The sequence below is a fragment of the Larimichthys crocea genome, unplaced genomic scaffold (assembly GCF_000972845.2).
Source record: "Larimichthys crocea isolate SSNF unplaced genomic scaffold, L_crocea_2.0 scaffold503, whole genome shotgun sequence".
NCBI lineage: Eukaryota > Metazoa > Chordata > Actinopteri > Sciaenidae > Larimichthys > Larimichthys crocea.
In genome coordinates, this window is record NW_020856548.1 from 9768 (window position 1) to 81311 (window position 71544).

Here is a 71544-nt window from a genome sequence, read left to right on the forward strand (position 1 = left end):
AACCAGAAATCGACATGACCAGAGTAATCGAACTACAAAATAAGGCGTCTCCCCAAGAAAAGTCACTGTGGAAAGCCAGAGGGTGCACAGAGACAGACGGACTATGGAGAGGACCAGACGGCCGACCCATTTTACCTCCAGGACTAAGACAGACAGCCATGGAAGAAGCTCATGGGGTAGGACATGTAGGCGTAGCACAGATAATGAGAAATCTTGGTAACTGGTGGCATCCGTTTCTTAAAGACATGGCTCAGTACTTGATCAAAACCTGTGAACAATGCACAAAGTTTAATACCAGACCAACTATCAAACCAGAACTAGGAAGGTACCCCTAGAGGCCAAACCAGGAAAGGAGATTATCATAGACTATACAGATATGATAGACTCAGTCAGGGGTTACAGGTATGTACTAATGTGTGTGGATGCGTACACAGGATGGCCAGAAGCCTGGCCAACCAAGAAGGAAGACAGCAAGTCAGTGATCAAGTTCCTTGTGAATCAGTACATCCCCAGACACGGTTTTCCTGAAAAAATCAGGTCAGATAACGGTACCCATTTCAAGAACCAGGACCTCCAGAAGGTGGAGGCCATGTTGGGACTCAAACAGCTTTTGGTACAGTATATCATCCCCAATCACAAGGTAAAGTGGAAAGAATGAATCAAACTGTCAAAGTCAAATTGGGCAAAATCTGTGCACAGACCAAATTGAATTGGTTAGATGCTTTACCACTAGCTTTGATGTCTATCAGAAGCTCAGTAAACCAGACCACAAAGTTTACACCGCATGAGTTGCAAACAGGGAGAGCGTTTCCCGGACCACATTCCAGACTTCCCTTGGTTCAGCATGATGAACAAAACCTAACCTCTAAACAGTAGCGGTTTTAGGTACGGGCGGACAGGGCAGCCACCCGGGGCGGACAGGGCAGCCGCCCGGGGCGCCATTTCGTGGGGGGCGCCACGAGCGCTTGGGGAAAAAAAAAACAACAACAAAAAAAAAAAACTTTGTATCATTAGCTGCAATCGGCACATTGGGCCCCTAACTGCAGGCGCCCTGCCTTGCTGCTGAGAAGGTGCCATCCACAGAAGCCAGGCCCAGTAGAGGTTAGGCACGGGCGAAATATCTGTCTATCATATCACTGTGTGGGTAATTGGCACATTGGCGTTCCCTGACTGCAGGCGCCCTTGCTTGTTGAGAAGGTGCTGTGCACAGGAGTTGTGTGTGTTAAGGGAAAGGACAAGGGAGGGGGCACGGGGGGCACAGTTCAGCTCTGCCTGGGTCTCCAAATGCAACGCAATGCCAAGGGGATCTACTGCAATACTATAATGCAATTAGTGGCTAAAGTCAGTCACACATCAACTTTCTTCCACATAACAACATGTGAAAATATTAAAATACAGGTTTATAATCCTGCACGTTTTTTAATTGAGTGTAAAATTGCTAATTAATAGGTAGACGATAATGTGTTCACCAAGGGGAATTGGTTTACTCTTGGTCGTGAGTGACAGTGTTGGGGGGATGGGATCATGGGAAATAGATTGACTGTCATTGTCAAGTGAAAAATGGAGAGGAAAAGACCAAAGCCATCAGGAGCCCAATTTAGAAAAAGAAGAAAGAAGAAGAGGAGAAACGTCAAAAGATAAAGGTATGCAGCCATGTTCCCTCTGTATGATACGGTATCCATGTCATTACTGAAGGGCTAACGTATTATAAACTGGGGGTGTAACTCTAGGTTTGCTAGCCTTCTAGCTATGATGCATACTATAGTAGCCCCTAAGTGTACAGTTCTGCCGGTGGGACTCTTCACTGTCAACGAAATAAACTGAACTGCAACATCACTATGACATTACAGAAAGTCTTCTAACACATTATGACTTGGTTATTACCATTCTGGTAAAAACAGTGTTATAAAAGAGCCAGTAGCCAAGGAGCTAATTATTCCTCCTAAAGATAGGTTAATATAGCATTTAATGACAGACATGCAAGGACATGTTTATTTAAAATTGCATTTTATGGATGTTTGTATAAGAGTTATATTGTAGTCTACAGTATTTTGATGTTAATTTCAGTTGTAATTCCATTGCAATTTCAGGGGCTCTTCCAAAATACTTTGGGGCATCCGCTGCCTCTCAGGCAGAGCCACCTACCTCCCCCACTCAGGATGAGGAGCTGCCACCCACCACCACCCACTCAGCCCCCCTGCTGAGGATGAGCCTCTGTCAAGTGACCCTGCCAGCTGGCCCTCACCTCTGACTGACAGGATGCGCACTGAGCTGTTCGCAGAGGACAAAGTAAGTTGCCACTACTTTGTTTTCCAACGGAATGAGAGTGATGGGAGAAGTTGCCACCACCAGTATTTAAGAAGACCTTAGTTAGTGGTGAAAAGATGGCAAGAAGTTGGCTGATCTATTCCATTGAGAACAACAGCCTCTTTTGCTTTTGCTGCAAATTGTTTTTCCAAGAGAAGCATTAATTTAACAGCTTCAGAAGTGTCAATTGGAAACATGGCAAGCAGTTTACCTCACATCACATGAAAACAGCCCAGAACACCCTCATTGCATGAAAGCATGGAAGGAACTGGCAGTGAGGTTGAAAAGTGAGAAATATTGACAAACAGGAGGCTTGGAGGTGAGAGGGTGAGATGGAGAGCGCACTAACCGACACGTCTCACTGCTATTGTGGCAGCACTGGCAGTTAGAAATTTGGCTTTAAGGGGACACACAGAAACACTGTCACACCATCAAATGGGAATTTCTCAAAGAAGTTGAACTTATGCAAAGTTTGATCCCATTATTGAAAGATCACTGAACCGTGTTGAAAGAGACAAGCAAGTCCAACAGCTACCTAGGCCATCATGTGCAGAATGAACTGATGGGTTTGTTGAGCAGCCAAAATCTTATCTGCTATTGTGGATGACATTAAACAGGCCAAGTTTTTTTTCAATCATTTTGGACTGCACCCCAGATATAAGCCACACAGAAAAATGTCAGTGGTCATAGAGTGGTGTCACTGATGGAGAACCCCATATCAGGGAACATTTTATGGGATTTTTGGAGGCAGAGGAGTCCACAGGCCAGCACTTGGCATCTATGATCCTGAGAGACTTCAGGAGCTGGGAATTCTTTTGAAGACTGGCAGGTCAGTCATATGATAACGGGGCAAACATGGAAAGGCAAAGCAAGGGAGTTCAAGCCAGACTCCTAGAAAAGAATCCCAGAGCCCTGTTTGTGCCATGTGGAGCACAACATTGAATTAGTTGTGTGTGAGGCGCTAAGGGATCTGTGGATGCAATGAGCCTACTTTGGTGTCCTGGCAAAAGCTTTACACATTGTTTCAGCTTCCACCCAAAGATGGGCTATACTGAAGAAACATGTAGGACACCTTAAAGATGTGGGCAGAAACAAGGTGGGAGAGCACAGAGTCAAAGTGTTGAGCCCATAAGGTACCAGGGAGCTGCCGTGAGAGAGGCTTAATTGAGCTGAGAGACAAACACCAAAGATCGGCTATAAAGCTGAGGCCCAGTGTTGGTCTGAGGAGGTGGGGTCTACCGTCTCAGCATATGCACAGTTGTTTGGTATGACATGCTGTCTACATACAGCATGTCAGCAAACTTATGCAGTCTCCAAACATGGATGTGGACCTAGCTGTGAGTCTTTTGAAGAAGACTGAGCAAAGTCCCAGAGCTACAGGACAAGTGAAGAGTGGGCTTTTTGACTGCACAGATGGCGGCCAAAGACATTTGTGAAGAAATGAATGTGGAGGCTGTTTTAAAGTCAAAAAAGACTGAGACCACAAAGCGGCACTTTTCATACAATCACATGATGAGGCCTTTCACTGACGCACTAACAAAGTTGGAGGTTGGCTTTTCATTCAAGTTTCTGTTGATGCAGCCAGATCACATCAGGGAGAGGATTTCCACACTGGAAATGTGGGACAAAAATTTGGAGTTTTGACAATTTTTCCGAACAAGTCTCACATAAAGGAAGCTGGGCTGACAATGTGAAGGCAGCTAGGCACCACACTGCACTTTGAAGGGCAAAACTCTGATTTGGACAGTAAAGAGCTTGTGCAGGAATCAAGAACTCTTCCCTGACCTGCATCACAAACAATGAGCCTCTTTGAACTCATCACTTTTATGTATGACAGGAGTTGTCATAGATCTACCCAACTGTGGGACTGCTCTCAGAATTGCAATGACTCTGCCAGTCACTGTGGCTCAAGGCAGAGAAGGAGGCTTCTCAAAGCTGAAGCTTGATCAAGTCATACCTAAGGTCACCATGTCTCAGGAACGACTCATCGGGTCTTGCTGTCATCAGTATAAATCATGTAATTGGGGAACAGATTTCATTACGATGACATTATTGATGACTTTGCATCAAGGAGAGGGCTAGAAAGGTCAGGTTGTAGGTTAAAAATTTAATACTTATATAACTCTGTATCTGTTTGTATATATATTTTAACAGTTGTATATATATTTCGTTTTTATGTCATTTTAATTTATTGAGTAAGGGTAATATTATTGTTTTCTGTGTTCACGTTAGTACTTATTACTGTATTACTGTAGATATATTCTTTTTTATGTCATTTTATGTAGTGAAGTAATGTTAAGTTATTAATTGTTTTCTGTGTTCACTTTATTACTTATTACTGTATTACTGTATATATATATTTTATGTCATTTTATTATTGAAGTAATGGTTAAGTATTATTTGTTGTCTAGTGTCACTTTATTACTAGGTCACTTTAATTGAATGTGGCATGTCACTTTTTAAATTTGTTGTTGCAATAAAAAAAAATTAGTTGTTAAAAAAAACTTTCACAATGTCTTTTTCGGAGGGGGTCTTCGCCCGGGGAGTAAAACACTGTAGAACCGCCACTAGCCTCTAAAGCATATGTACACGAACGACAGGGTTTTAGTGTCAGCATGCTCCAAAACAGGTCACAAGCCAGCAGGAGGCGGGAAAAACACTCCACCCCCGGAGGCAGAGTGGGTCCTACTTTCGGGTCACCAGAGGAAGTGGTCGGAGCCAAGGGGAGGACCATTCCAAGTGACAAAGAGAACCTCCCACGCCGTCCGCCTGAGGGGAAAAGGAGACACCTGGTTCCATTGGAGCCAGTGCGGCAGGCAGCCGAGGAGCCACAGCGTTCTTTGAGCGAGATTCCAGACGAATCTCCAAGAAAAAGCACTGAGGTCGGCTGACCTCAAGAGACAGATCCCACCTCACAAAAGGGGCAGACATAATCCCCTGGTGGTGTCCTAGGCTCCAGGGCAGTCTACCCCTGGGGCTGAGAAAGAAGATCTTCGAGAGCATCGTGTTCAGTTTAGTATTCACTCAATTATAACTTTTTATTTTTAATCTTATCATTTAATCACCATTGTTATTAATCATCGTCGCACATTGCTAAAGAGTTGTGTTATATAGACATAAATAAGATTGCAAACTCTCCTAGGGGTGGTAAGCGCGAGGAACACAGAGATAGAAAAAGGTCCTTACTTATCAACAACCAGAAGGTTTTTTGCTTGCATATTATTTTTAACTCAGCGTCATTTTATTAACCGAAAATAATAGTTTTGGTCTGAATACGTAAATGCAATAACCACATTTCCTCCCCATTAGTAGTGGTTTGATTGGTATCTCTATTGTAATTGGTGTACAACATGTAAATTGAGCTCTTTGGAGAGATCAAAGGGGAACGAGTTTTTCCCAAAAAAAAAAAAAAAAAGGTGATCTTTTAGTAAGTCAAAAGGGGGAATTGTGTGAAATGATATAATAATGTTTTGAATTATACAATAGATGATGTGTGAAAAGCGTAATCTGTGTGTAAGTAGAGGCCACACAGAGTAATGATTGCTTTATTGAAGTGTTGTGTGGACTAGTATAAAGGTTTGGCAGAATGTTGCAGGTCTAAGGGCTACACACAGAGAGAGACGAGCAGGATAAGCAGAGAACAAGGAAACAGCCCTTGAGTGTGGTTAGAACTGAAAGCAGACACAGAACATCTTACTAGACAGGTTGTGTCAAAAGTTCATGAAGCCCTATCAGACAGAGTGCTCCCACGCACAGCTGCAAACTGTTCTCAGGAAGAGTACTATCTATAGAGCAAAACATTCAATAGAGCAAAACATCCAATAACAGCGTAGTTGTTTAAGAGGAAATAGACCATGAAAGGAATTGAAGGTATAGTGAACACCTATGACATATGCCTTGACTGTTTTTGTGTGTGTGTTAAATAAAACTAGCCAGAAGCTGTGGACGCCAAGAACTCAGCAGGGCGAGAAGGTGAACGAGACCGCGGTGGAGAGGGGGGGGCGGTGGGGGGGGGGGGGGGGGGAGGGAAGTGGTGGGGGTGGGGTGAAGACAGCTGTGTTCTCCTTTGCAAGCACTGGAAGCTGTCGTTTGTCCCCCCCTGTTATTTCAGGGACAGTCCGTCTCGTTGTTGATATTTCAGTCTGTAGCAATTCGGGGGGTGGGTTTTGCAACACCAACGACACTAGCATTAACAGTAGCATGTGGCATTACCAATGTTAACATTAGCATGTAGTTAATTCTGTGGCTAATGGTAATTTAGAATTAGCATGTACGAGCTAGCTGCTCTGCTGTCTCTGTCTGCCATTTTAGACAGACAAGTTCAAATTAAGTGCCAAGAACTACTAAAATGGCGGCCGCTTTCGGCTTCTGGTGGCCCCTCACCCCCCTCTCTTCCTTCAAGGCAGCCTGTAATCAGGGGAGGCAGTTAGAATGTCAGTTAGAGACCTGCTTGTTCTTGCTGTGTGTGTGTGGTGTGTGTGTGTGTGTGTGTGCGTGCATGTGTGGGCATATGTGCTATGTTCTGTGTGTGTGTGTGTGTGTGTGTGTGTGTGTGGCACGTGTCTGGCCTGTCTGCTGCCTGTGTGTGGTGTGGCTGTCTCTCTATCTAGGTGTTTGTGTTTGTGAGAGATGGCAGGCTTGAAGGTTGCCAAGCAACCAGGGTGAGCTGCAGGCAGAGTAATTAGTCACAGGTGCGGCAGGCAGCATGTTCTGTCCCCCTGAGGAGCACAGTATATGTCTGAATGGATCCCCCTCGAAGGGTGCCAAAAAAAACCTATAAGGTATGCATCAACCAAATCTGAATGACCAGAAGGAATGCTCGTCTTGTGTAGAATGTCTGTGCCAAGTTCAGGCGAAAATTGTATAAACTTGGCCGAGGACGCAGAGAAAGCACAATTGCGCCCTTGCGTCTTCTAAGAAAATTCTCGCTCAAAATAAACAATGGAGTCTATGAAGCTCTAGGGGGAGTAGTCGTCAATTAAAACGTAAGAGCAACGAATATGTCAGACAGCTTTGCAAGGCCGAATGGGAGGGATCAACAAATTTTGCTACGTTTCTATGTAGAAATCGTGTCGGTAGTGGGGCATTTGAGTCCACGGTAGTCAAATCCGTTTAATTTTTTCACTGAGCGTTCTCTCCCCTCTCCACTCTAGCGATGACATCAACTCACTCCTAAGCTCTGGAAAGTTCTCACAAATACACATCCATTTCATTTTTTTGGCTTCGTTTTTCTGGAATTTTTGGCAAAACCGTTTTGCCCGGAAACTCTGAGAAAAGACATAGCCATCGATTCCGGGCCGAGCCGGGCGTTTTGATACCCGTTTTTGTGTATGTGCGAAAAAACTCTGGGAGAGAAGCGAACCGAAAAAAACACGGAAAGAAACAGAAGAACGAATAACAATAGAAAATTCCGGCAGAAATTTTGAGAGTGACGAGTGGGCTTGTTGCCCGGGGGTCTGTAGTGAGAAAAAGCACAACCTCAATGGTCATTTTTAACATGTGTATTAGACCCAGGAGCAGCTAGCGCTCCACGCGCAAGGTAATTTGAACATAACGGGTTAACCAAGTACCATGTCTTTAAATTTTTAGTGGCTAATGTGAATAGTATGTTAGCATTTGGCATTAATTTTAGCATTGGCCGCTAATGTTACCAGTTTAGCAAGTCCTTTAATACAGCTAAAGCTAATGAGCCAGCTGGCTCTGCTGTCGCTGACGTGCTAGCAATTAACATGTATGCTTACTGACTGAAAATGAGTGGCTAGCATTAACGTCTAGCAGTTAACAGTAGGGGCATGCTAGCATTAGCATTTTATCAATGAGCATGTATTTAATTCTGTAGTGGTTAATAGTAAATCAATAAGCATTAGCGGTTACCATTACCAGGTTAGGGCATTAGGCATGTTAACATGAGCAGTTAACCTGGTTCTGGGCCCACCACTGCAGTGGGTTCTGCATGGTGGGAATTTGCGGTGTATGCAAATAATCACGGACCTCTTCGTTTGCGGTGGAATAATTCCCCGCTCTCCTTCCACTTTGATAGTGCAGGCCGAAAAGTTGTTCAAAATCTGGCTTTTTTCCCCTTTACTGCTTCTCCCTCACTGTCATCCACATCCTCACTTTGGACACCCTCACCTAGAATAAAACGAATGATTAAGTTTAGCAAAGCTGCGTATTCAGAAATAGAACACAATTTAAATCAATTAAGGTGACGGACTTCGCTCGGTGCACTCACCTGTTGCTGCAAGCGGCTCTGCCTCCTCCTCCAGCAGGGCATTCAGGTGGCTCTGGGCGGCCTCTCTTTTACTCTCCGGGACGAACTGAAGATGCTTGAACCGGGCATCAAGCACACAGGCCACAATAGGGATGGACTCTATCAGGTCATCTGACTCCAGTTTGAACCGTTTTTCTAACTGCTCTCGAACCTTGATCTTGAAGGTGCGCACGGTTGCCAGGTCGGATGCTTGAACACGCAGGGTGGTGTTGATAATGTTGTAAATCACCGGATAGATGAAAGACAACTCCACATGCAGCTCACCACACATTATTTCAGTAGCCTTGGCCAGGGGCTGCAGTACCGGGATCAGCTGTTCCACCAGCTCCCACTGTGACGCTCTCATAGCGAGTGATTTCTGGACACTTGGTTTTGTGACCGTTTCATCGGAAAGCACAGATTGCACCGTAATTCTTTGCTCGAAGAGCCGCTGGAGCATGACAACTGTGGAATTCCACCGGACCGGGTAGTCATTCTGGAGTTTGTTGGCTCTTATGCCAAGCTGTTCTTGCCGTCTCTTCAAGGCGTAGGTGGCCAGTGCGGAGTGGCGAAAGTGGCTCACAACTCTCCGTGCCGCATCAATAGCCTTCACCACATCGGGTAAGACTAAACCAGACTTTATAGCCAGCTGCAGCGTGTGTCCGGTGCATCCCAGATCTTTGGGGAACTTTTCACATAGCTCCATGGCCAAGTTCATGTTACTGGCATTATCGTGGACCGTGCAAAACACCTTAATGTCCCACTCCCTGATTATCTCAGACAGACGATCGGCAATATTTACAGCTGTGTGCCTTTCTGGCATCATAGATGTGCACAACACTCGGGCCTGCAGTTTCCATGCATCAGTGATGTAGTGAGCTGTCACAGTGATGTATGGGTCCATGGTGGAGGATGTCCACAGATCAGTTGTTAGCGACACACTCTGGCCTTTCATTTTCCTCATGATGTTTTCACGCAGGCTGTCGTACTGATGTTTAATAGTGTTCCATAGCGTGTTGTAAGACGGGACATCGTAGCTAGGCTCAAAAAAATTAAGCATTTCTCTGAAGCCCTCTCCATGTACTGCAGCTAAAGGTCGAATATCTTTGACAATGAAATTCACCAGTAAACTGGTGATTTGCTGGCGTCTTTTGTCTGTTACAGGAGGGCGTTTGGTGAAGTCACTAATTGACTGTGGACGTGAGGATTTAGGCAGTTCATTGGCTAGCATTAGCGGGTGCCTCTTCAGATGGGTGTGCATAGCACTTGTGCTTTTGTGGTATTTGAGGACAGACTTGCATATTTTGCAAGTGACTGTGCTACAGGTCTCATCTTTGGTGAAATATTTCCATACGCTTGATCCTCCACTGCTAGTTTCTTGCACTGACCCACCAACCTCCTCACCTGTTGCTTTCTGCGAGGCGTCCATCTTGTTTGCATCAAAATATGAGATTAGTGTAGCAGGGGCTGGGCTCAATTCGTGGCAGCGGGCACCGGAAATGCCACTACTAGCTGCCGCTGCCACGAATTGAGCCCAGCCCTCTCTCGATTAGCGACTAGTCGACGTCAAGCTCTAAACGTCATTGTGGCGACTAGTCTGTACAACCCCTAGTTGTCAGGACGTTTAACTGGTGACCCATGACTATGTGTGCAGTTTTTTGTATTAGCTTTGCTATCCCTGCTGCGTGTTGTGTGCAGTCTGGGTGTCTTTTTTCCATACTGTCTAGCATTACACTAATATACATCAGTATTATCCTATCTCCCCCTTTTCTCTGGAACAGAACACCATTCACGCAGTTGTCTGTTACAGAGACATCCAGGTGGAAAGGCAGGTGGTAGTCAGGCGTGGCTAGCTCTGCCGCCGTTGCCAAGGCCTGTTTAAGAGTGATAAATGCAGTCTCAGCGGGTTGTGTCCAGTCAAGTTTGGCATTAAGGTTACGCATGCCCTGTTGTCTCACCAAGTCACGCAGGGGCTGTGTTAGTCCTGTGTAGTTTGCTATGTAGTTACGACTATATCCAGTCAGCCCTAAAAACGAGAGCATGTCTTTAACTTTCACAGGCTTTGGGTGATGTAAAATGGTAGATCTGTGATCAGGGGACATGCTGACCCCCTTTTGTGATACCATTCGTCCTAAGAAGGAAACCTGTTTTCGGGCGACTTGTAGTTTGGCTTTGCTCACCTTGAATCCTTTGTCTGCTAAATGTTGCAGGACTGAACGTGTAGCTATCAGGCATGCCGTGGCTGTAGGAGCGGCTAATAACAAGTCATCGACATACTGTATCAGGGATATGCCATCTGGGAGGGAGCAATCAGTCAAAGCCTGTTTAAGGACTTGATTAAACAGCCCTGGAGACAGGGCGAAACCTTGTGGTAGTCTGGTGTATCGCAGCTGCTGTCCCTGAAACGTAAAAGAGAAAATGTCCCTGCACTCTTTCGCTAGTGGAAGACAGAAGAACGCGTTTGCTAGATCAATACACGTGAACCAACTTTGAGAGGGATCTAGATTGGCTAGGGCAACATATGGGTTAGGAACTGGTACTGTAGGCGTGGTCAGTATGTTATTGATAGCCCTGAGATCGTGCGCCATGCGATATTTACCTGTCCCTTTCTTCTCTACAGGTAAAATTGGGGTGTTCCAGTCTGACTGTGAGGGCTCCAGGACACCATTACGTAGGAGCCCCTGTATTGTATCCTTTATACCTGTTTCTGCCTGAGGTTTATGTGGATACTGTCTGATCCACAGAGGCGTGTTGGTGTTTACTGAAAAGGAAATAGGAGCGCAGTCTGTGAGGCCGACGTCCGTAGGACCGTCTGCCCACAAATGATCTGGCAATGATTTGAGTATTCTTTCCGTGTCATAGTGGTCAGTTTTCTCTCGGCCATGATGTCTTGTAATGAGTTCGTGTTCTAAGACGGCCGTATTACTAGTGCTGAGAACAATCCTGTATGTTTTAGCCGAGGCAGAGTACTGTACCTGTGGTATTTGGGTTTGTCGCCAATCTGATTGTGTCAGGGCACGCTTTACCATGCCTCCTAACTCTTTAGCCTGGTGTTGTGGGTGCAGAGCTAGTGAGACGTGTGGTGCAGCCTCGTCAGACATCATGTACCACTGTAATTGTTCTGGACTCAGATTGACTCCCGCCGCCACCCCCTCAGGCGCCACATAAATGTTTTGGATGTTAAAAACCCAGTCTTTCCCTTCTAACTGATCCTGAAATCTGTCCTGATACCAATCTGTCTGCAGCCTATCATAAAACAGAGTTACGTGAGGCGGGTCCGGAGGAGATACGTATGGTTCAAGGGTTGCAATCCAGGGCTTCCACTGTTGGTAGGCAGAGATCACACCAGGTGTTAGAGCCGTCTCTGGGGTGATCATTCCCCAATATATGTCAGCATACGTTTCTTCAATGGGTTTTAAAAGATACTGCCCACTGGTGGCCAGTCCTGTACAGTGGAACATGGTGCCATCAGGTAAAGTCACTTTCAGCCCGCCCGGGCTGCAAAGAATGGAAGCTCCTAATTTTATCAGGAGGTCACGGCCCAGCAGGTTCAGTGGCACGGTGGGAGAGTGCACATATGAATGCCTCACCGTTTGTCCCCCAACTTGTGTAAACAGAGGTACTGTGACTGGCAGAGTTTGTTTTTCCCCAGAGAAACCCATGACTGTGATAGTCTCATTTGATAATGTGTCAGGAGCCGTTGATATCAATGTGGAGCAGGTGGCTCCAGTGTCCACCAAAAATGGCAGGTTTGTTTTGCCAACCTTCATTGACAGCATTGGGTCTGCCAAGTTAATGCTGTCTTGGCCTCTCTGTGGGGTGTGTCATTGTTGATACTGGTCTCCACAGCCATCCCAGGCGCCCCATGGCGTAGCGGGCATCTGGCGCTTCACCGGGTGGGTTGTACATTCCCCTTCGATTTGGCATGGTACGGTGTCTGAGCCGCATGGTAGAGGCAGACCATACTGCCCTCTCCGTCTTCCGGCCGGATATGGGTTGCTGGGTTCGATTCTGCCGTGAACATGGGGACAGTCACGTGCCCAGTGACCCTTCTGTTTGCAGCGGTGACATTCATCATTAGGCGATGCGGCCCACCTCATCTCATTTGCAAACTGCCCTTGTCCCTGTCTCCATCCACCTCGTCCCCTCGGACCCGGTCCGCCTCTGCGTGGTGGCTGCTGAGGTGAAGGTAGTGGCGCCCAATGGGGCACGGGATAGAAGTCTGGAGTCCCTACTTGCTGTGCGGCTACCATTACCTTAGCACTAGGTTTCTCAGTTTTCTTCAATTCCTATTTAGTCTTAGCTATTTGCATTTTCAGAAGCTGTGCCTGTAGGTCGCTAAGGTTATCCTGTTCTCCTTCATGGGCCTCCTGTGCTTTGGACAGATGATGCATTAAGTGTCTTTCCCAAATGTCTGGATTATTTTTCATGGCTGTCTTCACTTCCTGTGGAACACCCTCTAAGATAGCCTGTCTGTACCACTCTCTCTGCACTCCTTGGCTTGCCTGGATGCTCGCCAGAATGTTTAATCCATATGTCTTTACTTTTATCAAGGAACTCTCTGGGATTCTGCTTAAGATCCCATTTTATCTTTGGCATAGCTGCGGCATTGGGGAGAGGGTATTTTGCTCTCATGGCTTTGCCTATGGCTGTGCTAACACGTGTGAATGGTGTGTCATCGCCTAGTGAGTTTGTTTGTGCATCTATCTCAATTTCCCTGACATCTGCTCCTGTGAGTCACCTAGAAATCACAGCCCTAAAATCTCCTGGAGCTAATCTCTGTCCTGCTGTCAGGCTGTCGAGCTGTGCGAGCCACAGGGTGCCTCCTTCGCTTACTGGAGGTAATTTATCAACCAGGGCTTGTACGTCTCCTATCTCAAAAGGGCGATATCTATCACAATTTCCTGACTTAATCAGTGGCATGTTTAACAACGGGTCTGGTCCTACTTGCTTGCCACTTCTCAGAAGCATACGACGTGGGTGGCTACGGACAGGTCCTTCCTCTTCCTCCTCTATTGGTATGAGGAGGTCAGTTCTTGGCCCTCCAGGGTTTTCCCATTGTCCCTTCAGGATGGCATCCACCCGTACTTGTCTCCCCGCCTGTTCTCCCGTCCGCCACGAGCCTTCAGCCTCCAAGCCCACCCTGGCGTTGTCAGGTCCCTCTCCAACGTCAGAGGGGGCGGTACTAGGGGGTGGAGGTTTCCGCCCCGTATCTGCTGTCTCACGGCTTCCTCCAATTCTTGGAGTTGTCGGTTTACAGCCGCTTCTCGCCTCGACATCTCTTTGAGAATCTCCGCTCGGTCCTCTCTAAGAACCCTGTCACTAAAGAGCACACTGATGTCATGTCCCTCCGCCCCTTTTGGGTATGATGTTTTACACGGAGTAGGGAGGTTCTTAAATCTGACTGAGGAGACATCAGAGCTCCCGCTGCATTCAGAGCTCATACTACAAGCGTACCCTGTTACTGACGTGTTGTCTAATTCTTCTTCTGAGGGAACATGATCGATATAGAGCTTTCCTGCTGTAATCTGTAACGCGGGGTACATTCCTGCAGGAGTTGGTGGAGGGTTTGTAGGAGCGCTAGGTGTCGCGGGTGCATACGGGGGTGGTGCCGGAGTCAGGTCTTTAGTCAGAGTCTTTTTAGGTTGCTCAGTCATTGTGTGCTGTGCTGCCTGCCACCACATAGCCCATCTGTTCCACTTTTGGTTTCTCTTTTCTGCCTCACGCTGCGCGTCTCTTTTCTTTCCCTTCTTCAACCACCCACCTTTTTTCTCTTCCTCTCCTGCTCTCTCCTGTTCCTTTCCTGCTACTTTGGCTTCTGCCCAGAACAACTTGCCTAACAGTCCCTTATCCTTTTCTGTCTTTCCCTTTTCCAGTAAAACCTTACTCACATCCTCTCTCATCTGCTTCATAATCTCATCTGTGTCTTTACTACCGTGCATGCTCCGCACTACACGCTGCATCTCTAACAGCTGTTCAGTCACAGTCTTGTACGAGCTGCTGGGTCCCCACCCCCCATCGTCTGTTTCTCTGTCAAACTCTCCGTCCATATTGTCAATTGATACGTCCGTAATACTGCCAAAATTATTAAAATACGACGTCTGGATATACAAACTGCTGTTTTCTGTTCGTACTGCCAAAATTATTAAAATACGACGTCTGGATATACAAACTGCTGTTTTCTGTTCGTACTACACACAGTGCAAATAAATCCTCAATCTAGATTTCGGTGGTCTACTTCAACAGGTCACTGCCTTCCGTTTACACCAGAGACTGGTTTCCGGCAGTGCTGCTGCTTCAACCACTTTCCTCTAGCACTCATACACATTCACATTCATGCATTACCCAAGTGTGTGTCTATGTGTGTGTGTCTATGTGTGTGCATGTACATGCAGACTTAATGTGTACAATTAAACTCTACCTTTTTATGTTTTCAAGGACGTGCTTTGTGTTCACGGGACTTCTATTTCTCCGGTCTTGTTGTTCCTCTTTTTTTTCTTTATTTTTGTTTTTATGAACAACTCACGGTTAGATCTTTAGCTTCTAAGGGAGTGTGTTATCTGTGTGTTATCTAGGTCTGGCCGACCGAGCCGTATGGCACGCTGTGTCCCGAGCGCTCAGTCCATATGATTCACGACTAGCCGTGAATCATGACACCAAACCGCATGTATCAGTGATTTGGACTGTTCACTTACGTCCACAACCGCCTAACTAGTGCAGTTATGTTTCAGTGTTCAGAGACTCCAACATTCATACTTTGTGTGTGATTGCAATTTTTTCTTAAAATCTATCTAAACATGTTCAAACAAATACAAAATCAACACATACACAATAACAACATTCCGGTCTTGCTGCAAGTAGCTCACGGGTTAATTCAGAATTCGGGGGTCCTCACTGCCCCGGGCCTCAAACCCAGTTCAACCAATACCTCGTCAGAATATTGTGGGAGTTACCACACTCGAGGACGCTGGTCTTGTCAATGGATGCTCACAGTTTTTTTTTGCTAATTACTGGTCTTGCTATCCAGAGGACTCACAGCCTGTGTTCTCAAAGCTCTGGTCTTGTTGATAGATGCTCACAGGTTCCTAATACTGGTCTTGCTATCTTCAACTCACAGACTTTGGCTTGCTTTAACACAGAATTTTTCTCATTTCACTCGTTCAATACATTACTGTTTTATGTCTTTGTGTTCTTAATTCTCCATCTCTCACTTTTACAGACAAGTTACTACTGAGACCTAGGACACGTTTAATTTAGTAGTAGTCAATGCAGATCAAAATTCTGCTTACCTTTTGATGCCGGCCCGTGCCCTCTGTCCATTCGTACCTGGTCCTTAAGTCCAATGAAGCCTAATTGCTTTCACCGTTCAGGTCTGTTCAACTTCACAGTTGATCCCGGACGAGCCCCCAAATTGTTGTGGTGTTGCAAAACCACCCCGAATTGCTACAGACCTGAAATACAAACAGAGAGATGTCTGAAATGAAGGAGACAAAGACAGATTCCAGTTTCACCTTTGCAAAGGGAGAACACAGCTCTGAATCTTAACAGACCCCGCGGCCTGTTCACCTTCTCGCACTGCTGAGTTCTGGGGTCCCAAAGCTTCTGGCTAAGTTTTATTAACACACACACAAAACAGATACAAAGCATATGTCATAGGGCGTTCACTATACATCTACAAGTCCTTTCATGGTCATTTCTCTTAAACAGACACTTTTATTGGGGGTTTTGCTCCATAGATAGTACTCTTCCTGAGAACAGTTTGCATCTTAGCGTGGGAGTACTCTGTCTGGTAGGGCATCGTGAACTTTGACACAACCTGTCTAGTAAGATGTTCTGTTTCTGCTCTCAGTTCTAAACAAACTCAAGTGCAGCCCCCCCTCGTCTCTCTCTCTTTGTGTGTAGGCCTTGAACCTGCAACTTCTACAAAACACTTATACTAGTTACACAACATTTAAAAACAATATACTCTGTGTGACCTTATACTTACACAGATACATTTAACACACATCTATTTTAATTCAAACATTATTATACATTTCCACACGCATCAGCGTTAACATGTTAATGCTAACATGCTAATGATAACATGTTAATGCTAACATGCTAATGTTAACATGCTAATGGTAACTGCTAGCGCTTCAGCGTTAACATGCTAATGCTAACATGCTAATGTTAACATGCTAATGCTAACATGCTAGCGCATCAGCGTTAACATGCTAATGCTAACATGCAAATGCTAACATGCTAATGTTAACTGCTAGCGCATCAGCCTTAACATGCTAATGTTAACATGCTAATGCAAACATGCTAATGCAAACATGTTAATGCTAACATGCTAATGTTAACATGCTCATGTTAACATGCTAATGTTAACATGCTAATGCTAACTGCTAGCCCATCAGCGTTAACATGTTAATGCTAACATGCTAATGCTAACATGTTAATGTTAATGTTAACATGCTCATGTTAACTGCTAGAGTGTCAGTGTTAACATGCTAATGTTAACATGCTAATGCTAACTGCTAGAGCATCAGCGTTAACATGCTAATGTTAACATGCTAATGCTAAAATGTTAATGCTAACTGCTAGCGCATCAGCGCTAACATGCTAATGCTAACATGCTAATGTTAACATGCTAATGTTAACATGTTAATGGTAACATGTTAATCGTAACTGCTAGCGCATCAACGCTAACATGATAATGTTAACATGCTAATGTTAACATGCTATGCTAACTGCTAGCCCATCAACGCTAACATGCTAATGCTAACATGTTAATGCTAAAATACTAATGTTAACATGCTAATGCTAACTGCTAGTCCATCATCGTCAACATGGTAATGCTAACATCTTAATGTTAACATGCTAATGCTAACTGCTAGCTAAAAATGCTAATGCTAATTGCTAGCACGTAAGCGCTAGCTGCTTCTGTGTCTAAATAAACATGTTAAAAATGACTGTTTGACGTGTGCTTTTTGAATACAGACCCCCAGCAAGAGCCCACTCGTCACTCTCAAAATTTATTTTCTAGTACTGAATTTGCTGAGCAGTGTCAGTAATAATGCATGGGGACGACGGGGCCAGAGTCAGGCACACTCAAAATTTCTTTAGAAATTTTTCTAGTTTGTTTTAAAAATCATACAGTATGTGAGAGACAAATATTCACTTAACATCCTATACAATATATATAAATGTACTTTCCCTTACTTAAAACAGTTATGTGTACTTCAAAAAGTGAAACAACTCCACTGAATGCTATAAGTAGGGATCTCTTGAAAGGAACTTGCTCTCTGCGCTAAAGCTTATCTACAGACTTCAAAGGAGTGCAACCCAGTGTAACACTGGTTACAATATGACCTTAGACATGCAAAGCCACAAGTATCATTCAAAATAACATGTAAAGGCATATGATCTCCACACACACGTGCATGTGTGTGTGTATATATGTGTGTGTGTGTGTGTGTGTGTGTGTGTGTGTGTGTGTGTGTGTGTGTGTGTGAGTGTGTGTGTAGGGTAATAGAAGTGTGACAATATGTTTTGGTACTGTTGTACCACTTTGCCAAATCAAATCATTAGCGTTCTTTCTTTGGCTAAACTACTGTTAGCCCGGACGAATCAAGCGGATAAACGGCCTTAATAACACCTGACACTCTAATTCTTCGACGCATCACATTTGTAGATAGCACAAATTACATCTTAGGGACCATACTATACACGTTGGATGATAATTAAAAGACTATTACTCTTACCGTTCTCTCGCTTTCTGTTCATAGCACTTGGTATGGAGTTGGGTATGGATGCCGAATCAGCAATACATCACACAAAGAAGAAACACAACTGTGGTGTAAACGTGCGTGTTTTTAAGCTTTTATTTTGTTTATTTTGTTTTATTTTGAAACTACTTCCACTTTGGACTTCCCGTATTGATTGGATATATGGCGGCGCCCTTGTCGGCCATCTTGCCTGCAGATGGGTGCCTCTCGATCACGGCGATATATGACGCTGCGAGCTACAATCCGATTGGAGAACTGAGCACTCTCTGCCCGGCAGTATTTTATCACTATTTTAAGGATTTCTTTTAATGACATCATCAACATTTCTCAACACAAACACGCCAAAGTGTCACTGATAATTCAACAATAAGTTAGCTTCATATTGTTGCCCTCAGTATGATTTTTTTCTCCTATCCTGAGAAATACACTTTTATTCGTATGTCGGCGGGAGGACGCTGGCACATTCTGGCTGCCGCTTCTCCCCCCTCGAACAACCTTCAAGTTCTTATTTTTCACTTTTCACATACTCCTGCTCCTGCTGACTCTTCGGCCTTCTGCACGGACTGCGTTCCATCCGATCCTGAACCTTCTAAATTTCTTCAAACAAATTACCTTGGCCGTTGCTCGCCTGCTGTCCAGTCGCCGGCTGTTGCTCCGGCATTAGCTCAAACATTTACCGGCTCGACTCCTGGCCTCGCTGGCTCAGCCACCGGGATCCGGCGCCGTCCTTCGGCCTCGGGCACACTGCGGCGGGTCTCCGTCTGCCTCCGGCTGGACCCGCGGTCCTCGTCATCGGACCTGGCTGGCTCCCTCCTGGGCTCGCCGCCCAGCGGCTCCCCCCCCCGCGGGCTGGGCCTCCCACACAACACAAAACCACCCAACCCCGAGCTGCCCAGGCGGTCTCAGCGGCACCGGCTCGCGACCCGCTCCGGGCGGATCCTGCGTCGGTAAGCAACGGGATCAAGAGGGGGGGGGGGGGGGGGAGGAATGAGTCACCCGTCATTGTCGCCAGGTGTCCCCTCCTGCCCTGCCTTCGTGCGATGCCATTCCTCCCCCTGTCCGTGGCCATGGCACTCTGCGTCCTACACCACCCCGCAGCTCCTCGGACTCCGTCATCCACGCCTCCAACCACGGACCTCATCGCCTGACTTAAAAACCTGCGACTTCTACTCCGCCAGCGCTACAATATCCACCGAGCTTCCCCCGTCGCAATCTTCTTCTACAACTTTTTCCTCCACTAACAGCATCCCCTCTCTCTGGAGGCGACCGCAGCATGGACGCCGGCTCCCGCACTTCCCGGGTTGCGTCACCACAACCCACACGTCAGCAGATCATCCGCAGCGTCACTCCTTTAAAAACCCTCCGTCCACTATCCACCTCCAAACCTCCACTTCCGCCTCGCCCTCCCCTCTGCCCTCTCTTCTTCTCTCTTGCTCTCCGCATATCCGCTCCCTTTCCAACAAATCTTTCTACTAATCCTGATCTGTTAACGGACAATGACATTGATCTGCTTCTTCTTCTACAGAAACCTGGCAACAACCCTCTGACTGCTTTTATTTCAATCAAGCTACCCCCCGAAACTACAGCTACATCGCCATGCCCCGTCTCTCCGGGCGTGGGGGGGGCATTGCCGTTCTCCACAAACAATCTTTACCTATTACATTACTCAATCTTAATCTCCCACCCATCTCCTCATTTGAATATCTTGTCTTTTCCCTCCCCAACTCCATCACCTCTATTCTACTTTACCCACCACCACCCCCCAAGCCCCACCCATCCGTCATGTCGGATCTCTCGGAACTCCTCACCATTGCCGTCTCCCTCTCCCCCCCCCCCTCCGCTCTCCTCCCCGCCTCCTTCTGCAGGTGACTTCAACATCCACGTGGACCTGCCAACCCTCCCCTCTCAGCTCACACCTGGACTTCCTCGGGCTCCTTGACTGTTTTCACATCACCCAACACGTCCACTTTCCCACCCACAAACATGGCCACACCCTCGACCTTGTCTGCTCTTCCTCTCTCCCCATCATCGCCCCCCGCCCCCTTCCCACTCTCAGACACGCTCCATCTCCTTCCGCAATATTTAAATCTCTCGACCCACTGCTTCTTCTCCCTCCCAAGCCATGATCATCTACCTTCCCCACCGATTCCGCTCCCTCCCCTCCCCTGAGGCTTATGCCACCCATGCTCGAACTCCACTCTCTCCACTTCCCTGGATGCGCTAGCTTCTCTGAAAACCGCCACCGTCTCCTTCTTCCTCTCCTCCTCCCCCTGGTTCACCCCCAGTCTTCGCAAGATGAAACAGACCGGGGACGACAACTGGAAAGACTCTCCCACAATCCAACCTCACTGTTCACGGCTGAAGCCTACCGTCAACATTTATCATCCTACCGTGATGCGCTCCCATGCTGCCAAAGCCGCTCTACACTACTCCATTTAGCTCCACTCTGATCAATCCTCCAACCACTGGCCCCCGCACTCTCTTTTCAACAGTCAAGAATCTTCTCCAGCCCCCCATAAAGCACTCATCTGCCTCCACTGACCTCTGCAACTCTTTCCTCCACTTCTTCAATGACAAACTCTCCAAAATCAAAACCTCTCTAGCTGCCCCGGCACCCCCCCCCCACCACATCTCCTCCGCCCCACCGCTCCCACTCACCACCCCTCCCCGATCCACCACCGTCCACACAGCCTTCCCCCATCTCCCCCGCCAATTCTCCGCAAATCGCGCCGACATCATATTACTGCCTCAAAGACCACCACCTGCCCCTCGACCCCCTCCCCACCACCCTAACCAAGGCCTGCCTCCCAACTCTCCTCCCTCATCTCACCATCCTCTTCAATCAATCACTGTCCCTTGGTCATGTTCCCTCAGTCTTCAAAACGGCCTCCTCACCCCCATCCTTAAAAAACCAACCCTTGACCCAGCAACCCTCTCCAACTATCGCCCCATTTCCAACCTCCCTTTTCTGTCAAAAACCCTCGAGCGCATTATCGCCTCCCAAATACATTCTCATCTCCACTGCAACCATCTTTTCGACCCCCTACAGTCTGGTTTCCCCCCGCCCCCCCTCCACAGCAGGAAACGGCCCTGGTCAAGGTCTTCAATGACCTCCTCATCGCCACTACACCAGATCCTTCACCATCCTTGTACTTTGGACCTCAGCGCCGCCTTCGACACGTAGAGACCACTCCATCCTCATTCCACCGGCTCCGCCAACTTGGTTTTCGGAGGGCACTGCCATCGCGCTGTTCACCTCCTACCTCACTGACCGTAATCAATTCATCTCCCACTCCGGCTCCACCTCCACCCTCTCCCCCGTCACGCAAGGAGTTCCTCAGGGCTCTGTCCTGGGTCCCCTGCTCTTCACCTGCTACCTGTCTCCACTCGGCCACATCATTCGCAAATTCAACATGGACTTCCACTGCTACGCGACGACGACACCCAAATCTACACCTCAGCTCCAAATCCACCCATAACCCCCCCCTTTCAAAACTTGAAAACTGCATCTCAGAAATACAAACTGGTTATCCACACACTTCCCTCAAAACCAACCACTGATAAACTGAAGTCCATCCTCTCATCGGCACCAAAACACCAACCCCCAAAAACTTGCCGCACTCTCCCTTTCAAATCGCCACACCACCCTCACTTCCGCCCCTCCCCCCTGATCCGCAACCTTGGCATCACCCTCGACCCCACCCTCTCCCTAGCCCAACATGTCCACGCCACCGTCAAGACCTCTTACTTCCACCTCCGCAACATCGCTAAAATCAAACACTGCCTCTCCCCATCTGCTGCTGAATCTCTCATCCATGCATTCATCTCCTCCCGTCTGGACTACTGTAACTCCCTTTTAATCGGCATCCCCACTCGCCTCCTCCATAAACTGCAAATGGTTCAGAACTCCGCTGCCCGCCTGCTAACCCACACTCGGATGCGAGAACACATCACTCCTGTCCTCCGCTCTCTCCACTGGCTCCCCATCAAATACCGGATCAATTACAAAATACTCCTCCTCACCTACAAAACACTCCACAACCTGGCACCCCCCTACCTATCCGACCTTCTTACCCCCCACTGTCCCCCCCGAGTCCTCCGATCCTCTGCCACACTTTCACTCACTCAACCGTCCTCTAAACTGAAGGGTTACGGCGACAGGGCCTTTTCACGTGCCGCACCCCGTCTTTGGAACTCCCTCCCCCCCTCTGTCCGTGACTCACCCTCACTCTCAATCTTCAAAACCAGACTGAAAACTTTTCTCTTTTCTCAAGCCTTCAATCTCCCTCACCCCAGCCCCTGACTCCCCTTCACCACCCCATGCTATTCTCATTTTATTTTATTTTTTTATTTTTATTTATTTATCTATTTATTTTTCCTTACTGTGTACAGCGTCTTTGAGTTCTTGAAAAGCGCTATATAAATCCAATGTATTATTATTATTATTATTATGTTTTGGATAGCGGAAAGGCCTACAGTACCCAGAATGCCCGACTGCCGTTGCTATGGAGACGACACTGCCCCAGGACGATTCATTGAAATCACACAATGTTTTCCAAACTGTTCCAGGATCTGAAAGTGAATATGTAACGTACAGAGTGCGTTATTAGGTTTATTATTTTAATTTCACGTGTAAAACATAGATTTATTCACCACTCATATTTTGGACGCACTGAGCTCAAGCCATCAGCTCTACACTTCCCATAATCCTCAACCACCGTTGCTATGGAGACAAAGACAATCCACTTTGCGCTACCTGTTTTTATGTATTTATTCATTTATTTATTTATTCTCAACTAATTTTAAAAAAAATAAGTACAAAGAGATCAGTGTTTTATTATGTGTGTACAAATTACAATATTTAATCTCAATTCGTCATAGCTACACGTCAAGAGAGCTTAAGCAACGTGATTTGATGGTTTTTAACTGCAATGCACCCTGGGAAATGTATGTTTCACATCTGGGTCCTGCAGTGATCATTTCTGATTGACACGAGTCAAATCTAAGGTGAGTAAGTCATGGTAAAATCTGCTACGTCTACTGTCAGGCCCGGAAATGCATGGGATACATTTCAAAATAAAACTGCAGACCTCCACTGTTAGGCCCCTCCACTATCAGGCCCGGAATAGCACGGAATAAATTTTAAAATAAAACTGCAGACCTCCACTGCTGTCAGGTCCCTACCTCTACTGTCAGGCCCGGAAATGCACAGGATACATTTCAAAATAAAATCGCGAATGCACTTCCAGTTGACTCATTTTCCTCAAATGAATGAATTAGTAAACAATATGACATCAAATCTATCAATTCCCAGTCTATTGTATACAATATGACATCAAATCTATCAATTCCCAGTCTATTGTATAGATTGTTTTTATTTGTATAGTAAACTTTGTTTGGTCAGTGCACACATTTTCTCTTAAGTTATTACTCATATTCATAAGCCAATACCTCATATGGAACCAAAAGCCAAGGAGAGCTCCATGGGCTAGTACTCTGCACAGCAAAACCATTTTCAACAAGATATATTGCCTCCTGTTGCATTATGGCACGTTTCGTCGGATGAACTCTGTATGTGTGCTGTTTTATTGGGGGGTGGTCACCCACGTCAATATCATGCCACCAAAGAGGGTCGGATAATTTTGTACGAGCCTGCCAATATCAGACCTGGCAGAGTCAGACAGGTGCACCAGATGGGCATCTAGATTTGATAGGATTTCGGAATTTCTGAGGCGTGCACATGAAAGGGAGCTGCGTCTGTCATTCAGCCCGTCATCACTGGGATCATATGGGGGCTGTGCATGAGACACCATGGCAACAGGCGCAACTATGGGAGATGGAGCACTCTTCTCCCAGTCAACATATGTTTTCAGCATGTTAATGTGACACATGCAAGTCTTTTTTCTGCGATCGGGAGTGTGAATTACATAGTCAGTCCGCTGAGCTTACGGTCAACCACATATGGACCGCAAAACTTTGCCTGCAGACTAGAACCAACAAGAGGTAGAAGAACTAGTACATAGTCACCAGACATGAAGGGCTGCACGACAGACTTTGTTAAAATGTGTTTTCATTTTGGACTCAGCAGTGGAGAGTGAATCATGGGCCAAATCACACACGTGATGCAGTCTCTCCCTAAAAGAGCTAACGTAGTCCAGAATGTTGTCACTCAAACTAGTTTTGTTTGAGAGAAATTTCTCTCGTAACAGGCGTAGAGGGCCGCGCACGGTGTGGCCAAACACTAAATCAGCTGGACTGAAACCTAATGATTCCTGTAAAGTTTCCCTCACTGCGAACAACAACAGCAGCAATCCCTCATCCCACTCAGAATTTGTTTCAGTACAATATTTGCGAAGCATACTTTTTAGAGTTTGGTGAAATCTCTCTAATGCACCCTGACTCTCGGGATGATAAGCGCTGGAAGTGTGGTGGTTCACATTTAGCTCGGACATGACCTGGGCAAAGATTTTGTATGTAAAATTTGTTCCTTGGTCACTTTGAATGCGCCTTGGAAGGCCAAATGTGGAGAAAATTTTGACAAGCACTTTTACAATGACAAAAGATTTTAATGTGCGCAACGGGACAGCCTCAGGGTAACGGGTCGCAACACACATCACAGTGAGAATGTACTGATTTCCAGATTAGTTTTTTGGCTAAGGACCCACACAGTCAACAATAACATGTTCAAATGGCTCTCCAACGACATGGATTGGTTTTAATGGAGCTACAGGGATCACTTGGTTTGGCTTACCTGAGACCTGACAGCACCTGAAAGCGAAACTGCTGTGGCACTACAACCTGAGTGACAGACTCATATGCTGTACCAGAACGAGGGGACCAGCCGCACATCAGAACCCCATCATCTATTAGGTAGAGTTATTACATTTTCAATCTGTAACAAGAGAAAAACAAGAAGACAAAGTGGCATCAGTTTTCTGTGCATTCATTAGCTGTTCTCTGTCTACTAAGAGAGTCAGAGTTTTATTATCAGGCTGAAGCTCCACAAAAACAGTCTCTTTATTGTCTGCGAGAGAACCTGTGGGATCAGAGGTAGTCATCAAAGAGTCACTGAGATCCACCAAGTTTACAAGTTTCCGGGCTTGAGTACGCTTTATAGCACACACAGGAAGCTAAGGCTTTTTGCTCATTTAGGTAAATGACAATTTTCTCAGGAAGTCGCTTTTTAAATTCCTCTAACAAAATGAGTTCCCGCAAATTATCAAAAGTTGCTACTTTACTGGCCTGGCACCATTTGTCAAACAGAGTGCTCTTCTCTCTGGCAAACTCAACATATGTCTGATTGGCAGTTTTTCCACAATTCCAAAATTTTTGTCTGTATGCTTCTGGTACCAATTCATAGGCTCGAAGGACAGTGGATTTCACTATTTCATAATTAAGGCTGTCTTCAATGGACAGAGAATTGCACACTTCTTGTGCTTTCCCAACTAACTTACACTGGAGTAAAAGAGGCCACACATTCTTTGGCCAATGTAGAGTAGCGGCAATGCACTTAAATGCACTAAAATATTAATCTACTTCAGACTCTCTGAATGGAGGAACTAGCGCAATGTGCCTGCTCACATCAAAGCCATCGTGACGACTGGCGTGGGTGTCTGCATGGATAAAGGACTGGCAGTTACAGCAGCTCCCCACTCTAACTCCAGAGCCCTTACTTACAGGTGCATGGTTTCCACCTCCAACTCCCGCTGTCTCACCTCCACCTCCTTTATACGGAGGGTGAGCCTCAGCTCCTTAGCATTCATGCCAGTTTGGGACTGGGAGGTTGGGAGTGTAGTGGGAACATCAGCCCTTTTACACTTTAACGCCTCTGTGGTCGGATTAGCCACAGACTCAGCTAATTTGAACTCCATTTCACTTCCGCCACCACCACAAAAAAACAAAAAATTGCTAAACAGACAAGCAGACTACAAGAGAGAAACAAAGCGAATCCTTACAACACAATGAAACAGAGAAAGAACAGACAAGCCCCCACCATGTCACGTCCGGCCTAGGGGAAACGAACACAACAAGAAAGGACGCTCCCCTCTTTCCCTACTCCCAAGAATGACTAAGGTCACAGAGCTGCAGTCCTACATAAGTGAAGAGTGGTAGTGTTAAGCTTCAGGGTGAGCATGGCCCAAAACAACAAACAAAACAATCTGACCAAACTAGCTTACCTAATTCAAAACAAAGAAAACAAATTACAGGTTTCTAACCTGCCTCCCTATGAAATAAACAGGAGAAAAAGAGATGAACCAAAAGAGCTACTCACCCCTACAACTACCTGGACTGCTAAGCTAAAGTCTGCTAAAGCAGGCAATACAAAGTGTAGGAGCCACATATGTTTATTTGTCTGTCTTTTATGGGTTATGTCAGGTCTCCACAGGTGGCAGTATAGCATTTTCATTATAAGCACAGGTGCAGGTAATCCGGTGTTCATGGGTGTTACGACTGCTGGTCTGTGTTATTGTTTGTGTTCTCCTTCTTTTTCTCCTCTCCTCCTCCACTCTAGGGTCTGCCCCTTTTCCTTTCGTGCTGATGAATGATCTGGGTTACCTGTGGACACTCAAGCGGGCGAGGCATATATAGGCAGGAGGTGGAGCCGGCTCTCTCTCTCTCTCTCTCATCCTGCGGTCGGCCTGTGTGGCAGAGACCGAGTGGTAACTGTGTGTGCGATCTGGTTCAGGAGTAAGCCACGTAACTGTGTGTGTGATCTGGTTCAGGAGTGAGCCACGTAACTGTGTGTGTGATCTGGTTCAGGAGTGAGCCGTGTAAAAAAACTGGTGATTCGGCTCCCTGTGTTTTGTGGGAGCCCGTCCTGAGTTGATTCGTTTTCTTCTTTATTTTGCAAATAAACTCCTTTTCTTGGTTACATTGTCTACCGTTTTCTGTCAAGACTCCTGGTTATTTAATTATATGTTACTCCCCCATCTCCTGGTCCAACTGGGGACGTAACATATTTGGGGGCTCGTCCGGGATCGTTTTGGAAAGAAAGCGGTGGCGTTCTACTGTTTGGAGTCAGTGTTTTGTTTCCATGACTGTCACGGGGGTGTTAGTGTCGGAGTGTTGTTTACTGAGCGGCCTTTCCACTGTGGTTTTCCTCAGCTAATTAGGGGAGTGTCCAGCTGGATTATCCAATCAGGCAAGGCTCAGGAGGCTTGTGCGTCGCTGTCGGTGGAAGATAGGGTTAATTTATGAGAAGGTGAAGAGTACGATTTTGCGTGTGTACGAGTTGGTACCCGAGGCATATAGGCAGCGTTTCCGTGGGTTGACGAAGATGTCAGATCGGACTTATGCTGACTTCGCGAGGGAGAAAAGCATTTTATTTGACAGGTGGTGTGCAGCATGTAAGGCTAAAGATTGATGTTGCTGAAGGAGTTCAAAAACTGTTCGCCTGAGTGTATTGTGGTGTATTTGAACGAACAGAAAGTAAGCAATCTGCAGCACACTGCTTCTCTGGCGGACGAGTTTGCACTGACACATAAGTTGACTTTTCTCAAGCGTGATTTTCCAGCTCATGAAAGTGCTCAGAAGCCTGACACTGTTCATAAACATAATGAAATGTTTGCTGCTCGTGCCTCTGTGCCCTCACCCAGCGAAAAGGGTGAGAGATTATGTTATTTTTGTACTAAGACTGGTCATCTAATTGCTGATTGTGTGGCATGGAAGAAGAAGCAGCAGGTGGGTGGCACAAAACAACCTAAAGGTGTGGGTTTGATTAAAATGGTAACTTTCAGTAACCAGTTCACTCTGTGAAGAGAGCCTGATGAATATTTCAAACCTTTCATTTTCGAAGGTTTGGTGTCTCTCTCAGGGAAAGCTGAGGATCAGCATCCTGTCATGGTGTTGCAGGACACCGCCTGCTCACAATCCCTCATTCTTGCCAATATCCTGCCGTTAAACGCCCAGTCAGACTGTGAGGCCAGTGCAGTTTTGAGAGGTATTGAAATGGGGTCTGTGCCTGTGCCTCTTCACAGTGTCCATGTGCAAACAAAACTAATAACAGGTTTTTTTCCCAGTGGCTGTTCGTGAAAATTTTCCTATTGGATTCAAGGATTCAAGGAGTTTTATTGTCATTACAGCACATGTAAACATGGGATGAAACGAAATTGGTTTCCCCTGGTCCCGGAGCAGCCCGATATCAAATACAAAATATAAAAAATAAAAAATTATATTGGTGGGGTTGGGGTTGGGATGGGGGGCAGGGCTACAGGGGTCCTCCAGAGTTCAACAGTCTCACAGCTTCTGGGAAGAAGCTGTTCCTCAGTCTGGTGGTCCTGCCCTTAATGCTCCGCAGCCTCCTGCCCGAGGGGAGAGGGGCAAACAGAGCGTGTGCAGGGTGAGTGGGGTCCTTCATGATGCAGGAGGCCCTTTTCCTGCATCTGGAGGTGTAAATGTCCGTAGTGGTGGATAGGCTGCATCCCACAGTCCTCTATGCATCTTTAACCACCCTCAGCCTTCTTCTCTGCTGCAGAGCAGTTGCCGTGCCACACGGTGATGTACATGACGCTTTCCACCACACATCTGTAGAAGGAGGTCAGGACTGAGCTCCCAGTTCAGCGCACCGCAGCCTCCTGAGGAAGTAGAGGCACTGGTGTGCCTTCCTAACCAGATAGGAAGTGTTGGTGCTCCAGGTGAGGTCGTTTGAGATGTGCACGCCCAGGTACCTGAAGCTGGAGACCACTTCCACCGCTGTCCCTCTGATGTGCAGGGGGGGGGATGTCTGCCTCTCTGAAGTCCACGATCATCTCCTTGGTCTTCTTCACGTTGATGCAGAGGTTGTTTTATCTGCACCAACCCTCCAGGTGTTCCACTTCCTGCCTGTAGTCAGACTCGTCGTTGTTAGCGATTCGTCCAACCACAGCTGTGTCATCCGCGAACTTCACGATTAGACAGCTCGGATGTCTCGCTGAGCAGTCGTGTGTGAGCAGAGTGAACAGAAAGGGGCTCAGCACACAACCCTGGGGGGAGCCTGTGCTGAGGGTGATGGCGGAGGAGGAGACGTCATGGATTTTCACAGACTGCGGCCTTTGCATTAGAAAGTCCAGGACCCAGTTGCAGAGGGTAGAGCTCAGTCCGAGTGTGATCAGTTTCTGAACCAGAGTCTGTGGTCTGATGGTGTTGAATGCAGACATGAAGTCCACAAAGAGCAGGCGAACATAAGAGTCCTTATTCTCTAAGTGGGTGAGGGCTGTGTGGACCACAGAAGAAATGGCATTCTCTGTGGATCGATTCTCTCTGTATGCATACTGGTGTGGGTCCACAGTGACGTTGATGCAGTCTTTGATGTGGGCCATCACCAGTCTCTTGAAGCACTTCATGACTATCGGTGTGAGGGCAACCAGCCGATAGTCATTCAGGCCTGTCACTGTGGAGGTTTTGGGGATGGGGATGATTGTGGCGGTCTTAAGGCAGGTAGGGACCGCTGCCTGTTGGAGGGAGGTGTTAAAGATGTCTGTCAGGACATCTGTCAGCTGGTGTGCGCAGCTCCCCAGCAGCCTCCTGAAGATGTTATCGGGACCCGTAGCTTTGCGTGGATTAATCGTCTGGAGGGTTGTCCTCACCTCTGCGGGGGTCACGCTGAGGGGCTCTTCTCCTGGTGGTGGAGTGAGTCTGGTGCTGGGGGAGGTGTTCGGGTCATCAATTGATGGTATTGACTTCATCATGGGCAATGACATTGCAGGTGGTAGAGTGTATCCGGTTGCAGAGGTGGTGACTGTGCCAATTTCAAATCCAAAATCTAATAGCCTAGTTCAGTGTCATCCAGGTGTGTTTACTGCATGTGTGCTAACTCGGGCTCAGGCTCGGAGGCAAGATGAGGAGGCTGCGCTGTCAGACTCTGTATTTTCCTCCATTCTGGCGGAAGAAACGTTGCCCCCTGGTGGTGATCAAGTGAATTGCGCAGCAAAAGAGCTAGAGTCTGACCGTCCTATAGGTTCAGTGCCGCTGACCCGTGCATTGCTGGTTGCTACTCAGGAAAGTGACCCGTCTTTGGCAAAGTGTTTTGCTGAGGCTGCTGAGGATGTTAGCAAGTGCACTGACAAACAACCATTTTTTATTGATGACGGGGTGTTACAACCCGTTCTTATTCCCAACGCGTAAAATACCGACGATTTGTCACGCCCCTTGACGTCTGATACCGACTCCAGTATAATCCATTTGCGCTGGTAAGAGACGCTCAGAGCAGAGCTCCAGCCGTCCATTCACTCCAATAATAACCCGACCACAGCGATACATGACGCTGCAAGCTACAATCTGATTGGACAACTGAGGACCCTCTGGCCGGAACTGTTTTTCTCACTATGTTAAAGATTTCTTTTAATAATATCATCAACGTTTCTCAGCACAAACACGCCAAAGTGTCACTCATAATTCAGGAATAAGATAGCTTCATGTTGTGGCCCTCACTATGTTTTTTTTCTCCTTCTAGCCTGAGAAATAAACTTTAATTCGTATGTTTTGGATGGCGGAAACGCCTACACTACCCATAAGGCTCGACCACCGACGATTTATGACGCCCCTTCACCTCTGATACACAAAAGGTATCTTCTCAGGTCTGTATAAAATGGAGCACGAGCACGAGCACGAGCAGAAGATGAAGATGGTGATGGTGATGGTGATGAAGATGAAGATGAAGATGGTGAAGAAGAAATTGATTCTAACGCGGGTATGTAAAAAAAAGACTACTTTGAGAAAGTGAAAGTGTGTTTTAGAAAGAGATTACCTTGATTCACTAGTCTCGCAAAGTGACAGTTTAAGACATTTAAAAATGGCTGCCGTCAGTGTGCTCATTTGGATTGCTTTATTTATGTGTTTTATGTATTTCTTTGTGTCACTGAGTTCTACCAAAATCTCTTTCCTCTTTAGTTTGAAAAATTAGTGATTCAGAGGATCTTGAATTGGAGGAAGTGCTTCAGGGTGCCAACGAACTCCTTCAGGATATGGAGGTAACATTATTATTTTTAAAAGTGATGTAGTGAAACACTACTTCAAGAGGGAACACTCTTGTCTAATTTATTGTAGAGAGTAAAAGTTGACTTTGGTACCCCCATTAGCACATTTCTACAGCATGTCCAGCTTCTCAAACCTAAGTTTTTATTACTGAATATATTACTTTTTTTTCTGTGAAATTGGCTCCATTAACATTTGATTACTGTTTAATATTTACTGTTTAATATAACTTACTATATCCCTTTAAATTCTGCTTAAAAGACTGATTGCTGAATGTAAGTGAGTGATACGTTTTATGTACTATACTCATACTGTACTCTTAATGTTACTCTCACATAGAAATGGATCAAACTGATGGCAGCCTTGGAGCACTGCAGGCACGAATAGAGGAGCTTGTCGTCGTCATCATCAGAGTGCGAAAAAAAAATCTTTACAGGCAAACTGGTACGTCAGTTTCCTATAGACAGTTTGATACCTTTACAGTTTGTAAATATATATGGTACATGTACAGCAGCTTTGTAAACCGAATAAAATCGGATCCTTGTTTGTTTTAAGCTGGATGTGATGCATGTTCTTGAAAACAAATTGAACAGTGTTGATTTTAGTCTAAACATATGAGTGTGCCCTTTTTTTTCAGATTATTTACAGATAGCAACAAGAGGCGACATAGAATTCGCAAGGTCATCTTGGATGAGAAAAAACGCTTGGTGGCTGCTGTTGACGATTACAACAAGCTAGCTGAACCGTCAAAGCAACTTATGTCCAGTGATGCCCTCATCCAGACCAACGTATGTCCCTGGCAGAACACAAGTGAACGTAAGCTCTTCATTTTAAAACATTTCAAATGTATCCTGTTTAACCAAATACCCAGTATCTGAGCAGTAGTTGGAAGTTCTGATCTTGAATCATAATCTATGTTTTCCCTTCTGATGTTGATAAACTGTAGCTGCTGTAGACCCTAAGACAAAAAGAGACGTCGTTGAGAAGGTGATGGCTGTGAGGCGCCTTAAAGAGGATGAGATGATCCTTTGCAGGGCCAGCCCAGGACAGGACAGCGCTGAAAGCCGGAACTCTGGATTTGGTAATGATCCTCTCAGACTATAAGCAGTAAAGTTTAACTGGATCGTCAAGCTATTGTGGTGTCTGAACATAGATGCATAGTCTTAGCATAGTCTTATATTAATGCTGAGGCTTGTGTAGACATGTGCTTTATTGTAAGATGCCTGTTTGGTCACAAACCAAGGCTATTGACCTAGGGGTCATATGACCCAGCCAGTCCGGAGCCCTGACGAAAAGACTTCTTTAAGACCACTCCTGGAGCCAGAGACTAATCCTGTGGGATTAGACTTCTTTAACCACCCTGGAGCCAGAGACTATTTAACTAGGGGGTTTATTCTACAATACCTGTGTAGTCACAGGCTGATGTCCTGGTCCACATCTGGGGCAGGGGCTATCTGTCCGAGAGTCAGACAGGCCGGAGCCTCTGAGTTCTCTTTAGATGAATTGATGAGGAGTCAGGTCAAGGTTAAGCCTATAGGGGTTTTTCCTGGGAAAGGAGTTTTTATTATCTTTCGTTTCTTTGGTCTTAAGTACTTCATTGTATTTTTGCGGGGGCTCTGTTACTGCATGTCTGGGGAGCACAAAATAACCTATATAAAGGCTTGTCCGGCATAGGTCGGGAGAGTCTCTCATCATTCGGCCAGGAGCTTCTCAAGTAGTTTCTACTGTTTACGATATGAACTTGTTGTAAATAAATTGTTATACAACTAAGACGGTGTCGGCGGAACTTCTCTTCAACATCAGCATACCACCGAAATAACACTACAGAGTGGCGCAGAACAGGATCGTGTTTGCGGCCGAGACGCACTGGACGCGGCTCTGATTTCCTCCTCTCATCCCAGGTGAGCGTACATGGTTTTCCTGTTTGGGGGGGACGTTTGGCTGTGTTGGTTCGCACCGAGGCGGTCCTGTGTGGTGGAAGTGTGTTTGTGCGTGTTGCGTTTTTTGGGTAGTTTCGTTTAAATTTGCTTACTCTCCGCATTTTACTGCGTTGCTCGCATCGCTGTAGGGGGGAGTGGATGGTAGAGTAAGTCTTAATGTTAAACTTAGAATAGTATTGTTTGTCTAAAGGCAAGAAGCCTTACAACAAGTAACGTTAGCCGGAGTTTGGAACTCTGGGCGGATCCTGCAGCGCGTGAAAGTTAAGCAGTAAAATCGTCCGGAAAAAGGATTAAGGAAACCGCGAATTGATAAAAACCCTCTGGGGTGGTTTTAGACCGGCCCAAAAACCTGGACAGTTTCACTAGGTGATGTTCAGGTCGGTTATGAAGAATACTGGGAGTGGGGCAAAAATATTTGTAGATAGACGACCGCTCTGCCGTGGGCGACGAGACACGACTGATGTGTTTGTCAATATCTGCACTTCATAAGGTAGCATAAATTTAGATTAAAGGAAAGGGACGCGGTAGAGCCATGCCTCACATAGGTTTCTTGTAGAATAGATCGTTAAGTGTGATGTTGTGTTTGTTGTTATATGGGGATTTTTATTTAAAGGTTAAATATATTGACAGGCCGAGAAGGACCCCTCCTCCCCTCTTTGCCCTTTCTCTGTTTCTCTGTCTCGGTTGAAAGAGACGTCCAGCGCTGCGAACTGTAATGTGTGTGTCTTTGTGTGTGTGTGGGTGTGTGTTTGGAGTATGACCACTTTAGTTTAAAACTATGCCATCTTCCTGTGTAGGTATTATCGATTAATAAAAATTAACTATTGCTATATCATTAGAATTTAGCTTATGAAATATATTGTCGGAAGACATCTTTTTTATGGATGAATATGAGCCTTTAAAGACATTGTAAAATCTATGAGCCTTTTTAAGGACGTTTGTAAACTATAATGAGCTTTATTAAGGATGGGTTTCTATAAAGATTTGAATGACTTGCCATGAGAAATAAAATAAATAAATGAAATAAATGAATAAATAAATAATAAATAAATAAATAATAAATAAATAAAAAATAAATAAATAACAAATAAATAAATAAAGAGTTTAATAAAATATATAAGGAGTGGAAGAGATTAATGTATACCTTTATAGAAGATAACCATGATGAGAAGAGTGAAGAGTGTGATAGTTGCTGCGGTTGGAGGATTTGAAGATTGTGGAATGCATTGCGAGGTTGGGTGGTTGAAAAGAAGATGTGGCATGGAGGTTGGGTGCTTTAGAGCGCATAAAGTGCGGACGGGAAAAAGGGGTTACAAAATGAATTGAATTGAATATGAGGACAAAAGCTAAAATCTAATTCTTGTTTTTTCCATTGTTCCTTGCATCTGTGGGAGAGACACGGAGAGAAAGGCGGAGGCTGAACAGGGCCCGTTCAGTGACGTCAGAATCCAGCGCGACCACTGCCCAAGGCCAGTACTGTTTTTGTTCACGAACTCTTGCTATACCTGCTGTTTTGAAAATATGCATTTATGAGCATTAGATGACCAAAATTTGGGGGTATTCTACAATTTGAAGTGGGTAATAGCATATCCTGCTTGTGTGTGCTATCTTGAAAAAGCTTGGCAACAGACTGACCAGTTAAGAAGGTGTTATATTGTGGATTGCAACTGTGATGCTTTGTTGTTTGTGCATTTCCTGCTGTGTGGTGTCTTCAGTGCTGACTTGTGGTGTATGATTGGATTTGTGATTCTTTTAAGACCTAGAAGTAAGAAGCTGTAAGGGTGGTTGCTTGCTTTGTTGTCAGTAGCTGCTACTTAGATCCCTTGAAGTTCCTTGGAGTTGGCAAATTTTATTTTGGGTTCATTGACTGTGGCAGAAAATAGTGATACATCTAATTACGTAATTTGGCCTCACACACATGCTACTTGTTTGATGAATTGATTGGTTCAAATAGTTGATAATTTGAGTAACTCTATTAGTAATGAATGTGATTGAATTGATTGACTAGTTGGGTTAACTACTTAATTGGTTGATTGATTTAATTCATTGATAGTTTGAGTGACCTGCTTAATTTCAATTAGTTGATTTGATTGATTCATTGATTAGTTGATTGCTTTGATTAATTAGTAGATTGATTTAATTCATTGATTGTTTGATTAATTAGTTTCAATTGATTGATTTGATTGATTGATGGATTTAGTTGATTGATTGGTTGTTTAATTAGTGTACCGTACAAAAAAGAGTAACATAAAACAGCTAAAATTACGAAAAAGAATAGTAAAACCGCTAAAGGAATCACAATACCCGTATTGGTATCAGAACACACACCCATTGCACTTCTGGGAAGAGATGCATTGTGCAGGTTGAACTGTGTGATAAAATGTACACCGGACGGCTGTCTGGTGGAGGTACCAAGTGATACTATTTACCAAGCAATGATGGCAGTGGAGACTGAAGCTTCTTCAGTACTTTGGCTTGGAAATCTTAGTGCAGAACTTTTGGAGCCAGCCAGAGTGTGGGAGAAGTTTATTGTGGCTAATATGCCTGATGCTAGAACACCAGAGTATCCATTGCATTGCACACTTAAGTATTTTAAAGATGATGTCCAGCCAGATTTACATGAATGGTTGAGGAATCAACCAAAGCAGATTCCCCTTAACTCTTGTTGCATCATTTTGGGTCCACAAGGAGCGGCTATGCGGATAACCAGAAATGAGTATTCAGATAAAGAATTTGTGATTGAGAAGAGTGTGCCACATCTAACCCTGTTTATCTCTGAGGAGTATGAGCAGAAGCATGTAGGAGACATGATGGTAGAAGCAGAGGAAGCTATTTTCGTTCAAAGGAAAGAGAATCTTGCTGTTTGGAGGAGTGAAGACCAGCGGTTTATCAAAATTATGATTTCAAGGGAAAGGACAACCACAGATTGTGAGGATGACCCATGAGTCGATCTGCAGTGCCAAGGTAGATCTAGCCACCAAGAAAGAAGAAATGTTGCGACAGGTTCCAGAGTGTTTGTGGTCTCAACATAGCACAGATATTGGACTGGTTAAGTCAGCTCAACCAGTGAGAGTTGACCTCAGACCAGGAGTTAAACCTCCTTGGAAGGATCAGTATCCACTGAAGGAGGAGGCAATCCGTGGGATTGAGCCACAGATCGAAGGCCTTTTGAAAGCAGGTGTGTTAAAGATAACACAAAACCCTCAGAGCAATACACCATTGTTGCCTCTGAAGAAACCAGATGACTCCTACCGCTTGGTACATGATCTAAGAGCAGTAAATGAAGTGGTAGCTGATTATCCAGCAGAGGTGCCAGACCCACATACTGTGTTAGCTCAAATCCCACCTGATGCAGCATGGTTTACGGTTCTGGATTTATGTGGAGCATTTTTCAGTGTGCCGCTTGGCCTAGAGAGTCAGGGTTTGTTTGGATTCACATACAATGGAAAATTCTATGAGTATGAGAGATTGCCACAAGGGTTCAAGCATAGCCCACACATTTTTAACAAAGTGCTGAAGGATGATTTGGTAGGAATAGATCAAATACTAGAAAGTACTGTCATTCAATATATGGACGACATTATCATCTGTTCACCGGATGAAGAAACATGCCACAAGGACTCAATTAAACTATTGCAGGATTTGACCGAGAAGGGTCATAAGGCTTCTCGGAAAAAGCTGCAGTATTGCAGGGAGAAGGTAGTGTATTTGGGTCAAACAATAACGCAGGGACACAGGAGCATATCAGGTAATCAGCTTAAGGCTATTTGTAAGGCTCCAAAGCCTAGAACAGTCAGAGAGATGATGACATTTCTTGGTATTGCTGGATATTCCTCAGCATGGATAGAGGACTATGCTAGGCTAACAGGGCCTTTGAGAGCCATGATTAAACATACAGGTAACACCAAACTTCATTGTAATCTTTCCTGGACAGAAGAAGGCCTTTTGGCTTTTGAAACAGTCAAGCAGAGGTTACAGGAGGCCCCAGCATTGGCACTTCCGGACTACTCTAAGACTTTTTTGTTGTATGCGTCCACCTCAATGGGAGGTAAATATGCGTGTGCAGTGCCTTGTCAGCCAACAGGCACAGGGATAAGTCCTCAACCTGTTTCCTATTACTCTACTGCATATTCAGAAGTAGAAATGGGGTTGCCACTATGTTATAGAGCAATGGTTGGAGTCTCCCTTATGTATGATAAAGCATCAGCTGTTACAATGGGGTATCCGGTGACTATTCTGACCCATCATAGTCTCAGGAATCTTTTGAATTATGGTAAATATACATTAACCATGCCGAGGCTTAGAGAATATCATAGGCTTCTAGAGCAAGAAGATGTTACTTTAGCGAGGTGTGTCACAGTGAACCCAGCTGAAACGTTGCCAACTCCAGAGGACGGTGAGCCACATGATTGTGTTCATGAGGCAGAAAAGTATTCAAGGCTTAGGTCGGACTTACAAGCCCTCCCATTGCATGAGGCAGACTTAGAGTATTGGACAGATGGATCTTGTTATCGTGTGAGAGATAAGTTGAGTGCAGGATATGCCATAGTTAAAGCCCAAGCAGATGAGTTTGTTGTGGAGAAGGCTGAAACAATACCACAGCCGGCGTCTGCGCAGCTTGCAGAGCTGGTGGGGTTAACTGAAGCATGTTTGTTAGCTGAAGGCAAGCGAGTGACGATTTATACAGATTCTGCCTATGCTCACAATGTGTGTCATCTGTTTGGGTCAGTGTGGAAGAGCCGAGGGTTTAAGAAAACCGACGGTTCCCCCATACAACATCACTAAACAAACCGAGAAGCTAATGGTGGAAGTAAATACCCCTTCCACCCATACCGCCTTAGAGAAGAAACCTCCTCCTTATGACAAGAAGGTAGAGTTTCAAGAGATATATCCTCAGCTCCCAGTGACTTCTCAGGACGGTGGTTATCAAATCATGGATGATGAGGATAGAATAATTGAAACCGGACGAGCGGATACTCTCATAAGGATGTATCCAAGCGCCAAAAGTAAAAAGACAACGTTACAACGGGAGACAAAATGTGCGTCGCGGTATAGAAAGACACAGGTTGGGGATGACACCAATCAGAGCGACTCAGAGGGAAACTTGGGTGGTTACAGTTCTGCAGTCAGGCGGATATTAGCTAGGGCAGAGAGGAAGGTGGACAATAAGAACAAGGAAAAGAAACAGGCCATAGTCATACAGAGCAGCCTCAGTTGAGTCAGCCTTTGTCATTAAATCAGGGTTTGCCACAAGCACCTCAGCCAACTTCAGTGGTTCCTGTAGTTGCATATCCACAGCCGGTTATTGGTCAAAAGCAAATTTGGAGAGGAAGTTAGGAGAAAGATTATGAAGGAGTATGGATTTTGGGCACCATATTTGCTTGAACGGATTGACTATGTCATAGGCAGATGCACAATCTGTTTGGAAAATAATGTTCTAAGGGGGGTGATGGTTCCACCCGGTCACATTCCGACGCCAAGGGGTCCTATGCGAGAGCTAGTTGTGGACTTTGTTGACATGATCAAACCGGTCGGGGGTAAAAGGTACCAAGTGAACCGATTTTCAAGATGGCCTGAAGCTTGTCCAACTAAGCAGAGGGATGCTCAGTCATTTGCCAAGTTTTGCCAAAGTTTTTATGTAGAAAGGTTATAAGCAGGTGGGGGCTTCCAGTTTGGATATCCTCAGGTAATGGTAAAGAGTTCGTTGACAAAACAGTAAAATTGATCTTGTAACAAATTGTGAATAAGACAGTGTCTTGGTGCTGTTTATCACCCGCAGAGTCAAGGAATGTGTGAAAATTAATGGGGTTTTTGAAAATCATATTCTTCATGTATAATATACTTATAGTTGTAACATTTATTTCTAGTTATTTAGTAGGGGTACGGTAGTGATTGGGGTTAAAGAGGGGTAGTAGTCAATGCAATTCATATGTTTGCAGGAACGTTATATTGGGTATAGAAATTGTATTGATGTTTTCAAATGATATGTGTTATTTCTGCAAAGATACTGGTTGGTGTTTTCTGTTTCCCTCAGAACAACAGTGGGGGAGGACCGCCATGAGGGTGGTCGATGATTCAAGGATCCCAAGCTGTTAGAGGGATTCAGAGACACCGATAAGAACAATCGCAAAGGACAAATAACCCTGGACTCTGGACAAGGACATTGTGAGAATGTCCAGAGTAAACATCATCACAACTTGGAAATCAAATAGGCATTAATCAACACTGTGGAGGAACTGTGAGCCCGATGAGTGACAAAGAAGAACGGAAACGGAACAGAAATGCATGTATATGATGTTAATCTGAATGTTAATCTGTACCATATGTAGGTGCTTTAATTGATACCAATATATAATGAGTAAAATTATTGGATTGGAGTACTATATGTGGCCGCCTGAGGCAGAGGGGCCGTGAAAGAATTTTCCTGTCTAGATTGATGGACGGATGTTTCGGAAAGATGGCTGCCAGACAGGTTTTTCGCTTTCACACTCCATTCAAAATGCTGTATGGTTAAGATTATTCTGTGAGGGGTTAGCATTGTAAACGTATATTTTGTTATCGGGACTCTATGTAGTCCCGAAGGGGGGAATATGAGGTGTCTGAGCATAGATGCGCATAGTCTTAGCATAGTCTTATATTAATGCTGAGGCTTGTGTAGACATGTGTCTTATTGTAAGATGCCTGTTTGGTCACAAACCAAGGCTATTGACCTAGGGTCATATGACCACCGCCAGTCCGGAGCCCTGACGAAAAGACTTCTTTAAGACCACTCCTGGAGCCAGAGACTAATCAACTGGGGGTTAGACTTCTTTAGACCACTCCTGGAGCCAGAGACTATTTTAACTAGGGGTTATTCTACAATACCTGTGTAGTCACAGGCTGATGTCCTGTCCACATCTGGGGCAGGGGCTATCTGTCCGAGAGGTCAGACAGGCCGGAGCCTCTGAGTTCTCTTTAGATGAATTGAGAGGAGTCAGGTCAAAAGTTAAGCCTATAGGGGTTTTTTTCCTGGGAAGGACTGTTTATTATCTTTCTGTTTCTTTGGTCTTAAGTAACTTCATTGTATGTTTGCCGGGGCTCTTGTTACTGCATGTCATGGGAGCACAAAATAACTTATATAAAGGCTTGTCCGGCATAGGTCGGGGAGAGTCTCTTCATCATTCGGCCAGGAGCTCCCAAGTAAGTTTTACTTTACGTACTGAACTTGTTGTAATAAACTTATACAACTAAGACGGTGTCGGCGGAACTTCTCTTCAAACATCAGCATCACCACCGAAAATACACTACACTATAACAAGCTTACTGGCTAACACTGCTACTGCAGTTTTAGCCAGTATATATATGCCATGCATATATATATATTATATATATATTGGTTTTATTCTTTTTACAGCCTCTCTTGTTGGCATGTCGGAGGATGTAAAGAAGGGACTCCATTGCCTGCTCCTAAAGAAAACAAACTGAACTGAAAGCTATATTGGTTTTATTCTTTTTACAGCCTCTCTTGTTGGCATGTCGGAGGATGTAAAGAAGGGACTCCATTGCCTGCTCCTAAAGAAAACAAACTGAACTGAAAGCTAAAATGCTAAAAGTCAAGGACTATTACCAGAGAATCCTCAGCCACCAACCACTCCTGGAAACAGACGACGAGGAGGAGGTGGAAAATTCAGAGGATGCTGCTGAGAGTGACTTCAGCACTTCTGATGAAGATTGAGAGAGTGTGTGTATGTGTGTGTGTCACCATTGATATTATGACTGATAAAATAAAAAGTTAATCACTTCTCTGTTTAATGTGCTTTTTATAATGTCTGTTTTTAGACAGAGCTTGTTATCAACAGACCTTTTGAGAAGGAAAACTGGAATTTCCTGTGTGCACTTTACGCTGGAGCTGTACTGTGTATATATTCATATACAGTAACAATTTTATTCATGGAAAGCTTTCTGGGCTGCTCAAAGGATCACAAAAGCACCATGCAGCACACTCACCATGTGAGTTTTGTTCAGTGTTTTGTCGAAGAAATCATCAAAGTCGAATTGACATATTTGCTAGGGTGTGTTTTATTAAAAAGCATGCCGTCACACTGGTGAATTGACAGTCACAGAACATATCTGAGCCACCTCAAGCTGACCCCAAGGTCAAGGCCATATCCCCTGATAACTCATCAACACTTTGACGTAGGGGCCTGAAATCCGCACCCGCGCATTGGGACAGCATGACCACGGTGTCGAGTTTCAGACCTGTGCACCCTTCGGGAGGGTCAGAGGTCAGCCGTTCTGTACTTAACAAGGCCTAGTAGTTCAGGCTTAAAAACACCTGTTTGGTTTGTGAATAACTCATCAGCGCTTTGAGGCAGGAGGCTGAAATCTGTAATGTGTATCTGAAATGTGTATCAGGACGCAGGGTCTGATCAGGGCCCCTATTTTCACCCCGTACCCCCTTTGGAAAGGTCAAAGTTCACCCGTTCTGGACACCTTTTTGGGAATAACTTGACAATGCTTTGAGGTAGGAGGCTGAAAGTTGACTATGTCGTACGCCGTGGAGCCTTCTGCTGGGATTTTTTGGTCCTGTCACAATCCCATCACTGTAGAGCTAGTTAGCTTTCTAGAAGGCCTACAGAGTTGGGACTTTGGGAGCCTGACCCAGACCTCCATTTAGAATAGCACAGTGAGTTTCATGCAGTTCGGTGCATTTTTTTGGCGGCAGCGAGGGCGCAGATTTGTGTAACTGTGTCCTTTCTCGGCCCCGCCCATCGAAAAGCACTGGGCCGACGTGGACCAGACCAATATCTATCCACTCGTCTCATGTCCCTGAACAACATACTAAAATTTCAGACCCGTGCGACTTGTAGAAACACATGTCCTCCAAAACCTCCACGCAGGTCAGAGGGTATAAGACTGTATGATTCTGACAGGACCCCAATGATTCAGGAATCCAGACGGGGCAAAAAAAATTCTACTGGATTTGTGGTTTTTTTTACACCGGTTCATTATTCAGGGCCCCCGGGGGATCCTCTGTTCCAAATCTGGGGCCCCTGGGGTCAAAGGCTGCCGCGTGGCGGCCAAAAAGACACGTTTTTTTTGCGAGTCCCCCAAATCTGACCCTCTTCTTTTCCGGTCACTATCTCCTGATAACTCATCAAAGCTTTGAGGCAGGGGGCTGAAATGAATTGAGTATGTGTATCTGGACGTGGGCCACAAACACTGTGCCAAGTTTCGGACCCGTGGCCCCTTGGGAAGGGTCAGAGGTCAGCCATTCTGTACTCAATGAGGCCTACTAGTTAAGGCTTTAACTCATCAGCGCTTACGAGTAGTGAGTATACATATCAGGAGGCATGCTGTATTGCTAGGCCTAAACCAACCTTGTTTAACCTATCAAATTATTGTCATAGATATAAAACTATTGATCGAGTTAAATAAATGATCCATTCAAGCCTTCATCAGCACACAAGATGTTAAACTATTCAGATGATGTTATCTCTATGTTCCTCTATAATTTTTCTAAGATCAAAATTGGATCAATAGACTTCCTAAACTGATATTTTACTACCCTACTTATACTGTGTACTTACACAGCCAAATATAAATAAATAATATTTAATTGTCCTATTTTGTATCTATTTTTTTTTCCGTGTGTGTGTGTATGTGTGTAATGAGAAGTAGACCACAAATGTGAGATAACGAGAGCTGTGAACACATTACGTGAGATATTATTGATCTATTGGATTCATAGATGTTTTATGTACTTAAGCCAGTTATAGTGAAACAGAGACTGACACTGACTGAAATGTGTATTCAATATTTTATTCTGAACTTTTATAATGAACTTTAACTTTATTTCTATTGTGAATTTCAACATGTTGAACTTTGAACTGGGAACTTGTGGTGCCAACTCAGCAACCTGTGGTGGGCTGTTTTACGGATAAGCTTGCGCAGGTTCCCATGTGTCATCCCACACTTTGCCACTGTCAGGAAAAGAAAACAACAACAACAACACACACACAATATAGGTTAAAAGGATAAGTTAGGTTGTGACATATAAGAATATCTAGGTTGAAATATATTTTATATTCATGTCATGCTTTATACAATTTCATTTGAATCCAAATTAGTCAAATCAAATCAAATTTTATTTGTATAGCCCAAATTCACAAAACACATTTTGCCTCAGAGGGCTTTACAATCTGTATAGGGAGTGACACCCTCTGTCCTTAGACCCTCAGTTCGAGTGAGGAAAAACTTGCCACAAAAACCCTTTTAACAGGGAAAACGGGTGGAAGAAACCTCAGGAAGAACCACAGAGGAGGGATCCCTCTCCCAGGATGGACAGACGTGCAATGGATGTCACGTGTACAGAACAAATCAACACAAACATATTGTACAATTACAATGACTGACAAAATGACAATGAATCACAATGAATGATAAAATGACTACTCTTAAAAGTGTTGACCGTGTCTGCCTCCTGAACCCTGAATGGTAGTTTGTTCCACAGAAAAGAAGCTTGATAGCTGAAAGCTCTGGCTCCCAATCTACTTTAGTCGAAATACATGAATTCAAATTGATGTGATAACTATTTTCAACAATATAAATGTCTGTTTCCAGTCCAACACGGTGGTTACTATCTACCATGTTGCGCAGGGCTTCCACTTCACTTTAACGTCTTTGTTTCCCTGAAAGACATGATATAAACAAACAATTAATTCAGAAAGACATACAAGTTGCATGTATAAAGGAGCTGTTAGACATTGAGCTGTTAGGATTTTAAAAGAACGTAAACATCAGGAAGGCAGGAAGACCAGGTAGTATCAGGTAGTATGTTCCTATTTCTCAGGAACTGAGAGGAATTGGAGCCAAATGCAGATTCAATGGCTGAATTAGTGTAGATCAATCAAGTACAAACGCTTATGGATAGTCAGGCAGGCACAGGTTAAAACTGGGAAGTCTCTGGGACTGGGACTGGTCCAGCATCAACATTTTCCACAGAGGATGGTCCAGCTGCTGGTGTCCCGTTTTTAGCTGCTTGTCGATGTTGTTCTGGTGAAGCTTGTAATTCTGCAAAATTTAAAATATTAAATATTCATTAAAAAGGGTTGTACAGTACACATAATAATTTTTTTTACAACAAGTTACAACTTGTAAATATTGGGATAAAATAAGTCATCTGACACCCTCACTGACCCCAATCAATTTAGTGCTTTTTTACATTGTACAATAATGAGTGTGAGTATAATTCCAGATAGCTAATAACTTAAATCCTCTGATGACACTGCTTCCCTGACTTTGTAGCGCATAGCATAAGACACATCAACCTAGTACTGTGACATATAGTTTTGTACAAGGGTGATGCTAACCACTTCAGGGAGGTAATTAGGTATGCTCTTATGAGAATCTTGGTGTTCATATTGATAACATGTTTACATATGTATTTGTTATACTAGAAAGTCTTGGAGAGAATTATCAGGTATGGTGTTCGAGAAAATTATTACAATTACATTTTTTAGTATAGTACAGAATATATAACATTATTTAAAGACTGCTTTAAAACTACAATGCTAATATAAACTAGTACTAACGTTAGCTAGTGTCTTTCACAGGTAGTTCTCTTGGTACACAGACTGCTCTCTGAAAATATTTTATAACTGATTAATAGTTCTGTCAACATGCAAATTACCCGCAGAGTTTACTTACTTACTACTTACTTGCCTGGGATCTGGCTCGTGTCACGATGAGAAATTCTCGTCGAAGGACCCTGACTTGAAACATAGGTTTACTACAACTCCCAAGATTCATTAAGTAGGTGAAGGGGCGTCATAAATCGTCGGTGGTCGAGCCTTATGGGTAGTGTAGGCGTTTCCGCCATCCAAAACAAAAGAATAAAAGTTTATTTCTCAGGCTAGAAGGAGAAAAAAACATACTGAGGGCCACAACATGAAGCTATCTTATTGTTGAATTATGAGTGACACTTTGGCGTGTTTGTGCTGAGAAACGTTGATGATATCATTAAAAGAAATCTTTAACATAGTGAGAAAAACTGTTCCGGGATGAAGGTCCTCGGTTGTCCAATCAGATTGTAGCTTGCAAATCGTCGGTGGTCGAGCATTCTGGGTAGTGTAGGCCTTTCCGCTATCCAAAACATACGAATAAAAGTTTATTTCTCAGGCTAGAAGGAGAAAAAAAAACATAGTGAGGGCCACAACATGAAGCTATCTTATTGTTAAATTATGAGTGACACTTTGGCGTGTTTGTGCTGAGAAACGTTGATGATATTATTAAAAGAAATCTCTAACATAGTGAGAAAAACAGTTCCAGCCAGAGGGTCCTCGGTTGTCCAATCAGATTGTAGCTTGCAGCGTCATGTATCGCTGTGGTCGGGTTATTATTGGAGTGAATGGATGGCTGGAGCTCTGCTCTGAGCGTCTCTTACCAGCGCAAACGGATTATACTGGAGTCAACTGACAACCCAGAGCGTTTCATACAGATGCGGAAGGGTACCTTTTACGTCGGTATCAGACGTCAAGGGGCGTGACAAATCGTCTGTATTTTACGCGTTGGGAATAAGAACGGGTTGGGTGTTAATGCGTAGGTGGACATCACAGAAGAGTAAGGTAGATGAGGACTGGAGCACTGTGTACCAGATTGTGCTGCCTGTAGGATGTCGCGAGCATGTGCTAAAGTTAGCACATGAGCACTTGTGCTCTGGTCACTTAGGTATCACAAAAACATATAATAGAGTCCTGAAACACTTCTTCTGGCCAGGGTTGAAAACTGATGTCGTAGGTTTCTGTGAAACATGTCATACCTGCCAGATTGTAGGAAAACCAAGTCAGGTAGTGCTTCCAGTCCCTCTGCGTCCAGTCCCTGCTGTTGGTGAACCCTTCGAGCATGTGATTGCTGACTGTGTTGGCCCCCTACCTCGAACTAAGTCCGGTAACCAGTTTTTGTTAACCGTGATGTGTGTGTCAACTCAGTTCCCTGAGGCTATCCCCTTATGAAAAATCACTGCCCGTGCTGTAACTAAGGCATTGACAAAATTCTTTACCACCTTTGGTTTACCGAAGACAGTGCAGACTGACCAAGGAACAAACTTCCTTTCAAAAACCTTCAGACAAACCTTGCAGTCTCTAGGGGTCTCTCATGCGGTGTCCAGTGCTTACCATCCTGAGTCACAGGGCGCTCTTGAACGCTGGCACCAAACATTGAAGTCCATGTTAAAAAAGTACTGTCATGATACAGGGAAGGACTGGGACGAGGGTGTGTCTTTTGCGCTTTATGCTATCCGTGATGCTAAGCAGGAATCTCTTGGGTTCAGTCCGGCTGAGCTTGTTTTTGGTCACAATGTGTGTGGTCCATTGAAAGTATTAAAAGAGCGGTTTGTGGCCCCTTCTCCTGAGTCTGACAGGTTGAGTTTTGTTTCTCGGTGTAGCGTGTGACCTTGTTGGCGAAGGAGGCTCTTTCTTCGGCACAGGTTGGGAAAAAAAAAAAGATAAAAAAATTTAGATTTGTACAGTGAGTATGTAATATGTGTGTATTTCATATACTGTAGTTGTATAGTATATGAAATATAACGCTGCTTATCTGAGCTGCGTTATTATGTGTATATATGTAGTACAACCAATTTGGAAAACCAAACCTGATGTTTGTTCTTATGGGAGGGAGTGTTACGACCGCTGGTCTGTGTTATTGTTTGTGTTCTCCTTCTTTTTCTCCTCTCCTCCTCCACTCTAGGGTCTGCCCCTTTTTCCTTTCGTGCTGATGAATGATCTGGGTTACCTGTGGACACTCAAGCGGGCGAGGCATATATAGGCAGGAGGTGGAGCCGTCTCTCTCTCTCTCTCTCTCTCTCTCTCTCTCTCTCTCTCTCTCATCCTGCGGTCGGCCTGTGGCAGAGACCGGGTGGTAACTGTGTGTGTGATCTGGTTCAGGAGTAAGCCACGTAACTGTGTGTGTGAACTGGTTCAGGAGTGAGCCGCGTAACTGTGTGTGTGATCTGGTTCAGGAGTGAGCCGTGTAAAAAAACTGGTGATTCGGCTCCCTGTGTTTTGTGGGAGCCCGTCCTGAGTTGATTCGTTTTCTTCTTTATTTTGCAAATAAACTCCTTTTCTTGGTTACATTGTCTACCGTTTTCTGTCAAGATTCCCGGTTATTTAATTATATGTTACTCCCCCATCCCCTGGTCCAACTGGGGACGTAACAATGTGGTGGAAGGTCATGCGGTTTTTACCGCTCGCTTGCTGGCTTGTATGGCACAAGGGGACTCACAATGAGTGAGTCAACAAGGTCTGTGTCAGTTGCTAGGGGACCAGGGCAAACCGATGAGAAATGGGCTACTGGAACAAAACACAGATGGACGAGGGCAGAAAATACAGAGTTGCTGGAATGCTACTATACAAGCAATCCCAGAGAGAAGGGATACATGTAGCGAATGTGGGACCATTGGATACTTTGAAACCCACAATCAAGGCTAACAAAGAAACATCCGTAATCTTAATCTGCTATCACAACTAGAGATTAATGAAATACAACAACGATGCTACGGCAAGGGGGAGCCAGGACGACAGGTCAGCGGGGAGATGTCATCATCATCCCCACAACCAGAGATTGGGTACCAAGCCCCAACATCTACCAACAGCCTCAACATCTACCAACAGCCTCAACACAAGAGCTGCTGACCTGAGAAGGAAGATCGTGACTCAACTGGAAATCTGGAGTCCCTGACGAATACCGAAGCTGAGTTGCCAAGTACCTTCAGAAGATCTACTAGTGGATGTGAATGCTGCTCTGAAGACAATCTCCACAAGAACCATCACTGAGACCAACAGTACAACAACAGTAATCATGGAGATGCTTGGATACAAGGTGGGCTTGGGACATAACAAACAGTACCCACCATGGAAGAGACGATTAGAGGCCAAGATAAAGACGAAGCACAGAGAGAAGTTAGCCAGCTAGCTGAACTGCAGAAAGGAAACATGGTGAATAAACCCAGTACAAACCCAAGTACAACTCCTCTCCATACCAGAGGCACTCGAAACTGCGAAACTGCGACTAACAGCTCTGGCCACCCGGTTGAAGAGATACACCAAGGAGGGAGAGGCCAGAAGAATAAACAAGTTGTTCTCCACTGAACCAGCCAAGGTGTACTCTCAGTGGCAGGGAAACAACAAACGGTCAGACCCGCCAAGAGCTGAGGTGGAAAAATACTGGAAAGACATATGGGAAAGAGAGGCATCACACAACACCAATGCCCAATGGTTAGTGGACCTAAGAGCTGAACACAGCAACCTCCCAGAACAAGAACCAGTAACCATCTCAATGGCAGACAAAGATGAAGAGCTGGACAGCACCAGGCCCCGACATGATCCATACGTACTGGCTGAAGAAGCTAACTGCACTCCATGAACGCCTAGCAGCACAGATGAACCAGCTGCTCAGGGATGGGACCCACCCAGTGGCTAACCCAAGGCAGGACAGTCCTAATCATGAAGGACCCCCAGAAGGGACCCATCCCATCCAACTACCAGCCAATCACCTGTCTCTGCCCAACGTGGAAGGCCCTGTCAGGCATCATTGCAGCAAAAATGAGTAAGCATGTGGCTCAATACATGAGCGAGGCACAGAAAGGAATTGGCAGTAACGCCAGGGGAGCCAAGCACTGTTGTGGAGAAATTGCTGAATTCAAAGGTCAATGGTGAGGTCAGGAGGGAAGAAAGTGTTCAGGAGCTTCTGATGTCTTATGCTGTATTATTTATTGACGCTTGGCCAAGGAAATTTAGAGACACTCTCAAAGTACACCTGAAGTGCTTGAGTCGGTCTCGCATTCTGACAAACTTGTGATGGTGGATCGACTTTAAACACAAAGATCACACCCCAAATACTATACGCCCAGAATTAGTCAAAGAGAATGTCTTTACTCTTGGAGGTGTTATTGTCAGCATATTCTAGTCTGGAGAAACAGATGTCTGTTTACGCAGATTGGAACGTCAATGTCAAGCTATCTACTATGTCTAGGAATGCAGCAACAGGCCTCTTCGACCCTGGCCACCACAGTGTTGAGATATGGTGGCACCTAGTCAAAGACAAACAATTACTACTGCCGAGGACCACAAGGCTCACACTTGACCTCAAGTAACCTAAGGATAGAAAATTCTATAACAAGCACCAGCTACTGGTTGATAGAACAGTCGCCCGAGACTGTAAGAAGAGACAGACCAACCTGTGCACTGCCTGGATTGACTACAAGAAAGCCTACGACTCAAAGCCGCACACATGAATACTGGAATGTCTGGAATTGTATAAGATCAACAGGAACCTAAGGACCTTCATCCAAAAATCAATGGAAATGTGGAAGACAACCCTAGAGGCCAAATCAAAGCCCATTGCCCAAGTCAACATCAAGTGCGGCATATACCAAGGAGATGCGCTATCACCACTGCTGTTCTGCATAGGCCTGAACCCCCTCAGTCAGATCATTACGAAGAGCAGGTACGGGTACCAATTCCGTAGTGGGGCAACAATCAGCCACCTGCTCTACATGGATGACATCAAGCTGTATGCCAGGAATGAGCAAGAAATAGACTCACTGATCCACACCACCAGGATCTACAGCGATGACATAGGGATGTCATTCGGATTAGACAAGTGTGGCCGGATGGTCTCAAAGAGAGGCAAGATGATCTGGACTGAGGGGATTGACCTACCAGAGGGCAGCATAGGTGATATCCAAGATACAACAAGTACCTTGGCATCCCACAGGCTAATGGAAACCATGAAGAGGCCACAAGGAAGTCAATAACGGCCAAATACCTCCAGAGAGTAAGGCAGGTCCTGAAAAGTCAGTTCAATGGTAAGAACAAGGTCCAAGCCATCAACATGTATGCACTACCAGTCATCAGATACCCCGCTGGCATCATAAACTGGCCAAAGGAGGAGATAGAAGCCACAGATATCAAGACTAGAAAGCTCCTCACCATGCATGGAGGGTTCCACCCCAAGTCCAGCACCCTTAGGCTATACACTAAGCGGAAAGAGGGAGGCTGAGGGCTACTGAGCGTCAAGGCCACGGTCCAGGATGAAACATAAAAAATACGAGAATACATTAGAAAGATGGCCCCGAAGGATGAACTGCTAAGTGAGTGTCTCAGGCAGCAGAACCCTGATGAGGGTGCAGAGGAGGAGGAACAGACAACCCTGAGGGACAAACCCCTACATGGCATGTACCACCGTCAGAGGAAGTGGCTGATATCAAGAAATCCTACCACACTGAAAAAAAAAGATATACTGGATTTACTTAAAAATGTTGTTTCAAGTGGTTCCACATAACTTTGTTAAGTAGATGTTAATAAACCAGTTTTCATACCATTTACCGAATATATTGAAGTATATTGTACAACAGTGATTTAAGTGACTTTAACTTAATTGGGTTACTTTCATTTTATGTATGAAGCCTAAATTACACTTAGGTGATATGGTTAAGTTCAGTGAATGAACTGGATATTCATTAAAGCAACACAGGGTTATTGAGTCAGAGTAACTTGATGTGGTTAAATTAATCTTAATTGAGTTTAGTTTGTCCAATTAAAATGTCAAAACGATAAAAATTGAAGAAAGCTATTAACAGAGGGGGGGAAATCACAACTTTTCTCAAAACAGCACTTTTATTAACCACTCAAAAGTAGCCTGTTATACAAAAACACTGCATAAAAATTCTTGTACTTGCACATGTTTGAACATTACATGTTTACCAATTAGTTTAATGTACTGTCATGAGCTGAGATTTAAAGAGCACCCATAACTACATTTTAACATAACATTATAAAGTGCCACAAGAACTTTTTTATTTTCAATAAACATGTAGGAGCCAAATTGGTCATTCTGTTTCATGAGTGTTGTACTCATTTGTGCCAGTAGGTGGCAGTACCTAATTAGGCTATTGCAAGAGTCTATATAGGTAGGTGGGATAATCAGTGCAGGCGTGCTTGCTGGGGAATCTATACGGTTTTTGACCATGCCAGGTGTACTATTGTTGAAAGTGAGTACTCGTGAAATTGCTGTGTGTATCAAAATAAATATGCAACATAATCAGTAATGGTTGGACATTGGCTGTGTTATGCACCTACACTGGCACGCGTACAAGCCCTTAAAATCACCAGCGTGCGCGTATAGTGACAAAGGGCCACTATAAAACATATTGCCAATAAATTCAAACTCTTAACTCCAGAAATGCCAAGGGCTATGCCTCTTGGGCAGGGGCCACAAGCTTTTACAGCATGAGGTTGTCCAAATCTTTTACCCAGTAGGTCTGACAGTGTGTACAATAAGAGGCAGCTTATAACAACTGGACCTGCACATAATTTGACACATAATCATGTCACTGAAAAATCATGACAAGAAGAACACTCCAACAATCTTAGGTAAATTTGGTATGTTAGGTATTAAATACAACACTTAAAAAGAACAAACCCCTCAGGGACATTGGGACCTCTCCTTCCTACTAGACTAAAAAGCATCAACAAGCAGCATTTGGTCCCCGGTCAGTAGTTTGAAAGCACTGCTTTAAAGTCCCATTTGAAACAGTAACCGTGAGAAATTACAAAAAAAATGTTAACAGTCAGAATTATAGCTCAAGTAGCCAAAATAACAAAAACATTACAGTGCACTGAATAGCCTCCAGGTCACAACACAATGGCTTCATCCATTCATTCCAGCAGTTTGTTTTTGAGTACCTGGATTTTGGTTGAAAGCCTGTGTGTATCAAGTTCCATCAGGATCTTTTGAATGAATTCAAACGTGTACCTGAGGTCAGTTGGATAGCTCAGGTTCAGGTCGTAGATGATACCAAACAGTAAGGCACAAGCAGTGGCGACATCTCTGAGTCCATGAAGCACCTCCACACCTTCAACTATGATACCAACATCTTCTGGAAGCTGATCAAGGATTCAAGGATTCAAGGATTCAAGGAGTTTTATTTGTCATTGCAACACATGTAAACATGGGATGGAACGAAATTGGTTTCCCCTGTTCCTGGAGCAGCCCAATATCAAATATAAAATAAAGAACATGAAATATAAAAAGTAAAGGCAAATTTAAATTTAAGAAAGTATATACAATAAATAGAAAAACAACAACAGTATAACACCATGGTGAGGTAGTGAGATGTGCAAGTGTCCAGGTTGTGCAAACAACTGCATTGTGCAAGTAATTGTAGTGCAAGTATTTTGTATTATTGTCTGTGCATCTGTGGTGGGGGGTCCAGATGGGGGATGGGGGGTGGGGGTGGAGGTGGGGTTGGGGATGAGGGGCAGGGGCTACAGGGGTCCTCCAGAGTTCAACAGTCTCACAGCTTCTGGGAAGAAGCTGTTCCTCAGTCTGGTGGTCCTGCTCTTAATGCTCCGCAGCCTCCTGCCCGAGGGGAGAGGGGCAAACAGAGCGTGTGCGGGGTGAGTGGGGTCCTTCATGATGCAGGAGGCCCTTTTCCTGCATCTGGAGGTGTAAATGTCCGTGGTGGTGGGTAGGCTGCATCCCACAGTCCTCTGTGCAGCTTTAACCACCCTCTGCAGAGCCTTCTTCTCTGCTGCAGAGCAGTTGCCGTGCCACACGGTGATGCAGGTGCACATGACGCTTTCCACCACACATCTGTAGAACGAGGTCAGGACTGAGCTCCCCAGTCCAGCGCACCGCAGCCTCCTGAGGAAGTAGAGGCGCTGGTGTGCCTTCCTAACCAGATAGGAGGTGTTGGTGCTCCAGGTGAGGTCGTTTGCGATGTTCGCACCCAGGTACCTGAAGCTGGAGACCACTTCCACCGCTTTCCCTCCGATGTGCAGGGGAGGGGGGAGATGTCTGCCCCTTCTGAAGTCCACGATCATCTCCTTGGTCTTCTTCACGTTGATGCAGAGGTTGTTTTCTCTGCACCAACCCTCCAGGTGTTCCACTTCCTGCCTGTAGTTCGACTCGTCGTTGTTAGCGATTCGTCCAACCACAGCTGTATCATCTGCAAACTTCACTATTAGACAGCTCGGATGTCTCGCTGAGCAGTCGTGTGTGAGCAGAGTGAACAGAAGGGGGCTCAGCACACAGCCCTGGGGGGAGCCTGTGCTGAGGGTGATGGTGGAGGAGGAGACATCATGGATCTTAACAGACTGCGGCCTTTTTGTTAAGAAGTCCAGAACCCAGTTGCAGAGGGTAGAGCTCAGCCCGAGTGTGGTCAGTTTCGAAACCAGAGTCTGCGGTCTGATGGTGTTGAATGCAGACGTGAAGTCCACAAAGAGCAGGCGAACATAAGAGTCCTTGTTCTCTAAGTGGGTGAGGGCTGTGTGGACCACAGAAGAAATGGCATCCTCTGTGGATCGATTCTTTCTGTATGCATACTGGTGTGGGTCCACAGTGACGTCGATGCAGTCTTTGATGTGGGCCATCACCAGTCTCTCGAAGCACTTCATGACTATCGGTGTGAGGGCAACCGGCCGATAGTCATTCAGGCCTGTCACTGTGGAGGTTTTGGGGATGGGGATGATTGTGGCCGTCTTCAGGCAGGTAGGGACCGCTGCTTGTTGGAGGGAGGTGTTAAAGATGTCTGTCAGGACATCCGTCAGCTGGTGTGCGCAGCTCCTCAGCAGCCTCCCGGAGATGTTATCGGGACCCGTGGCTTTGCGTGGATTAATCCTCTGGAGGGTTCTCCTCACCTCTGCTGGGGTCACGCTGAGAGGCTCTTCACCTGGTGGTGGAGTGAGTCTGGTGCTGGGGGAGGTGTTCGGGTCATCAAAGCGGGCGTAGAAAGTGTTGAGAGCGTCGGGCAGAGAGGAGTCCCTGGGGCACTGTGCATCTCTGGTGTTGTAGTCTGTGATGCACTTTATGCCCCTCCACATACTCCGTGGATCGTTAGATGTAAAATGTCCCTCGATCCTCCGGGCATATGTGGCCTTGGCCCTCTTTACTCCTGCTATCAGCTGTCTCCTAGCCGCTCTGAGTGCCAGTCTGTCACCTGACCTGAACACAGCATCCCTGGCTTTCAGCAGAGACCTGACCTCCGCATTCAGCCAGGGTTTCTGGTTCGGGTAGACTGTTATTGTCCTGGTGGTGGTGACATCCTCTGCACACTTGTTGATGTAGCCGAGGACAGCCGACGTATATTCCTCTAGGTCCACCTGTCCCTCAAGGGCAGCTGCCTCCCTGAAGATTTGCCAGTCTGTGCGCTGGAAACAGTCCTGCAGTGTTAGGGCCGCATCACTGGGCCACACGGTGATAGTCCTCTGTGTTGGCCTGTGGCGTCTGAGCAGAGGACGGTAGGCGGGGACCAGCATGATGGAGATGTGGTCGGAGAGGCCCAGGTGGGGGTGGGGGACGGCTCTGTATGCGTCTTTTTTGTTGGTGTAAACACGGTCCAGCGTGTTATCTCCCCGTGTCGGTATGGTGACATGCTGGTGGAACTTAGGCAGAGTGTCTGTCAGGTTTACGTGGTTAAAATCCCCCGCTACCACGTAAAATGCCTCCGGGTGCTTGTGCTGGAGCGAGCTGATGATGTCATGAAGCTCCTTAAGCGCTTCGTTGGCCTTCGCACCCGGCGGGATGTAAACAGCCATAACAAACACCGCCGTAAACTCACGAGGCAAATAGTGTGGCCGGCACTTCACAGTCATATACTCTACTGCCTCGGAGCAGTGGCTGTTCACCAAAGCACAGTTCGTACACCAACCTTTGCTCACGTAGACACATAATCCGCCCCCGCGGGCTTTCCCCGACTGCTGGTTACGGTCCGCTCGGAAGAGAAGCCGGCCGTCGATCTGGAAGGCTGAGTCCGGCATGTTGTCGTTCAGCCAGGTTTCCGTAAGACAAAGCACCGCACAGTTCCTCATCTCACGGGAAGCCCTCAGCCTCAGTCGAAGCAGGTCCATCTTGTTGTCCAGAGAGCGGACATTGGAGAGGAACAGTGGCGGGATCGGTGGTCTCCCCGCATTAGCCTTTAGCCTGGCTAGCAGTCCGCTCCGTTTACCCCTCTTCTGCTTCCTTGCACACCGCTTCCGTTTGCCCTTTGTCCAGCGGGTACCTCTGCGCCAGCCCGATGTCCTCAGGAGCTGCAGTCTGCCCAGCAAGGCCCTGAGTCCAAGGGCCGCTCTTGTTGTTAGTGGTGTTGCTGTTGTTGTGTCTCTGACCGAACCATCCTTTATTTTGAAAAGTTCGGTTCGGCTATACATTGTACGCTTGTTAACCCAAGCAACACGAGTGAAGTTGGCCTCGGGACCAACGGAAAAAGTACTAAAAGAGGGCTTGACCCCGGGAGCACGAGAAGCCGCTGCACTGTTGCGCGCCGCCATCTTGTCAACATCTGCACCTGGATTTTTTATCACATAGATGCCGATCATCGTTTCATCCAAATCTCTCTGGGTTTCATCAGGGTTCTCACTGTAGAAACAGACAAAAAGGGACAACAATAATTTAATAAAAACGTGCCCACTGAAAACACATAATTCACAAGAAACTTGCACCATTTTAATATTCACATTGATAACTGACTTCACTAGTAAGTTAAGTCAGTTAAATAAAATAAAAAAAACATTTATGAGAGCATATTTAGCACTCTATTCAATGTTGAAAAAATATAACTTTAAAACAACACTTACTCCGTATTCCTTCACTAGCTCTTCAGGGTCTTCCTTGAGATACAAAGCTAGTGCCTGGAGGCTGCATGCTCTCCTTGTTTCGATGGAGTCGTACTGCAAAACAGGAAATATACTGTATAAACAAGTCACTGACATTTAGAAGATAGAAAAAAATCCAGAAAATGATCCCTGACACAGATGTTACTGTAGTTGGCCAGCCAGTCTTCATGCAGAGGTCACTCAGACAATTATAAAATCAGTGAACTACAGGTACACTTGCCAATTTGTTAATTGTGTTAGTATAAGTATAAAATTATAATTATCCACAGCAACTGAGGTATCCATTACTATGCAAGTATTTATACACAAACCTGGTCAATAACAGCCATGATCTTTTTGATTTGGTTTCCTGCTGCTCCCCCTTTCTTACGGAGCACTGTAGCCAACTTGTCAGAGTAGTGGTCCAGCTGCGACATAAACTTTGGAATGAGCGGGATGGTGGTTATCCGCGTGAACTCTGCGCTTACCTAAGTACATGTTCCAACAAGACAAAAACAAAAAGTGCAGAAGAAGGTTAACACACAACTTAAAATTTACAAATATATAATATGAACATGTTTAGGTACTTTATGCAGAATTTATCTTTAAAGTTTAGTTAGATATAGGCAATAAGTACAATGTCAAAATATCTTTGACCAATTACCAGAAATATTAAAGTTCTGATGATACTTTCAAGACTTGCCTCATGTTCCATAAAAAGAGCTGGCCATCTACTTTTGAATTCTGCAATGAAGGGCATGTCTTGAACCACCTCATGCCGCCAATGAGCAAAGGTTTTCTCCATCTTCTCTTTTATCACCTGATGGTTGTTCCATTTCTTGACCTCAGATAGCAGTTCCACTCGCTCCTTCTCAAGACTCTCTCTGTCTTCTCCAGCTAAGTAATGAGGGTAGAAATTGACTTCAGCTCTCCTGGGTTTCTTCACTTGGTTAGGACTTGAAGAGTTACCAGGCTTTCTGTTTTTCATGGAGTTAATGTTCATTTCTGGGCATCCCAAGCTCCTAAGCTTAGTGCGGTAGTTGCCCATTTTGTACTTTAAGCTGATTTTCCAACCATAGTATCTAGTAACAGAGCCCTGTTCCTTTAAGCATGGATGTTTTATGATCAAAGCTTCTGCAACATCATCTAATTGTGCAGAGGTAGGGTATCCGGCTGTGTACTTCATTATTTCAGAAGCCAAGGCCTGCAAAATGTCTGACCTGACTTTGGAACTTGGGTTCAGCTGCTTGCCTTCAGCAAGGAGTATCTGGTTTGCGTTTGACAGCTGCATCTCTACTTCATGGCAGAACAGAGGAATAGGGAAGCTCCGTGGCCAGCCTTGACATCTTAGTGACGAGGATGAGGTTGAAGTTGAGGAGGTTGACTCAGAGGATGAAAGTATATCAGTGTCTGCAGAGCAATCATCCATACCCTGAAAAGGTGGAGTATGACTGGGTACCTGTGTTGACTGCTCACTTGGTATAATCACTTTTACTGTTCCTTTGTCTTGGAAAACTTGCGTTTGAAGTCAGGTTCATAAACTGGTCAAAATCATTGTTCATGTACTGCAGTCTGAACTCTCCTTCAATTCCACACTGTTTTTGAATCTCAAATTTAAGATTGTCCACAGAGTCTGGTATTCCAGAAGGCAAAATTAGCTTCACATAGCTCTCTTCTCCTAGGACAATCCGAAGCTTTGCTGGAGTAGACATCATGTGCACCTTTACATCCAGCTCTTACTCTGAAAGAGAGAGAATATTAGTGTAAAGTAGAGCAGAGCACCACTACTAACAGGAATTGCGACATCTTTACAAACTATGCTAAGTCATGAAAAACTAAGAGTAAGTAGACTAAGTTTATGTTTCCCCACCCTGTGTTGCACTATGAACAAAAGAAAAAGCTCTTTGTTCTGCCTCCACTATTGTACAACTAAATCAACCAAGGGCTAAAAACTTTCATTAAACATTAAACTCTGATCAGGTAGATCTTTTCCAATCATTGTAATTTCTAAATCAAAATGTATTTCAAATACACACAATACACTGTAAATAAACTAACTTTTAAACTGTGAGATTTTTTTTTTTTTTACTTTGACAGAGGTATGCTATGGCACCTATAGATTTAATGACTTTATGCCAAGCTACACAAAGTGTTAACCAGTATCAAAAGAACCAGTGGATGTACAGAGGAGAAATGGTATCTAAACATATTGTGTAAGTTTGGGTTAGTTAGAAATACTACATATTGCCCAAAACAACCCAAGGATTCCTTTAATATTACCTGAAGAGTGTATGTATCTTTTCAATGTAACCATCCGCAGAGAGCCAGAGGAGGTCTTCGAAGTATTCCCTCCACAACCCAAGTTGTCCCCAGTCGAGGTCAGCAGCACCCCACCCCCACTGAACACAGTGTTGACAGTGCACTGCTTCCCCTGCCTGAGCGGCCGGATGGTGGTCCAGAACCTCCTCGAAGCCGTTCGAAAGGCCGCACTTCGCTTAGCACGTCGATACCCGTCAGCTGCTTCAGGAGTCCCACAGGCCAAAAAGGTTCTGTAGGACTCCTTCTTCAGCTTGACGGCATCCCTCACCGATGGTGTCCACCAGCGGGTTCGAAGGCTGCCGCCGCGACAGGCACCGACCACCTTACGGCCACAGCTCCGGTCAGCCGCCTCGACAATGGAGGAACGGAACCAAGTCCACTCGGACTCAATGTCCCCCGCCTCCCCCGGGAAAAGGGTTTTCAAAATCGTCAGCCAGAGCGGTCTTTAGTTCTGAAAATAATAACTCATGCGATTTGTCGTGGTTTTTGTTGATATAAGGTGCCAAAAAATAACTTTTAACCCGAAATTCAGAAGAGCACGTGGCCCCCAGCCTTCTGCCTGATGCATCAGTCTGCAGGACAAAAGGGAGAGAGAAGTTAGGTGTGTGGAGAAGAGTCTCCCCACAGGGGGCCTGCTTTACCCTCTCAAGCGACACCTGGCACTGCTCCGTCCACTGGACCGGATCTGAGGCACCCTTATGGGTGAGGTCGGTTAAGGGGCTGGTCAGCTCTGCGAAGTTGGGGATAAATCGCCAGTAATAGCCGGCCAGCCCCAAAAACCGCCGCACCTCTTTTTTTGTCTTGGGCCTTGGGCAGGCCGCAATCGCTGCTGTCTTATCTACCTGTGGACGCACCTGCCCGCCGCCCAAGTGGTACCCCAGATACCGTACTTCCCTCCGTCCAACTTCACACTTCTTCGGGTTGGCCGTGAGCCCGGCCTGCCTCAGTGACTCGAACACCACAGCCACCTGCTGCACATGCTCCGCCCAGGTGTTACTGTAGATGATGACGTCATCCAGGTAGGCGGCAGCATATGCAGCATGCGGACGCAGCACCCGGTTCATGATGCGCTGAAATGTGGCTGGGGCCCCGAACAACCCGAATGGAAATGTGACAAATTGGTACGGAGTGGAGAAGGCCGTTTTCTCCCTAGACTCTGGAGATAGGGGAATCTGCCAGTAGCCCTTGGTCAAATCCAGCGCCGTAAAAAAAGCGAGCAGTGCCCAGGCGATCCAGGAGTTTGTCGACCCAGGGGATTGGATAGGCATCAAACTGTGAAACATCATTCACCTTGCAATAGTCCACCCAGAACCGGATAGACCCATCTTTCTTGACTACAAGAACGATGGGGCTACTCCAGGCACTGTGGGACTCTTCTATTACACCCACCTTCAACATGGCTTTCAATTCAGCCTGAACCACTTTTCTCTTGTGTTCAGGTAGCCGATAGGGCCGTGAACGCACTGTCAAGCCCGGGTGAGTCTCAACATGGTGTTGAATAAGGCTTGTGTGTCCTGGCAGGGGGGAGAACACATCAGTGTAACGCTGCTGCAACCTGGCAATGTCTGCTCTCTGGGACGGTGAGAGATGGTTTTCAAAACGGAGCAAGGCAGGATTGGTCGATTTTGGTACCTCAGGCCCCAACTCATCTCTCTCTCTAATTGTCGTCACCAGGGAAACAGACTCAGCCTCTCTCCAAGCTTTAAGGAGGTTGAGGTGATAAATCTGTGTCGCCTCTCCCCTGTCAGATCGCACAAGCTCATAATCAACGTCACCCACTCGCCGTGTGACCACAAAGGGCCCTTGCCACTTGGCGAGTAATTTGGAGTTGGAAGATGGGAGCAATACAAACACTTTATCTCCCGGTGAAAACTGTCTTAACCTAGATCCTCTGTTGTACAGCTGCTGCTGACGTTCCTGGGCCCGGAGCAAATTCTCGCGTGATAACTGTCCTAGGGTGTGAAGTTTTGCTCTTAGGTCCAGGACGTACTGAACTTCGTTTTTACTTGGGCTCGGACCTTCCTCCCAGCTTTCTTTAACCAGGTCCAAAACCCTGTGTGGTTTTCTGCCAAACAGCAGCTTAAAGGGAGAAAATCCTGTGGAGGCCTGGGGTACCTCACGCACTGCAAACAACAGAGGATGTAGCCATTTATCCCAATTACGATTATCATCGTGCACAAACTTACGGATCATGGACTTCAAAGTCTTATTCAGGCACTGAACGAGGCCGTCAGTTTAAGGGTGGTAAATACTGGTTCGAATAGACTTTAATAATCCGTAAAGTTCTCTCAGTGTTCGTGACATAAATTGGGTGCCTTGGTCAGTCAGGATCTCTTTCGGGATCCCAACTCGGGAGATAACTTGAAACAGTGCCTGCGCCACACTCTTTGCAGAGATGGTGCACAGCGGCACTGCCTCTGGATATCGTGTTGCGTAATCTACAAGGACTAACACAAAGTGATATCCAAGTGCACTCCGGTGAAATGGCCTGGTGAGGTCCATCCCAATGTGTTCAAATGGGACCTTAATCAGCGGTAATGGGCGCAACGGCACTCTTGGGATGGCTGGTTGGTTAACTAACTGGCATTCGGGACAAGACGCACACCAGTGGCGCACGTCTGCCCGAATGCCTGGCCAATAGAATCGTGCCATTATCCGGTTTAGTGTTTTATCATATGCCATGTGTCCAGCCATCGGGTTGTAATGAGCCGCCTGGAAAACTATTTCCTGACGGCTTTTTGGGACCAACAATTGGGTTATTATGTTATCTGCTTGAGTGTCACGACTCACTCTATATAATCTGTCCCTACGCAATGAAAAATGTGGATACGTTAGCGCTGCGTCAGGGCGCACCATGTGACCATCAATTTGTATCACTTGGTCGAAGGCAAAGCGTAGAGTATCATCATGAGACTGCTCAAGTGGAAAATCTTCCATGGAGTCAAACACAGGAACCTGCACTCACTCGCCTCCTGAGAAGGCACCGCTGGCTCCCCCTCCCCATCTGCAGTGTCGGACAACCTCGTGTCACCGCTGAGCACAGCGCACATATCCCATGTCCCTGTCGGTCGTGAGCGCACCCCCACACACTGCCCCACTAGCCTATCAAACCCAGGCCAATCTGTGCCCAAGATCAGAGGATGCGCCAGGCGGGAACTAACCGCAGCCTTCACACTATGCTTTTTACCCTTGTAACGAATGCAGGGGAGGGGCGAGCGGGTGTGTAATGCGGGGGATCGGGTACTGGCGTGGGTCTCCTGTGAGGTGCCGGGCTGGGACGGCCGGAGGACGCTGGCTGCGCCTCTGATGCCTGGCCCTGGGAGTGGACGGCCAGATGGTCTTCCGCGAGGGCAACGGCAGCTGCCAGGTCGACGGGGCGGTGACAACGCACCCTCTCGAGGGTGCCAGCCGGCAGCCCCTCCACGAACTGCTCCCTCAGCTGCTGGGCATAGATGAACGGGCGATCGGTGGGCCTCCTCGGCCGAATATCCCAGTCGGTCGAGGACAGCCCTCTTTACGGACTGGTAAAGTCCGTAAAGAGCCCCCGCCCGGACCAACATCGCCTCCAACAGCTGCGTTTGCCTCTCAGTCTGCTGCTGAAGCGCCGCAAGCTGTTGCCTAAATCAAATCAAATCAAATCAATTTTATTTGTATAGCCCAAAGTCACAAAGTACATTTGCCTCAGAGGGCTTTACAATCTGTACAGGGAGTGACACCCTCTGTCCTTAGACCCTCGGTTCGAGTGAGGAAAAACTTGCCCACAAAAAACCTTTAACAGGGAAAAAATGTGGAAGAAACCTCAGGAAGAGCCACAGAGGAGGGATCCCTCTCCCAGGACGGACAGACGTGCAATGGATGTCACGTGTACAGGACAAATTAACACAAACATATTGTACAATTACAATGACAATGAATCACAATGAATGATAAAAATGATTACAGTAACAGATATGGTAGTAATAATGACAGTAATAATATATGTAGTGGGCGTCGTGCAGGATCACAGCAGCAGCCACGATCCACGAGAACCTGCTGGACGACAGAGCACAGAAACTCCGGGGAAGTTTGGTTAGTAACATGCATTAATGAGACATGTCCACAGATGGAGAGATGGAGAGATGGAGAGAGATAGAGAGATAGAGATAGAGAGAGAGAGAGAGAGAGAGAGAGAGAGAGAGAGGGGGTTTTTGGTAAGGGAGATGTGACTGCATCTTCAACCAATACCGTGCCTGGCTAGGCATAACCCTGGGTGGGGGGTGGAGTCCCCCGGCAGTCTAATTCTATGGCAGCATAACTAAGGGATGACCTGAGCCAGCCCTAACTATAGGCTTTATCAAAAAGGAAAGCCTTAAGTCTATTCTTAAAGGTATTGACCATGTCTGCCTCCCGAACCCAGAAAGGTAGTTTGTTCCACAGAAGAGGAGCCTGATAGCTGAAAACTCTGGCTCCCAATCTACTTGGAAACTATAGGAACCACAAGGAACCCAGCTCCTGAGAGTGCAGTGTTCTAGAGGGGTAGTAAGTTATTATGAGCTCTTTTAGATACGATGGTGCCTGACCATGAAGAGCTTTGTAAGTAAGGAGAAGAATTTTAAATTTTATTCTAGATTTAATAGGCAGCCAATGCAAGGAAGCCAAAATGGGAGAGATGTGATCTCTGATCTTGGTTCCTGTCAGAACACGTGCAGCAGCATTCTGAATTAACTGCAAAGTCCTAAGGACTTATTAGAGCAGCCTGATAACAAGAGTTACAATAGTCCAGCCTTGAAGTAACAAATGCGTGGACTAGTTTTTCTGCATCCGCCTGAGAGACAATGCGTCTGATTTTAGCGATGTTACGTAAGTGGAAGAATGCAGTCCTCGAAATTTGTTTTATGTGGACATTAAAGGACAAATCCTGATCAAAAACAACTCAAGATTCTTACAGTGGAGCTGGAGGCCAGGGTGATCCCATCTAAAGTAACTAAGACTCTAGAAAGAGAGTTTCTGAGGTGTTTGGGTCCAATTACAAGAACTTCAGTTTTGTTTGAATTTAACATAAAAAAATTGTAGGTTATCCAACTTTTTATATCCTTAAGGCATGCTTGGATTTAGTAACTGATTGGTTGCATCAGGCTTGATCGATAAATATAATTGGGTGTTGTCAGCATAACAATGAAAATTGATAGAGTGATTCCTAATAATGTTCCCTAAAGGAAGCATATATAGACTGAATAGAAGTGGTCCAAGTACAGAACCTTGTGGGACTCCATGACAAACTTTGGTCTGCATGGAGGATTCATCATTGATGTGAACAAACTGAGATCGATCTAAAAAATACGATTTAAACCAGCTTAGGGCGGTTCCTTTGATGCCAATTTGATGTTCCAGTCTCTGTAAAAGAATTTGATGGTCAATGGTGTCAAATGCAGCACTAAGATCTAACAGGACAAGTACAGAGATGAGTCCTTTGTCTGATGCCATTAGGAGGTCATTTGTAACTTTGACTAATGCGGTCTCTGTGCTATGATGCATTTTAAATCCTGACTGGAAATCCTCAAATAGACTATTGTTATGGAGAAAGTCACACAGCTGATTAGCTACAGCTTTCTCAAGTATCTTAGACAGAAAGGGAAGGTTTGATATCGGTCTGTAGTTGGCTAAGACCTCTGGGTCTAGAGTGGGCTTTTTTTTATGGGAGAAAACAGTCTAAATACATAACAGGTTTTACAGGTGTTTCAAAACTTGCTGTATCAGAATGCAGATCAATGCCTGTTGAGGGCAAGAGGTGATGGATTTTGTCTCTAATAGTTATAATCTTATCATTAAAGAAGCTCATGAAGTCATTGCTACTTAGACCTAAAGGAAATGATGGTTCAGTAGAGCTGTGATTCTCTGTTAGCCTGGCTACAGTGCTGAAGAGAAACCTGGGGTTGTTCTTATTCTCCTCAAAGAAGAGTAATAGGCTGCTCTGGCATTACGGAGAACCTTCCTGTATGTTTTGAGATTATCTTGCCAGACTAGATGAGATTCTTCCAGTTTAGTGGCACGCCATTTGCGTTCAGATTTACGTGCCTCTTGCTTTAATTTACGAGTCTGCTGGCTATACCATGGTGCTAGCCTTCTTTGTTTAATTATCTTCTTTTTCAGAGGTGCAATAGAGTCTAGAGTTGTCCATAATGGCCACTGGCTGGTCACGGCTCATCGCGGCGACTTCCACCACCATTTGGGACAGCGCCGTTACTGGCTGAACCTGCTGTGGTTCCGACATCGCCTCTGAGCTACGCTGGTTGGGCGCCAAAATGTGACAGGCCACTGTGGGTTCTCTAGCACAGAACAGTCAGAGACCAAAGCCCGTTCGTAAGGGATTTTTTATTCAGCCACAAATCAGTTCCACACTGCAGCCATTCGCAGGCGTCTGGCTGCCGTCTGCCGTGTGTCTTTGTCCGTCCTGCCTCTTCTTCTGGTCCAGCACGCTACTGTGTTGGAAAAGAGGGCGAGAGTGATTAGACAGTTGGGTACATGTGTGCTAATCACTCTCACCTGGCGCTGCTTTCCTGAACCCTCCCCACACCTCTCTCCTGCAGCTGATGCACCACGCCCCCCTCCACATCATCTTTCAAGATATCAGCATTGAGCAGTTCGAAGGCACTCTCATCAAGGTCATTCCCAAGGTTCCCACCAAAAACCAGACCGATCCTCCGCCCGGTCACATCAGTGCCCCGGATTGGTTTTACTGACAAGGAACTTCCATTCGGCAAGAAGGACTCAAAGACCAAGGGGACCCTGTTGGAGGGAGATCACATCCAGTTCAACATCGCCACCGACCGCAGAGACAAGCTGGAAAGGGCTACCAACATCAACATCCTCCCTGACATCTTCAACTTCACCAAGGAGACCCGTGAAATGGGGGTGATTGCGGCTATACACAATGGCTTTGGATTCATCAGGTGTGTGGATCGGGATGCCAGGATGTTCTTTCACTTCGGTGAAGTCCTAGAGAGTCCTAGAGAACCAACTGCACATCTCTGATGAAGTGGAGTTCACTGTTGTGCCTGACTTGCTGTTTGCTCAGAGGAACCATGCCGTGCGCATCAAGAAGCTGCCCAAGGGCACAGTGTCCTTCTATACCCAGTCTGAGCAGCGCTTTGTGGGTGTGGTGGAGAAGGAAATGGCAACCACCAATAAGAACGGCAGTTCTACCAAGAGCAAGGACAAAGAAGCTGAGGAAGGAGTTATTGGATATGAAGACTGTGGAGTGAAGCTCACTGTGCCATACCATACCAAGGACCTGGAGGGAGGAGGTCACCCACCGATTGGAGACAAGGTGGAGTTCAATGAAGTAAAGCGAACTGGCCAACAGAGTGCAGTCTCCATCCTCAACCATAATACCGTTCCGTTCCGTTCCGTTTTCTTCCGCTTATCCGAGATCGGGTCGCGGGGGCAGCAGCTTCAGCAGGGAAGCCCAGACTTCCCTCTCCCCAGCCACTTCTGCCAACCCTCCCAGGGGGACCCCAAGGCATTCCCAGGCCAGCCGAGAGACATAGTCCCTCCAGCGTGTCCTGGGTCTTCCCCGGGGCCGCCTCCCGGAGGGACGTGCCCGGAACATCTCACCAGGGAGATGTCCAGGAGGCATCCTCACGAGATGCCCGAGCCACCTCAGCTGGTTCCTCTCGATGCGGAGGAGCAGCGGCTCTACTCTGAGCTCCTCGCGGATGGCCGAGCTTCTCACCCTATCTCTAAGGGAGAGCCCAGCCACCCTGCGAAGGAAGCTCATTTCGGCCGCTTGTATTCGCGATCTTATTCTTTCGGTCACTACCCAAAGCTCGTGACCATAGGTGAGGGTAGGAACGTAGATCGACTGGTAAATCGAGAGCTTCGCCTTTCGGCTCAGCTCCTTCTTCACCACGACGGACCGGTGCAGAGTCCGCATCACTGCAGAAGCCGCACCGATCCGCCGGTCGATCTCCCGTTCCATCCTTCCCTCACTCGTGAACAAGACCCCGAGATACTTGAACTCCTCCACTTGAGGCAGGATCTCATCCCCGACCTGGAGACTGCACTCCACCCTTTTCCGGCTGAGAACCATGGCCTCGGATTTGGAGGTGCTGATTCTCATCCCAGCCGCTTCACACTCGGCTGCAAACCGCTCCAGAGAGAGCTGAAGGTCACGATCCGATGAAGCCAACAAGACTAGATCGTCCGCAAAAAGCAGCGACCCAATCCTAAGGCCACCGAATCGCAGCCCCTCGACGCCCTGGCTGCGCCTAGAAATCCTGTCCATAAAAGTTATGAACAGAACCGGTGACAAAGGGCAGCCCTGGCGGAGTCCAACTCCCACGGGAAACAGGTCCGACTTACTGCCGGCAATGCGGACCAAGCTCTGGCACCGAGAGTAAAGGGACCGGATAGCCCGTATCAATGGGTCCGGAACCCCATACTCCCGGAGCACCCCCCACAGGACCTCCCGAGGGACACGGTCGAACGCCTTCTCCAGGTCCACAAAACACATGTAGACTGGTTGGGCGAACTCCCATGCACCCTCCAGGGCCGCGCTAAGGGTATAGAGCTGGTCCACAGTTCCACGGCCAGGACGAAAACCACACTGCTCCTCCTGGATCCGAGGTTCGACAATCTTGCGGACCCTCCTCTCCAGGACCCCCGAAAAGACCTTCCCGGGGAGGCTGAGGAGTGTGATCCCCCTATAGTTGGAGCACATCCTCCGGTCCCCCTTTTTGAAGAGGGGAACCACCACCCCGGTCTGCCAGTCCAGAGGCACTGCCCCCGATGTCCACGCGATGTTGCAGAGACGTGTCAACCAAGACAGCCCCACAACATCCAGAGCCTTGAGGAACTCCGGGCGGACCTCATCCACCCCCGGGGCCTTGCCACCGAGGAGTTTTTTGACTACCTCAGCGACCTCAGCCCCAGAGATGGGCGAGACCACCACGGGGTCCCCAGACTCTGCCTCCTCAACGGAAGACGTGCTGGTGGGATTGAGGAGGTCTTCGAAGTATTCCCTCCACCGACCCAAGACGTCCCCAGTCGAGGTCAGCAGCACACCGTCCCCACTGAACACAGTGTTGATAGTGCACTGCTTCCCCCGCCTGAGCCGCCGGATGGTGGTCCAGAACCTCCTCGAAGCCGTTCGAAAGTCGCTCTCCATGGCCTCACCGAACTCCTCCCACGCCCGAGTTTTTGCCTCCGCAACCGCCGAGGCCGCATTCCGCTTGGCATGTCGATACCCGTCAGCTGCTTCAGGACTCCCACAGGCCAAAAAGGTTCTGTAGGCCTCCTTCTTCAGCTTGACGGCATCCCTCACCGCCGGTGTCCACCAGCGGGTTCGGGGGCCACCGCCACGACAGGCACCGACCACCTTACGGCCACAGCTCCGGTCGGCCGCCTCGACAATGGAGGAACGGAACAAGGTCCACTCGGACTCAATGTCCCCCGCCTCCCCCGGGACATGAGCGAAGCTCTCCCGGAGGTGGGAGTTGAAACTCTTTCTGACAGGAGATTCAGCCAGACGTTCCCAACAAACCCGCACAGAACGTTTGGGCCTGCCAGGTCTGACTGCCATCCTCCCCCACCATCGGAGCCAACTCACCACCAGGTGGTGATCAGTTGACAGCTCCGCCCCTCTCTTCACCCGAGTGTCCAAAACATGTGGCCGCAAGTCCGACGACACGACCACAAAGTCGATCATCGAACTACGGCCGAGGGCATCCTGGTGCCAAGTGCACATGTGGACACCCTTATGCTTGAACATGGTGTTCGTTATGGACAATCCATGACGTGCACAGAAGTCCAATAACAGAACACCACTCGGGTTCAGATCAGGGGGGCCGTTCCTCCCAATCACGCCCCTCCAGGTCTCACTGTCGCCGCCCACGTGAGCATTGAAGTCCCCCAGGAGGACGAGGGAGTCCCCAGAGGGAGCGCTCTCCAGCACCCCCTCCAAAGACTCCAAAAAGGGTGGGTACTCTGAACTGCCATTCGGTGCATAAGCACAGACGACAGTCAGGACCCGTCCCCCCACCCGAAGGCGAAGGGAGGCTACCCTCTCGTCCACCGGGGTGAACCCCAACGTACAGGCGCCGAGCCGGGGGGAAACAAGCAGTCCCACCCCCGCTCTGCGCCTCTCGCCGGGGGCAACTCCAGAGTGGTAGAGCGTCCAGCCCCTCTCAAGGAAACTGGTTCCGGAACCCACGCTGTGCGTCGAGGCGAGCCCGACTATATCTAGCCGGTACCTCTCAACCTCGTGCACCAGCTCAGGCTCCTTCCCCGCCAGAGAGGTGACGTTCCACGTCCCCAGAGCCAGCTTCTGCAACCGGGGGTCGGACCGCCAGGGTCCCCGCCTCCGACTGCCGCCCATCTCTCTTTGCACCGCTCCCCCCCTGAGACCCCTCCCATGGGTGGTGGGCCCATGGGAAGGGGGGCCCATGTCGCCTTTTTGGGCTGTGCCCGGCCGGGCCCCATGGGTAAGGACCCGACCACCAGGCGCTCGCCAACGAGCCCCACCCCCAGGCCTGGCTCCATAATACCATAATACCTCCAATGCAAAGAGACTTCATGGATTTGTTGCCACACTGAAGGACAACTTTGGGTTCAATGAGACAAAGAAAAGACAATTTTTTTTTCCCTACAGTAAAATGTGTGGAGACTTTGAGAACCTGGAGCTGGGTGACACGGTGGAGTACACTCTCTCTAAAGGAAAAGGAAACAAAGTCAGTGCTGAAAAGATTACTAAAGTAGCTGCAGTGAACGGTATTAATGAGGATATTGGTGCAACAGTGATGATCGGGAAAGTTATCCGTCCCTTACGTAGTGTGGACCCCTCCCAGACAGAATATCAAGGGCTTATTGAAGTCACAGAGGAAGGTGGAACTAAAGGTCAGAATTATCCCTTTGGAATCATGGGTATGACAAACAAGGCAGATTGTCTGCAGAAAGGAGAACTTTCAGGTTTGCACAGTCGCCCAAACTGGACAGAAGATGGCCTGCAATGTGGTCCCTCAGCGCAGAGCCATGGTGGAGTGTGTCAAAGATCAGTTTGGCTTCATTACGTATGAAGTTGGTGAAAGCAAGAAGTTGTTCTTCCATGTAAAAGAAGTGCAAGCTGGCCTGGAGCTCCAGACCAATGAGGTGGTATTCTCAGTTGTCCTCAATCAACACAGGAAAATGTAGTGCCTGCAAGGTACGCAGAGTAGGGCTGCTCGATTATGGAAAAAATCAATATCACGATTATTTTGGTCAATATTGAAATCACGATTATTCAAACAATTAATTTTGAGTTTCACAATGCATTTATTCAGCATTTCTCTCTCTCTCAAAAAACACTTTGTTATTGATTCTTTATGCAAAATATTCAAATTGAAAATAAATTTTGGCTACAAATATGTACTTTACAGCTGTTTTGCAATGTATAAAGCATTAAATCAATAAAATAAATATACTTTATGGAACATTAAATAAGGCACAGAAAAACATAAATGTATCCAAAATAAACTATGGATCCAGCTGCTCTGCAAATTCTCTATATTTATAGAACAAAATAAATATAATAATAAGCATAAGCATCAATAAGCAATAAGCATCTTCTTGAAACCCTCACCCTCGACTGTATTAATGGGTTGCATATCTTTAGCTAAGAAATATCCAATGGCAGCTGTTAGGCCCCATTTACACGTACACGGGTATTTTAAAAAACTTTTTTGAAAACGATGCTATGTGCACAATGTTATTTTGGAAAACGGAGGGAGGGAAATATTCGTTTCTCAACATACCCGGCTATGTGTAAACGTTGCCTAATGTCTTGTGCCTCTCCGAACTTGTCGGATAAGGAGTCGCATTAAACAATGTGTCTGTGATCGATGACTGCGTTTGCGTTGATGTCTTGCTGGTTGTGGCACTGGCTTTGTCTTTTTGTTTCTTTATTAATTCGTCATGAGTGACTTTGTGCTTTTGTTTGAGATGGTTGAATAAATTTGTAGTGTTACCATGAGGAGCAGCTATTACCTTGTAGCAAATCTTGCACATTATGTGCTGCTGCTTCTCATCGGATTCTTCTTATTCGCTTTCCATCTCACTCACTGTTTTTGAACACCAAACGACACACCTCCTTACTCTTTAGCTGCGTGAGGGAGTATGGGCTATCCTGTTAGTGGGGCCGTGTGAAATGGAATGTATTGCGCATGCGCGTCTCTCAGAACTTGTGTAATAAAAGGGGAAAATAAATCGTTTAATCGCATCACTGTTGACAATGCCAGCGCTCCTCGCCTGGTCATTGTACGACAGCCCCGTGGTCCTGACAATTCAAAGGGCTTCAATGTGAGAGCGCAAGACTCGCCAGCCCGGTGTCATTGACTGAGCAATATAGAGCCCCACCTTTTCGGTGGTGGTGGGATGCTGTCCCAAAGGGGCAACAGCAGGGGATAAGGGAATTTGATTTAACACATACTTGTACACAAACTCATACACAAAACATACACACACATACAGTAATCGGCATGTGTAATCTTTGTCCCCATCGTTACCTGCCAGGGAACTTGTCTCATTCCGCAGTTCCCTGCCTCCCATGTATGATGTACTTGATAGAGTTCCACACTGCAGTGTACATGGGAGTGTGTGCGTTTGTGTGTGTGTGTGTGTGTGTGTGCTGTATCCTAGAAGTCATTATAGTGTGTAACGGAGGTATTTGTTTCAGGGTCTTGTACATCTAAATCAGAGTGTGTGGCTGTCTATGTCCCTATCTTTTGAATCTGCTTTGTCTGGAATTCTACACCTGTAATCTTTCCAGTAGTTGGTTTAGGTGAATGAGTGTGTTTATTGGCATGTCTTTGAGCATCTGCTCTTTTTTTCTCTCATATATTAATATTAATATAATATTAATATTTTCTCACATTAATTTTTGCCCATGGAAACTTTAAACTGGTTTCATGTAAAGTTTCCACTACGTTATGCTTCCTACAAGACATCAACTAAAGAAGCAACGGTTCCCTCCATAAGGGGATGCATATTTCTCAATGTTCCAAGCTCTCTAACTGAGGATGCATCTCTGTCGTTTTTTTTTTGTTTTCGTTTCTCGTTTTTGAGCAGTTTTAAAATGCTTTATGAAGGAGCTGAAGTGAGAGCAGTGTGTGTGAGTCTGACAGAGATGTATGTGAAGTCATGTCACAACGTAGTTAATCTATGGGAATTTACCTTTAACCAATCTGAGCCTTAGATACTTTTTGTATTTTACTTTTTCCCCAGGTGCAGGAATGTCCTTGTGGTTATCTACTGCAGTTCTTTTATACTTTTTCTTGACTATTTTTGTTTTTTTCCATTGACAATCCAATCTTCTAATATGAATAAAGTAAGCACTAGGTTGCCATAAAAAATACAAGAAATAG

General features: G+C 46.1%; 3 protein-coding genes, 1 long non-coding RNA gene and 2 pseudogenes across 4 annotated transcripts; 3 read left to right on the forward strand and 3 right to left on the reverse strand.

Moving 5' to 3' along the window:
* Positions 1-954, forward strand: part of LOC113745161 (uncharacterized protein K02A2.6-like) — a 1221-nt pseudogene extending 267 nt beyond the window's left edge.
* Positions 955-8248: 7294 nt separating this feature from the next.
* LOC113745159 (zinc finger BED domain-containing protein DAYSLEEPER-like) lies at positions 8249-10064 on the reverse strand. Its single transcript, XM_027276645.1, has 2 exons — positions 8540-10064; positions 8249-8439 (listed from the first exon to the last, which is right to left on the reverse strand). The coding sequence occupies exons 1-2, from the start codon at positions 9984-9986 to the stop codon at positions 8366-8368; spliced, it is 1521 nt and encodes a 506-aa protein (XP_027132446.1). The 5' UTR covers positions 9987-10064; the 3' UTR covers positions 8249-8365.
* A 3102-nt stretch (positions 10065-13166) lies between these two features.
* On the reverse strand, positions 13167-16553 carry LOC113745160 (uncharacterized). The gene is made up of 2 exons (XM_027276646.1): positions 14699-16553; positions 13167-14640 (listed from the first exon to the last, which is right to left on the reverse strand). Exon 2 carries the CDS (start codon positions 14605-14607, stop codon positions 13624-13626), a length of 984 nt encoding a protein of 327 aa, XP_027132447.1. The 5' UTR covers positions 14608-14640; positions 14699-16553; the 3' UTR covers positions 13167-13623.
* Positions 16554-35380: 18827 nt separating this feature from the next.
* Positions 35381-39339, forward strand: LOC113745162 (uncharacterized). Its single transcript, XR_003462007.1, has 2 exons — positions 35381-35629; positions 38766-39339. It is a non-coding gene; the product is annotated as an uncharacterized LOC113745162 (long non-coding RNA).
* A 13119-nt stretch (positions 39340-52458) lies between these two features.
* Positions 52459-58258, reverse strand: LOC109141784 (uncharacterized). Its single transcript, XM_019273497.2, has 5 exons — positions 58133-58258; positions 56517-57593; positions 56185-56340; positions 55835-55927; positions 52459-55616 (listed from the first exon to the last, which is right to left on the reverse strand). Exon 5 carries the CDS (start codon positions 55574-55576, stop codon positions 52526-52528), a length of 3051 nt encoding a protein of 1016 aa, XP_019129042.2. The 5' UTR covers positions 55577-55616; positions 55835-55927; positions 56185-56340; positions 56517-57593; positions 58133-58258; the 3' UTR covers positions 52459-52525.
* A 6467-nt stretch (positions 58259-64725) lies between these two features.
* Positions 64726-69356, forward strand: LOC109141785 (cold shock domain-containing protein E1 pseudogene; annotated as a pseudogene).
* Positions 69357-71544: the final 2188 nt, after the last annotated feature.

What these genes read in the sequence shown, in the direction of transcription:
- LOC109141784 (XM_019273497.2), bottom strand. Translation starts at nt 55,576, where the DNA reads ATGATCGGCATCTATGTGATAAAAAATCCAGGTGCAGATGTTGACAAG.
- LOC113745160 (XM_027276646.1), bottom strand. Translation starts at nt 14,607, where the DNA reads ATGGACGGAGAGTTTGACAGAGAAACAGACGATGGGGGGTGGGGACCC.
- LOC113745159 (XM_027276645.1), bottom strand. Translation starts at nt 9,986, where the DNA reads ATGGACGCCTCGCAGAAAGCAACAGGTGAGGAGGTTGGTGGGTCAGTG. An exon ending in AGAGCCGCTTGCAGCAACAG is followed by an intron (nt 8,440 to 8,539) that starts GTGAGTGCACCG and finishes GTTTTATTCTAG; the next exon opens with GTGAGGGTGTCCAAAGTGAG.